Consider the following 72,089-nt stretch of genomic DNA (forward strand, 5'->3'; position numbering starts at 1 on the left):
CTTGGAGGCCCTGGTCGTGGCAGATGGAGGTGTAGAAGGATTGGATGTCCATGGTGAAGATGAGGCATTGAGGACCAGGAAAACGGAAGTCTTGGAGGAGGTGGAGGGCGTGGGTGGTGTCTTGAACTTATGTGGGGAGTTCCTGGACTAGAGGGGATAGGACAGCATTGAGGTATTAATGACGACCGACTTGACACTGACATTTTTTACAAATCCACCAAATCCCACAGCTACCTGGATTACAACTCTTTCCACCCTACCTCCTGCAAAAATGCCATCCCATATTCCCAATTCCACCGCCTCCGCCATATCTGCTCCCAGGAGGACCAGTTCCACCCCAGAACACACCAGATGGCCTCCTTCTTTTGAAATCGCAATTTCCCTTCCCTCATGGTTGAAGATGCCCTCCAACGCATCTTATCCACACCCCGCACCTCCACCCTCAGACCCTACCCCTCCAACCGTAACAAGGACAGAACCCCCCGGTCCTCACTATCCACCCTACCAACATTCACATTATTCACATCATCCGCCGACATTTTCACCACCTACAAACGGACCCCACCACCAGGGATATATTTCCCTCCCCACCCCTTTCCACTTTCCGCAAAGACCGTTCCCTCCGTGACTACCTGGTCAGGTCCACGCCCCCCAACCACCCACCCTCCCCTCCTGGCACCTTCCCCTCCCACCACAGGAATTGCAAAACCTGCGCCCACACCTCCTCCCTCACCTCCATCCAAGGCCCCAAAGGAGCCTTCCACATCCATCAAAGATTCACCTGCACATCCATCAATGTCATTTCTTGTATCCATTGCTCCTGATATGGTCTCCTCTACATTGGGGAAACTGGACGCCTCCTCGCAGAGCGCTTCAGGGAACATCTCCAGGACACCCACACCAATCAACCCCACCGCTCTGTCGGGCCCAACATTTCAACTCCCCCTCCCACTCTGCCGAGGACATGCAGGTCCTGGGCCTCCTCCACTGCCACTCCCTCACCATCTGACACCTGGAGGAAGAACACTTCATCTTCCACCTCGGAACACTTCAACCCCAGGGCATCAATGTGGACCACAAGTTTCCTCATTTCCCCTCCCCCCACCTTACCCCAGTTCCAACCTTCCAGCTCTGCACTGTCCCCATGACCTGTCCTACCTGCCAATCTACCTTCCCACCTATCTGCTCCAACCTCCCCTCTGACCTATCACCTCCATCCCCAACACCATTCACCCATTGTACTCTTTTCTACCTTCCCCCACTCTCCTCTCTGACCTATCATCTCCATCCCCACCCCCATTCACCTATTGTACTTTTTGCTACCTTCTTCCAGCAGCCCCCCACCACCCCCCCCCCCCCACCCCATTTATCTCTCCACCCCAGAGGCTCCCTGCCTCTATTCCTGATGAAGGGCTTTTGCCCGAAACTCAATTTTCCTGCTCCTCGGATGTTGCCTGACCTGCTGTGCTTTTCCAGCACCACTCTGGTTTCTAGCATCTGCAGTCCTCACTTTTGCCTAACTAAATATCCCAGAATATAGATGTTTCAGATGGGATAGAGAGGGAGGTAAAAGGGGTGGAGGAGTTGCATTACTGGTCAGAGAGGATATCACAGCTGTACTGAAGGAGGGCACTATGGAGGACTCAAGCAGTGAGGCGATATGGGCTGAGCTCAGAAATAGGAAGGGTGTGGTAACAATATTGAGGCTGTACTACAGGCTTCCCAACAGTGAGATTGAGATAGAGGTACAGATATGTAAACAGATGTAGGAGCAGCAGGGTGGTGGTGATTGGAGATTTTCATTTTCCCAACATTGATTAGGATTAATTTAATGTTAGATGTCTGGATGGAGCAAAATTTGGAACAAGCATCCAGGAGAGGTTTCTATTGCAATATGTAAATAGTCCAAATCAGGAAGGGACCATACTGGACCTGGTGTTGGGGAATGAGTCTGGCCAGGTGTTTGAAGTTTCAGTAGGGGATTACTTTGGGAATAGTGATCACAATTCCATAAACTTTAGAATACTCATGGACAAAGATGAGAGTGGTCCTAAAGGAAGAGTGCTAAATTGGGGGAAGGCCAGCTATACAAAATTCGGCAGGAGCTGGGGAATGCGGATTGGGAGGAGCTGTTTGAAGGTAAATCCACATTTGGTATGTGGGAGGCTTTTAAAGAAAGGTTGATTAGAGTGCAGGACAGACATGTCCCTGTGAAAATGAGGGAGAGAAACGGCAAGATTAGGGAACTATGGATGACAGGTGAAATTGTGAGACCAGCTAAGAGGAAAAAGGAAGCATACGTTAGGTGTAGGTGACTGAAAACAGACAAAGCTTTGAAAGAATATCGGGAAAGTAGGATCAATTTGAAATGAGGAATTAAGAGAGCTATAAGGGGTCATGGAATCTCTCTAGCAAACTGGTTGAAGGAAAACCCCAAAGCCTTTTATTTGCATATAAGGAGCAAGAGTGTAACTAGAGAAAGGGTTGGCAAAGGAGGAAAGTTATGTGTGGAGTCAGAGAAAATGTATGAGATTCTTAATGATTACTTTGCATCAGGAGAAGAACACAATGGATGTTGAAGTTACGATAGATGTTTGATTACTCTAGGTCATAAGGAGGGAACTTTCTGTGCAGAAGGTTGTGGGTGCTTGGAACACGTTGCCCATGGAGGTGGCAGAGGGGCACAATACCGTCATTAAAGATATATCTACACCAATACATGAATGGGCAGGGAGCAGAGGGATACAGATCCTTAGACAATAGGCAACAGGTTTAGATAGAGGATCTGGATTGGCAAAGGCTTAGAGGCCAAAGGGCCTGTTCCTGGGCTGTAATTTTATTTGTTCTTTGTTCCTTGAAATATGATATAACAAGAATATTCTTCATTGAATTAATCCTGCAGAATAGATGGAATTAGATTCTTCCTAAAAATGTCAAAACTCTCAGGTTGTCTGCCATTTAGTTGCTATAATTTTACTTTAAGTGTAACAGAGGCCATGTTAATGATGCAAGCAGGTTTTCTTTCATTTTGGCATGATACTGATCAAAATTCTGAGGAATTATGTAATTTTCTTTCAAATGGATGTAATATGGATGGTTATCCTAATGCTGTATGCATGCATGGTGCTAAGATTGGACAATCCTTCCTGATAAAATGGTGTTAACTATTTAGTAGAATGCTAATAATTATTCCATTATTCAAATGACTTCCACTAAGACTAAGTAAAGAACTGGGTATTTATTCTGACTGTATCAGCTGCAGACAATATGCACAATGCACTGCAAGGGATGAACAGATATTATTGTCAGTCATGATGAGGAGCTGCCAGTGTTGGGCGAGGGTGGACAAAGTTAAAAAATCACATAACACCAAGTTATAGTCCCACAGGTTTATTTGGAAGCACGAACTTTCAGAGCATTGCTCCTTCATCAGGTAGCTGACAGCACTCTAAAAGCTGGTACTTCAAATTAACTTGTTGGACTATAACCTGGTGTTGTATCATTGTCAGTGTTAGACATACAGGTCTCTGACACAGAAATGAATAGATATTTTGTAATCAATTTGTTCAGAGAGATGTTATGACACACCTCGTTCTTTCTCTCCCCTCTCCCGTATTTGTTATTGTTATGTTGTCCCTGGTGATGGTGCTTGTTACCTGTTCTCTTAATTAGTAACACGGGTGATTTGGTGTTGCTAAAATTTAAAAAAGAGTATGCGGAGGTGTGTAATAAGACCCCTGAACAGTAAAAGAAGTAAAGAAGAGCTGGGTTTCAGATCTCCACATGAGCCTACTTCTGGGCCGAGTCAAAGTAACCATCGGCAGGTCCAAGCGCTGGGCCATGAAGGGGGTTAATAGTCCCTGAATGCCTGCCTCTTTTCCACAATTACATTCATTCCTATATGAACTTAGAGATACTGTCCACCAACAGTCTTGGAGCTGTGTGCTCTGTGGAGACTATGATATATTATTTCCATTCCATTGCAATTTTTGTTTAGTCTATTCCCTGTCTTCCTATCCTTCCCTTCTTTTGTTGTTGCGACACTGGCCTTGTGAGCAGTGCTTCTTCATTCATAGTTTAATTGACTAATTGGATCATTTGGTAGTGGTTTAAAACAAAACAGCTGAGTCCCTGAAGGGCCGATATACAATATATAAACAAGGAACAGGTGAAGGCCATTCAGCCTTTCGAGCTATGCTTCACCATGGCTGATCTGACTTTAACGTCAATACTCAATTTGTGCATGATCCTGATAATCTTTTATTCCCTTGACAATCAACAATCTATCTACCTCTGCCTTTTAAATATTTAAAAATTTTGCACCTACTATCTTTTGAGCACAGAAATTTCAAAGACTCAGAACCCCTGAAAGAAAACAAATCCTCATCTCTTTCTTAAATTGGCACTCCCTTATTTTTAAACAATAATTCATAATTCTAAATTCTTTCACAAGAAGAAACATCCTTTCATCACCCACCCGGTCAAGTCTGCAGCACATTATTCTGGGCCGTAGCATTACTAGTCTAGTGACATTATCATAATACTTCTGCCTTCGCAATCTAGATGAGAAACATGTTGACATTGGCTGCAAAGCTCATTGTGGTCTTAAATTTCCATCCAACTTGATGTTCACAGTGACTACAGTTCTAACAAAGAGTGACTGGACTTGAAAAACTAACTCTGATTCATTCTCCACAAATGATGCCAGACTGGCTAAGTATCTCTGGCATTTTATGTCTTAGTTTTAGATGTCCAGTCTTTTCCGTTCCAATCAAGAGAATAAACTAAGTCATGTGTCTTCATCCTAGTGCACAATATAAAAAACATAAATTCAACTTATAGTTATACATTCTTTGTACCAAGTGAGAGAAAGGTTGATTGGCAATAATTAATACTTAGGACAGCAGCATCAGTTTGGTCAAGGCAATTTATGATGATGATGTCACTGTAATAGGTTATTTTGTCCGCTTTTGTTTTGAAGAGAGATTGTTACTGGCTATGAAGACCTCTTGAGTAAACAGCTTGGGACGCTTTGGTGCTTTTTTAACATCCTAAATGGGTGCAGCCGGCTCTCTCAGATCTAGATTTCTCTCTCTGAATCTTCTCTTGATGTTGGTTTCCTCCGGTATTGGAGAACTGTATGTGAGAATCTATGTCTGAATTTCACTTTTTGCCAAGGGGTGTGTTTCTAGGATGCTCCTATATTGTAGCAGTTAATTAGTAATAGCTACTGTGCCATTCTGTTTGGTTTTTAAGTAGAATTGTGATTCTAAATTCCTCTTTCTTTGATTGCACTTTAACAATAATGTTTAAATAAATCGTGTTTAGCTTAACAAGGAAGAAACCATGGTCTCATTCGATGTAACAGCATTGTTCACCTCTATTGACAAAGCCCTAGCCAGAGAAACAATAGCCAACCTGCTGAACAGACATAACAGACAACAGGACGTTGAACCCATCAACAAAGACGGCATACTTAAACTACTGGACTTGTGCCTCACAACACACTTCACATTCAACAACCAGATATATGAACAAATCAACGGAACACCCATGGGCTCACCGATCTCGGGACTCATAGCAGAAGCAGTAATGCAAAGGTTAGAACAAACAGTCTTACCACAAATTCAACCCAAACTCTGGGTCAGATACGTTGATGACATCTTTGTAATAATTAAAAACACGGAAATAGAGAAAACACACCGGATCATCAACTCCACACTCACAGAAATCCGATTCACGAGAGAGGGAGAAAAGGACAACCAACTCCCATTCCTAGACGTGATGGTACAGAGAACACCGAACGAAGAATTCACCACAATGGTACACAGGAAAGCCACACACCCAGACCAAGTCCTGAACTATGAAAGCAACCCACCCCAATACACACAAACGAAGTTGCATCAAGACACTATTCAAAAGGGCCACAACACACTGCAGCACACCAGAACTGCAAAAAGAGGAAGAGGAACACCTATACAAGGTATTCGCCAAAAACGGATATCCTCGCAATTTCATCAACAGATGCCTAAGAGAAAGACAACGGAACGAGGACATGCCGCAACCCAAAGGACTAGCCACACTACCATACATCAAGAACATTTCTGAACTGACAGCCAGACTACTGCGACCACTAGGACTTATAACAGCACACAAACCAACAGCCACACTCAGACAACAACTCACCAGAACGAAGGACCCGATACCCAGCATGAGCAAAACTAATGTAGTGTACAAAATCCCATGCAAGGACTTCACAAAACACTATATAGGACAAACAGGAAGACAGCTAACGATCCGCATCCACGAACGTCAACTAGCCACGAAACGACACGACCAGCTATCCTTAGTAGCCACACACGCAGACGACAAGCAACATGAATTTGACTGGGACAACATTACCATTATAGGGCAAGCCAAACAAAGGACAGCCAGGGAATTCCTAGAAGCATGGCACTCATCCACAAACTCCATCAACAAACACATCGACCTGGACCCAATATACCGGCCACTACAGCGGACAGCTGAAACTGACAACCAGAGGCGGCAGGGACAGGCCACTATAAATGCCGGAGGAAACACCACAGAAGCGCTTCACAGGAGGCTCCCAAGCACTGAGGATGTCACCTAGACAGGGGACGAAACGTTTGCAACAAAAACTTCCAGCTCGGCGAACAGAACCACAGCAACGAGCACCCGAGCTACAAATCTTCTCACAAACTTAGCTTAACATTGAGTAGTCTGGCCGATTACATTCTATCTGGAGCAGACACTTTACTTTTGCCTTGTTTCTGTTTTTATGAGGCTAACAGACTAGTAATACATCTCTGATAGTAATATCTTGATTTCCATTTGAAATCATGGATCTTCTCCTCACTTAAAGTTGCAGTATTATTTGTACAGAACATCATTCACCTTATCAATATTTTGATGACAAATTCAGAATCTTTTTTTCTTAGTTTATCTTATTTATTTATACTTATACAAAAGCTTGGGTGAAGCCCATTTGGAGTATTGTGAACGGTTTTGTTCTCCATGCTACAAAATGAATACTAGTGAGCACTAGAAAAGATGCAAAAGAGATTTGCCAGCATGATGCCGTATCTTAGAGTTTACACATAGCAGGAAACAGATGGGAGTATTTTTTTCTCCAGAAAACACTGAGAGATTAAAGTGAGGATAGGATCTGGCAGGATAAATAAAATTATTCAAATCCACCCAGACCCATTTCCCTCTGACTAATGCACCCAACACTATAGGCAATTTAGAATGGCCAATTCACCTGACCTATACATCTTTGGATTGTGGGAGGATACCGGAGCAGGTGGAGGAAACCCATGCAGACACGGGGGGAATGTGCAAACTCCACACAGACAGTTGCCCAAGGCTGGAATCGAACCTGGGTCACTGGTGCTAGAGGAAGCAATGCTAATCACTGAGCCACTGTGCTGCCCACAGAATTAGAATTCCTACAGTGTTGAAAAAGGCTATTTGGTCTGTCAGGTCCACACCAACCCTCTGACGAGCATCCCACTCAGATCCATCCCCTACTCTATCCCTGTAATTCTCATGGCTAATTCACCTAGCCTGCACATCTCTGGACACTATGGACAATTTAGCATGACCAATCCACCTAATCTGCACATCTTTGAACTGTGGGAGGAAACCAGAGCACCCATAGGAAGCCCATGCAAACAAAGAGAGAATGTGCACAATCCACACAGCCTGAGGTTGGAATTGAACCCCAGTCCCTGGCACTGTGAGGCAGCAGTGCTGACCACTGAGCCACTGTGCCACCCAGATTGGCTTGGTTTGGAGAATATTACAGCTATAATTCAAGGTGTTTTCAACAACTGAGGAAAGAAATGATTTCTGAAATATTATTCAGTTGTTTCATCATGAAATGACTCAGTAGATATGAGACTAGGCACAAAGGGGTGTAAGAATGCAGTTACAATGGCTGTTCTCAGCATTAGTTTGCACAGAATGTATCAGAGCATCATGATGAGCAAAGTATCATTTATCTGAATACATGGAGACCTCCTGTAGAGGTACCTCCAACAATCATCTTCCTTTGTTCTAAAACAATTCTAACCAATGGAAAGACTTTCCCCTGTTTTCCACTGATTCCAGTTTTGCTAAGACTCCTTGATGTCACACTCTGTCAAATGCAGCTGTCATGTCAAGGCCAGTCACTCACCCGGCCCCTGGAATTAAGCTCTTCTGCCCATGTTTGAACCAGGCCTTAGTGAAGTTTCCAAAAACTCTGAGGTGCCCAATTCCCAATCCACAGATGTTTCCACATGGGTACATGTTACTGAGAGGTCAAATGGGATTCACTGCCTCAAGTTGGCATTCTTTTCCTTCCTTTGCCACCATCACTGTGCTTTCTGGTCCATCAACTGGTCGATAAAGTTCAAATAAGTCAACATTGATGCAGTTGATTTGGAACTGGACTCCTTGATTAGATAAGAACCAAAAGAACTACAGTTGCTGTAAATAGAAACCAAAACAGAAATAGCTTGAAAAGCTCAGCAAGGCTGGCAGCACCTGTGGAGAGAAATAAGAGTTAATGTTTCAGATCAAGTGACACTTCCTCAGAACTGAGTTGGAAACAGCGTGGGATGAGTCTAAACTGGAGGTAGTCACTGAGGTATGTGATGTGGCTACGGAAACGCATTTTAGCAAATACCTTGCAAACCCTCGGAGCGATAATGAAATTAATGATGGTGGACAAAAAAAAATGATTGAAACAGAAATCCTTTTGGAGAGAGCAGCAGAACTTCTTCAAGGTAGGCATGCCTGGAAGAGATGTGACACAGAGTTAAATACTGAATAAAAACTGAAAGAATTGTGGATGCTTTAAGTCAGAAAAAAAAAACAGAAATTGCTAGAAAAGCTCAGCAGGTCTGGCAGCATCTGTAGAGAACTGGTTTTGAGGAAGGGTCACTGGACTTGAAACGTTAACTCTGATTTGTCTCCACAGGTGATGTAGTTTCAGCAATTTCTGTTTTTGTTTCTTTTAGACTGGACTGGATTCCAACTGTAGTCCATTGGGAGAATTAGCTGCTGATATATAGGAAGTGTTGTACATTCTTTTGAACCACTCCAAGACACAAGGAATATTCAACTGACCTGGAGTGGGTTGATGGGTGACTTTCATCTTGGTGATCTTGAAGGATAGGCCAAGCATCAGATACAAAGTGTTGGACAGATTGAGCTTCCTTTGCATGTCCTGTGCAGAGAATGCCATCACACAGTTGTCATCTACAAACTGAAGATCTTGGATGTCTATGAATGAGTTATGTTATTGTCCAGAAGAGACTGCTGAAGAGCCTCCCATCCAGACAACACTGGAAGCTAATATTATGTGATAAGTGATGTCTGATGAGATTGATTCTGATATTCAGATAGATGATGAATGTGTTGAGGGTGATCTGGCTCAGCTCTGCCCTCTGAAACAGTTGGCCTCTGAGGTAGTTGCTGGGTTTCCCAAAACTACTAGCTCACCGGTCATCTACAAACACTCATTTCATACTGGATTCCTTGTTAAAGAACGCTGATCATGAAAACATTTCTGATTACTGTTTGTTTTACTATTAAAAGAAGAGAATAATTCATAAGGTGTATTCCTTGCTAAGCATTTAAAAATATTCTTTTATGTTCTATTTTACCATTGTGTGTGTGTGTACCCACAATTTCTGATTGAATTCAGGTAATATTCTATGGCAATCCAATTTCTGGTCATTTTCTTCCATACTGTATTCTGTTCAGAAGTTGGCAATTACTCAATGGAGAGTATGGAGATGTATTTAGACCAAGATAGTTAGACTCTTAATAAGAAAATAATAAGTTACAGAGAGGAAACAGGAGAATGGGGTTGAAAAACAAATCAGCCATGATCGAAGGGCTGATTTACCTAATTCTGCTCCAAATCTTATGGTTTTTATGGTCGACTTTACATTGAGAAAGGGTTTGTTGAAATTCTTGGACTCTAAAAATGAAATACCTCAGAAATCAGAGTGATTTCTGATATCAGAATGATTTCTGATATTAGAGGCTATGTGAAATGAAAAGAAATGAAATGAAATCTTTGAAAATGGAGTTATCTTTGAAATTGGAGGATCCTTGAAATTGATCTCATCTGTGCCTCAATTCCCGCCTCAGGCGACTGACTGTGTGGAGTTTGCACATTCTCCCCGTGTCTGCGTGGGTTTCCTCCTGGTGCTCGGGTTTCCTCCCACAGTCCAAAGATGTGCAGGTTAGGTGAATTAGCCATGCTAAATTGCCCGTAGTGTTAGGTAAGGGGCAAATGTAGGGGTATGGGTGGGTTGCGCTTCGGCGGGTCGGTGTGGACTTGTTGGGCCGAAGGGCCTGTTTTCACACTGTAAGTAATCTAATCTAATCTTTATAACTTTATGGACTGTAATCTGAGGATTTTGAAGTGTAGAGTAAGGAGACAGTTTCTTCAGTTTTCCTCTTTTTCATCTCAGGTTTTCCCTGTTTCCTTCCCTCAATTACTTTTTTCTCTTCTTCCGAGGTGACACGCTGGTTCTTGGAATATGTCGAGTGGTTTGCTAGTGCAAAGCCATAAGCAAAATTAGTTAACCGCAGGCAAGTCAATTTATATAAAGGTAAATGCAATAGAATTTGTGGAAGTCATGGGGGAAAATGTCATGAGATCAAATGCCACTTGATCCAATATCATGTGATCATACATCACATGGTCAGTCACCACATGGTCCAAAAGTGATCTGATCATAAGAGGTGGGATATCATCTAAATTTGGCAAGCTTAAGCCTATCTGTATTCTCAATTCAACATGGTCCAAAGAGAATGGGAGATGTCTCAAGGTGTTGATCAACACTTACGTACTAACCATCACCAAGATAAGTTAACTGCTCATTCATCCTGCTAGTCTTTTTGGGATAGCAAATACACTTCAAAGGTATTCACACAATTGCTGAAATCTAACAGCGCAGAAGAGGCCATTCAGTCCATTATGCCGGCACTAGTTTTTCAAATGAGAATCGTTAGTCATGTCAATCTCCTGCTTCTTCCCCATAGCCTTTACTGTCTTTAGGATATCCTGAAAACATAAAATTTGCTTTAAAAAAGTAAATTCTTTTTTATTAATGCCAGGGCACAATCCTTTATAAGACATATTTACATCTGACATCAGTCAGGATAAATTCCTTACAAACGTGGGCTCATCAATTATTACAGGATACAAGATTTTGTGCCACTGAGGATAATCCATCACTTTCACAGATAATTGACTAATTATGTTAATTAGAATGAGACTCTCTGATGAACAGACGGAAGATTGAAAACAGAGATCACTATAATTTTTCAATTTTTTTCATACAGAGGACATGGAGTGATAAACAGCACAACTTTATGAATCTGTAGCTGTTGTGAAAAAAATAGACAAGCCTAAGATATCAGAAAATAGGCAGCTAAATGACTCATGAATTAAATATACCCTTAATTCTCTCTTACATTTATTCTGTCACTCTGTCACCCTCCCTCATTCACTCCCTGTAACTGTGTCTCTCCCCATCATTCACCATCTCTCTCTCTCCCTCTATCTCTCCCTCACATACTCTCTGACTCTCCACTGCATGCTGGAAGGGGTTGGGAGGTTCTTTTTATCATCTTAATTGCAGTTTCCAGCTGGCCAACCCCCAAGTGAGGAAGGACTCTCCTGACTCAGACTCTTCCTGTGACCTACCTATTGGATAAACCTGTTCTATAAGAACTGCAATAGTTCTAAAGGAGTGTCACTGGACCAAAAACATTAACTCTGCTTTCTCTGCACAGATGCTGCCAGATCAGCTGAGTTTTTCCAGTTTCTGGTTTTGTTTCTACATTTAGATTATTTACTTTCTCCAATCTCCAACTGTGACCGACTTACGCTGTGTGACAAAGTGTTTTTCTAATTTCACTTCTGAATGATTGGCTCTAAGATTCTACCACCTGTCCTGGATTCTCCTATCAGAAGAAATAGTTTTTCTCCACATCAAACATAGAAAATGCCTCAATTAGATCACACTTTCATCATCTATATTACAGAGGTTGTAATTCTAGTCTATACAAACCAGCTTTATAATTTAATCCCAATTTTATTATGCTAAAGCTGAATTGAATCATTCTCCAAGCCTGATTATATTCTTTCTGAGACTGCAAAAGGTGTTAGGCTGGGCACCTTCTAGTTAGGAACTCCTTGAGGTGAATTAAAAGATAGTATTTGGTTATACCTAATAGGGCAGTCTGGGCAAACTTGAGAAATGTCAGTCTGGGTGCCAATTTTATCATACTGGGCCCAAAGGCAGAGGTGCAGCCGTAAGACAGGCCAGAGCCAAGAGGCCCAAAGTTAATTTTCTGCCAATAATCTGGGCAAGCTGTTGACACATGCCAACCCTGAATTGGCATCTTGTACTTTTGTGGCAGTAAATTTCAAGGTCTCCTGACAGAGGGAAAAGGATGAATGAGAGGTGGCTGCTTATGGCCAGTGGATGTTGTTAGGCATGACTCAGGCTGAGGAGCAACACCCCTGATCGCATGGTTGTAAAATGGGTGCTGTGAGGTCCAATTTATGCCCCTTGGTGTGCAAAGCAAGGCCACTGTTCCACAGCGGGGAATAAGGCAAGATACAGCCCAAAACTGAAGATGTAAAATGAAGATAGATACTCTTGGAGTGATCGAGGTAGCATTAATGAGTACAGACTTCACACATGCCGATACACACCAAACTATGCCAGCATGACCAAAACTTAATTGGAAATCATGTACTCAAGTTTTAAATGTTCCTATAGAATAGGCAGATTATAAAAGAGACAACATTAAACAAAGTTACTCAGCTCATCATCACGGTGATGGCTCTTTGAGAGAGCTTTCCAACAGTTCCAGTCTCCTGCTCCTTGCCAAGAACTGTGTCATTTTCTTCCTTTAAAATGCTATCCAATTCCCTCAGCTATATATAAATATCAGAATTGGATGCTCAGGAATAGATATTGTGTCTGTGCAAACTAATGAACATTTACTGACCATTTACACTATACACAGAAACATGGTTGAGCAGGGGATTATTAGAACCTCCTTGCCTCAGGCCGCAGTTCTACATGACCTGAACTCACTACGATGTACTCTAGCTGTTAGCAGAAGACCTATCAATCCCTTAAATTGGATAGCTAGCATTGTTTTCACCACTCCTTTTAAGAAGTGCATTTCAGATCATAACATTTGATGCAATAATTTAATACATCCTCAGCTTGCTGCTCATTCTATTGTCAAACAACATCCCTCTCATTCTCTATTCTTGTGCCTGCAGAATCAGATTCTCCCGATTTGTCCTATCAAATTCTTTCCTGATTTTCAATGCCTCTATCTAATCTGATAGTCTGTTAGTTTGGATGTCAAAATGGGACAGACTCATTAAGCTTATCATTGTTGCTAGAAATATGATTGGAATTCCCATGTAAAATACAGTATAATAGCAGACAGACTCATAGCTAACCACTGCATTGGTTATCATGCAATCCTCAATTGTTATCATAACAGATAAAATCTTTACAGATGACACCAACAATTAATCATGGATTGCAGAGAGACAGAAAGACCCTTGCCACTATGTGTATGTGTACAACAATGACCAAGGTTTTGCCAGATTTTAACATCTGCTTGATCACGGCTCTGTGCACGGTGCAAGGGAGCGGGAAATTACCTGGGGAAGCATTCTGCTGTCTCCCTGCCAATCATTGTCACCTCCAGCAGCAGTGGTGACAGTCACTGAATCCATCCATTCAAATATATTATCTGTGACTTTCAATTATACAGCAGATCGAAATTGCCCTCTCACCTTACATTCCATTGCTATGACGATAGACTGGTGCAGAGCCCTGCATTTCAATTTGATTAACTGTTAATAGTTGTTCACTGTGAACAAATTGATTTACATAAGAATATTGTGTAGGTTGTGGTTATCCAGTCATTTTTTTCTAACATGAAACAATCACCACTTTATATGTGAATATTCTACAGCTAACTACAAATAAGAGTGGCATGTTGGCTCAGTGGTTAGCACTGCTACCTCACAGCGCCAGGGATCCGGGCTTGATTCTCGCCTTGGGCAACTGTCTGTGTGGAGTTTGCCCATTCTCCCCGTATTTGCGTGGGTTTCCTCCCACAATCCAAAGATATGCGGGTCAGGTAAATTAGTCATGCTAAATTGCCCATAGTGTTAGATGCATTAGGCAGGGATAAATATAGGTAGGGGAATGGGTCTGGGTGGGTTATTCTTCGGAGGGTTGGTGTGGACTTATTGGGCTGAAGGGCCTGTTTCCACACTATAGGGAATCTAATGTGCCAATTTCTAATGTAACCTTCCAAATGAAAAATACAAAATTCTTAGAGGATTTGATGGGGTGTGCAAGAGTCTTGGACGAGAGATATAATCCCAAAGATAGAGATGAGGCAGAATTTCTCTCAGAGGGTAGTGGATCTCTGGAATTATTTACTGAGGAGTGCTGTCAAAGGTCAGATTGATAGATTTTTAATCAGTTTAGGTTTTGTTGAAAAGGCAGGCAAGTGGAGTTAAGAATTATTAGATCTGCCATGATCTTATTGAATGGCAGAACAGACTGGATGGCCGAATGGTCGACTTCTGCTTCTTCATCTATGGAGCTCTCAGCTCTGCAAGATTTACGAGTGTTGTAACAAACCTACTATTTTTGCAGGAGAAAGTGAGGTCTGCAGATGCTGGAGATCAGAGCTGAAAATGTGTTGCTGGAAAAGTGCAGCAGGTCAGGCAGCATCCAGGGAACAGGAGAATCGACGTTTCGGGCATAAGCCTGAAGAAGGGCTTATGCCCGAAACGTCAATTCTCCTGTTCCCTGGATGCTGCCTGACCTGCTGCGCTTTTCCAGCAACACATTTTCAGCTACTACTTTTGCAACAACACAAAATAAATGTAGCTGACGTTTCAAGGCACCCTGGCCACTGCTGTGGTCACTCATTCTAGAATCATGGCAAAATGTGAGGAATGTTCAAGGTAGATACTTTCTAATCAACTTGTTCAGAGATGGACTGGAACCCAAGTCACCTGGCCCAAGGTTGGGCCATTATCAGTGAACCACATATTAAGGTATAACATCTAATTAATATTCTTCAGTGTTGCTCTGGAGAGAGTTAGGATTTTTAATCACGCTGAAAATAATGTTGAGAATTCTTTTCTTTTTTTCCTGATGAAGCAGTTTCTCACATTTTATTAAAAACAAACATGAAAGTGAACCAGAAGCTGAGAACAGAGAAATGTGAAAGCTCAAAAATCTTCGAAGTCCACTCCCAGACATAGCATCAGGTTGTGCAAGAATATGGTGAAATGGTAAAAACAAGCAAGTTAGGATGTCATAAGTCATAGAAATATAGAATTTGCCGTACAGATGGAGGCTATTTAACTCGTCATGTCTGTTCCAGCTCTGGAAAGAGCCACCCAGTTAGTCCCATTCTCCCGTCCTATCTCCTGGTCCTTGAACTTCATCACTTTCAAATATATATCCTGCTCTCTTTTGAAATCGTACATGGAATCTGCCTCCACTACTCTCCCAGGCAGCACATTCCTAATCCTAACAACTCTCTGAATAAAGCTATTTCTCCTCATCTCAGTCCTAACTCTCTTGCTGACAATCTTGAAATTGTGACCCCTAGTTGCTAACATACCAACTAGTGGAAACAGAATATCATTTTTTTTCCCTGCAAAATTGTTCTTAATTTTGAATGTCATAAGGTCACCTCTTAGTTGACCCTACACCAGAATAAACTCAATTTCTCTAATCTTTTTTGTATCTAAAATCTCTCATTCTAGTAGATATCCTTTTCACTTCTCCAGAATTTTAACATTCTTCCTTAAATAAGGTGCTGAAAACTGAACATATAACCCTAAATGTGGTCCGACCAATGATTTACAAAGCTGTAGAATTACTTGCTTGCTTTTATCTAAGGATCTTATATATTTTCTAAACAACTGTTCCAACTTGCCTCACCCCAAAGAGCCTCTGTTCCTGTACTCCCCTCAAATTTGTGCCATTGAGTCTATATTGTCTCTCCATTTTTCTTCCACCAAAATGCATTACCTCACACTTCTCTGCATTGAAATTCATCTGCCAAGTACCTATCCATTTGGTCAATTTGTCAATGCCCCTCTGAAATCATTCAGTATCATCTTCACAATTTACTCTTCTCTCTAGCTCAGTATCATCTACAGATTTAGACAATTTGCCCTCAATACCCATCTCCAAATCATTTATGTTATTAAAAAGCAAGATTCCCAACACCTGGGGAATAAAACTTTCCTTAGAGCAGAAAAAATTAACAGCAGATTTAGTAGATATGAGACAATGGTGGTTTGCTGATTGTTATTCAAGGAATGGGGACATTGCATGCTGGGTCAGCATTTATTGCTTGTTCCCAGCTGTCTTTGAGAAGGTGGTGATGAGTTATCTTCTTGAACTGGTGCAGTCCATGGGCTGTAGGTAGATCTACAATGGATTTATGGAAGGAGTTCCAGGATTTTGAACCAGCAACACTGAATGAATCATGATAAATTTGCAAGTCAGATTATGAGTGGCTTGAAGGGACACTTGCAGGGGATGGTGTTCCCATGTATCTGCTACCTTGTCCTTCTAGATGGAAGTGATTGTGGATTTGTAAGGTGCTAAGGAGCCTTACTGAATTTACACAGTGCATCTTGCAACGGTACACACTGTTGTTACTGAGCGTCGGTGGTGGAGTGATCAGATGCTTGTTGATATGCCAATCACTGCTTTGTCCTAGGTGTTGTTGGAGCTGCACTCATTCAGTTAAGTAGGGAGTATTCCATCATATTCTTGACTTGTACCTTGTAGACAGGCTTTGGGGAGACATGAGGTGAGTTATTTGTGCAGGATTCCTAGCCAATCACCTACTCTTGTAGCCACAAGTCTAGTTCAGTTCCTGGTCAGAGGTAACCCTTAGGATGCTGATAGCAGAGTATTCAGTGATTGTAATACCAAAGGACTAGTATTCCAAAAGCCAAGGCTAATGCTTAGATGATATGGGTTCAAATCCCACCATGGCAGCTGATTAAATTTGAATACAATGAATAATTCTGGAATTGAAAACTCGTCTCAATGATGATGACAATCAATAGTTGTCAGTAATGTCCTCTAAAAAGAAAATCTACAGTCCTTACCTAGCCTACACCAAATATGCAGCAAAGTGGTTGATATTTACCAGCGTTCTAGAGTCAGTCACAATTAGGAATGATTACCAAATATTGGCCTTGTTAGCTATACCGATAACCCATGAAGGATTTTTAAAAAAATGAAAATTGGAAGTGATTAGAATGGAACAAATTTTTAAAATGATTTCCACTAGTTGGTAGGTCAGTAATTGAAAGACACAGATTTAAAATGCTGGCAAAAGAAACAGAGAAGAGATGAGAAATAATTGCTTTGCATCTTGGTCTATCAACAAGCAACACCACCTGACAGGCTGGTGGTGAATTTAATAGCAACATTTAAAAGAGAGTTGGATGCTTGAAAAAGAATTTTAAAAAGAGCTATGGCAAAAAGGTGGAGCTTTGAACTAATTGAATACTTATATTGAAGAACCTGAACAGGCACAATGGGGTAAATTACCTCCCTTTGAAGTTTGAAATGTGCAAAATAGAGTATGCTGTGAATCTACCTGATTTTCAAATCTGCATTCAGGCTGAGTAAGAATCTTTGCAGCATGAAGTCTTGACAAATTTACCATCTGGATTTTCTTTTTGATACTTTTCAATCAGCTCCTGAATACTGTGATTCACCTTGTGGTACAGTTCCATACATATCATCAGCCTGCCTTGTATGCAATTAATTAGCTATTCTTCATCAGCAAGACTCGGCAATAAGTGTTGGAACATGACCTGCACTTACACATTTGCTGGAAGAGATTATAATACTGATCAATATTTTGCCCTAGTTTGGAGATGGTAAGGTCAACTGCAGCAGGCTCAGCTCTTTCCATCAAAGGATAGTTTTGTACAGACAGGTAGGTCTTAGATAATGTGGAATTTCTGCTGAATATTTACCTGACACTATTTGATACATTTCACTATTTTGGCTTCAATGGACTGGACGAATTGCGTGAGAGGTAAAACAGTTTGCAAATTCATTATAAACCATCTCATGCAACTATACGTACAAGACATCTCTCAATTTAAATCGGTGACTTAAATGTGGCATGGGAGCTAAATTTGAAGATTACACAAAGGTATTTAGGACAATATGTTGTGAAGAATAGATAAGAAGTTCATCAATGGATGTAGGTAGGTTGTCAGTGAGCAAGAATATGCCAGTTGGAATATAACCTGGAAAAATGGGAAGTTGCTCTCTTTGGCAAAAAGAATAAAACAGCAGAATATTAGTTAATCTGAGAACCCTGCAAAATTCTGAGGTAAAGAGGGATCTATGTGTTCCAATGCATTATGTACTAATGTGCACATACAGCATCTAATCAAAAAGGCTAAGGAGATGTTATTCTTGACAACAAGTAAGGGTGAAATGCTTCATGATACAGGACATTGATGAAGCCATTTTTCAATACTTGGTGTAGTTTTGGTCTTGTTATTTAAGGAAGGAGCATAGGAGACAGTTTGGAGGATGTTAACTAGATTGACACCTGAAATTAGCAAACTGTTTTATCAGGATAGGCTGGAAAGCTGGATCTGTTTTCACTGGAGTTTAAAAGCATTATAAGACCCTGAGTAATGCTGAGAAGTTGGTTATGGAAAGGATGATTCCTCTTGTGGGCCAGTCCAGATTAAACATCATTATTTTAAAGTCAGGGAAGATGAGGATAATTTTTTTTCTCTCAGTTTGTTGTATGACTTAGAACTCTCTGCCTCAGAAAGCAGTGCAGGCGGAATCATTGAATATTTTTGTGTCAGAGGTGGATAAATTTTTGTGAGGAGAATCAAAGTTTATCCAGGTTGATGGGAATGTGGAATTTGAAACAGAAAAAGATCCGTTATGATCCTAGTGACCAAGGAACAGGTTCAATTTCAGAATAGCCTTCTTTATATTCCAATATCATGTTTGTAGTTTCATATGATTGATTTCACTCTCCTGATGTCTTCTGAATAGAAAACTCACCTTTTTTCATTTTCAGCTTTTCTTTCTTTGAAGTAGCTAGATTAAAGCAGAACAACTGAGGCCTTTGATACTGAGACCTGAAAAGATTACAGAAACACGGGTCAGAGAGGGCAGCTGTCAACTTGACTGTCGTTGCAAAGGCTGATGTCAAATACATATTCAGAGTTTTCAACTCCTAGCAGAGGTCAACAATTGTTAACCTTGTCAACTGAAACCTGTGTGACACTAGTTGTTGGTTCAAAGCAGAAACACATATTAAAAAGTGAACACAAACACAGGAAAGAATATCACATCCTCATAATTTAGCAGTTGAAGGGAAGAGAATTGCATGAGCTTACATTTCAATTACTATACCTTCCATGAGGCTATAGGCATTCAAGTAAATTTTAATATCGAGTGCACATATCAATACGGTCTATGCAGATGTAAGATCTGAAACTACCTTCACTCAACATGCTGTCTCCAGTTTGAGTTCATCTCCATTTGTTAATATTCCTCAAATATATAAGTTATGAATCTATCCATTGTTGTGGTTCTGTTCGCCAAGCTGGGAATTTGTGTTGCAGACGTTTTGTCCCCTGTCTAGGTGACATCCTCAGTGCTTGGGAGCCTCCTGTGAAGCGCTTCTGTGATCTTTCCTCCGGCATTTATAGTGGTTTGAATCTGCCGCTTCCAGTTGTCAGTTCCAGCTGTCCGTTGCAGTGGTCGGTATATTGGGTCCAGGTCGATGTGCTTATTGATTGAATCTGTGGATGAGTGCCATGCCTCAAGGAATTCCCTGGCTGTTCTCTGTTTGGCTTGTCCTATAATAGTACTATAGTACTATAGTACAACAACTACTTCCAGATACCAACACCTACCAAAAGAGGGAGTTTGACCCCACCCCACAGCTCACTAATAGGATAAACAACACACTGAGGAACCCACAAAAAAACGGACAGATAACCAGGTTACTACTATTATATTCTTAAATATGGAGATGAAAATGATGTTAAATATTCCAGCAGGATATTGATTAATAACATAAACCAGTACTCACAAACCTTTCAAACCTTCCCAAGACCAAGAATGCTGAAAAGCTCCATTATGAATTTAAATCATATTGGCAAACTGAGGGCAGAGCTAAGTTGAACATTGGAACATTTTATCGGTTTGGATCAGTGTAATCTGAAATTGTCCACTCATTCAGTATCCAGAAGGAGTGATTCAAAATGATTTCTTTGGTAGTTAAAATTCAGCTTTTAAAATTTTTGGGGTAGGATCTTGTGGAGTATCTTGATCATTGGCTGGACATAGAAACATACATAGAAGATAGGAAGAGAAATAGGCCTTTTGACCCCTCAAGCCTGATCTGCCATGATCACAGCTGATCATCAGGCTCAATATCAGAAGTTTTGAGCTTTTAGCCAAAAGGGATATATCTACTTCCTTCTTGAAAGCACATACGTTTTGGTCTCACCACTTTCTGGAAATAAGTTTCACAGGCTCTCCACTCTGAGTGAAGAGATTTTTACTCATTTCATTCCTACAAGGTTTATTCCTTATCCTTAACCTATGAACCATGGTTCTGGACTCACCACTATCGGGAATATTCTTTGTGCATCAAATCTGTTTTGCCCAGTTAGTATTTTATAGATTTCATTCTTCTAAACTCCAAAATCATAAGATCATAATAAAAATAGGAGCAGAATTGGACCATTTGGCCCTCACTGAGACTGCTCCACTATTCAATCATGGCTCATATGTTTCTCACTTCCTGTCTTGTCCCTTAACTCTTGATCCCTTTACTAACCAAGAACCTATCTATCTCTGTCTTAAATATACTCAATGACTTGGCCTCACAGCCTTCTGTGGCAATCAGTTCTGTAAATTCACTCCGCTGTGGCTTGAGAAATTCCTCCATGTCTCAGTTCGAAAGGTTGTCCCTTCATACTGAGGCTGTGCTTTCGAGTCATAGACTTTCCTACTAATTAAAAGATCATCTCCATGTCCATTCTATACCAGGCATCTTTGTATTCCCCAAGTTTCAATGAGAGCGCCCCTCATTGTTCTAAACTCCATCAAGTACAGACCAAGAGTCCATAACCATTCCTAATATGACAAGTTCTCCAGCTCCAGGATCATTCCTGTAAGCCTCCTCTGGACCCTCTCTAATGCCAACACATCCATCCTTAGATATGAGACTCAAAACAGCTCACAACATTGCAAATGCTGTCTGACCAGAGTCTTTTATGGCCTCAGGAAAGCAATTCTGCTCTTGTACTTTAGCCCCCTTGAAATGAAAGCTAATATTGTATGTGTGGTCCTAGCTAGAAAATGTTATCCTTAACAGAATCCTGAACTAAGACTTCCATGTCTCTTTGTGCTTCAGAGTTCCAAAGTCTTTCTCCGTTTACAAAATATAGGCCTCTATTCTTCCAACCATAGTGCATAACTTCACACTTGCCCATATTGTATTCCATCTGCCATTTCTTAGCCCACACTCCTTGCCTATCCAACTCTTTCTGAAGCCACACCACTTCCTGTACAGTACCTGCTCCCCCACCTATCTTTGTTTCATCGACAGCCTCAACAAAATGCCCTCAGTTCCTTCATCCAGATTTTTAATACATAATGTGAATAGTTGTAGTCCAAACACAGGTCCATGTGGAACTCTATTAGTCACTAGTTGCCATCTAGAAAAAAAGACCCCTTTATTCCCACTCTGTTTTCTGTCAATCAGCCAATCTTCTATCCATGTCAATATATTTTCCAGAACACCAAGGGCTATTATCTTATTTAGCAGTCTCCTCTGTGACAAATTGTCAAAGGCATTCTGGAGACTAAAATAAATCATATCCATTGTCTCTTTTGTTTTACTGGCTTGTTACAGCATCAAAGAATTTTAACAGGTTTGTCAACATGACCTCCACTTGACAAAGCTGTGCTGACTCAACCCTAATTTACCATTCGCTTCCAAATACTCCACAATCTCATCCTTCATAATGGACTCTAAAATCTTACCAATGACTGAGGTCAGGCTAACCAGCTTATATAACTTCCTGCCTTCTACCTTTCTCCCTTCTTATACAGAGGGGTTCTATTCACCATTTTCTCGTCCTTTGGGACTCTCTAACTCCAGTGACTCCTGAAAGGTCACCAGTACATCCACACAACCTCGTCAGCTATATCCTTCAGAATTTTGGGTACAGGGCATCGACTTTGGGCAAGTTATCCAACTTCAGACCTTTCAGCTTCTCTAGTACCTTTTCCTTAGTGATGGTCACAACACTTACCCCTAAATCTCTTGAAGTTCTGAAATTCTACTGGTGTCTTCCACTGTGAAGACTGATGCAAAGTACCTGTTCAGTTCCTCTGCCATTTCTTTGTTCCCCATTACTACTTCTCCAACCTCATTTTTCTGTGGTCCAATGTACACTTTTGGCACTCTCATCTTTTCGATATATCAACAAAACTCTTGCAATCTTCTTTAATACTACTAGCTAACTTACCTTTATATTTCATCTTCTCCAATCTTATTGCATTTTTAGGTTCAGCTGTTGATTTTTAAAATTTCCCCAATCCTTAGGCTTGGAGGGCCAAAGGGCCTGTTCCTGGGCTGTAAATTTTCTTTGTTCTCTGGTTTCCCACAAATCTTCACCATTGTGTATGCTTTTTCTTTTGCTTTTATGCTGACTTCCCTTATCAGCCATGGTTGCCCCATCCTCCCCTGAGTATGGTTCTTCTTCCTTGGGATGAATTTTTGCTGTGCCTCCTGAAATACTGCCAGAAACCCCTGCCATTACTGTTAAGGGAGAAAATCAGAAGTCAGAAACATATGAGCCATGATTGAATAGTGGAGCAATCTCTGGGGGGGGAGCAAATGGTTTTCCTTGTTAGGCTTACCCTCCAATCAACTCTGGCCAGCTCCTCCCTCATGCCTTTGTAGTTACTTTTACTAAATTGTACATCTAATTCCAGCCTCTCTCTCTCAAATTACAGGGTCAATTCTATCTTATTATGGTCACTTCCACCCAGTGGCCCATCTTAAGTTCCATAATCACATCTGCTTCATTACCCATTATTAAATCCAGACTTTTCTATTCTATGGTGAGCTCTGCCACAAGCTGCACCAAAAGGAATATCTCATAGACATTCCACAAATTCCTTTTCTTGAGATCTACTACCAATCTGATTTTCCCAGTTCATCTACATATTGAAGTCCCCCATGATTATTGTAATCATGATTTTCTTACATGATTCTTTTTCTATATCCCGATTTATTTTCTTCCACATATCCTGGTTACCGCTAGGGGGCCTGTACAAAACTCCCATCATGGTCCTTTTGCTTTGCTGATCCTCAACTCCACCCTACCAACTCCACACCACTTTTAGCTATCAATTTCAATTCATTTCTTACTAACAAGGCAACCCCACTCCCTCTGCCCATCTTCTGATCCTTTTGATATGCTGCATCTCCTTGGATATTTAGTTCACTGCTCTGATCTCTTTGCAGTGACATGTCTGTGAAATCCACAGCATTGTACATGTCAGTGAGTTCTGAGAAAATTTGTAGCTCAGGTTGAGGTTCTGGATGTAGGTTTGCTCACACAAAAACGAATCTTAGAGCTCAGCGAGCAAACCTACATCCATTGTACCTGTCAATTTCAATCTGCTATTAACAAGCTCATTCATCTTATTTTGTACAACACCCTTGGTCTTGTGTTGACTGCCCCTTTTCTTAGTTGTCCCCTTCCCTGCTGTGCCTAAAATTAGATTCCTGCACCTTTCCATACTTTCTGTCCCATTACTTGTTCTGGAAATGTCTGTTGACAGAACTTCTCCCAAAATTTTCCATGATACTGATCTTACTACCCATTATTTGGTTTAAAGCCCTATCCACAGCCCGAATGAATACGATCCTAAAAGACTCAATCTCCTCTCCTACATCAGTCCTGCCGTCCCAGGAATTAATTTGGTGAACATTTGCTGCATTCCCTCCATAGCATAAAATGCTTTCACTGCACACAATATTCCACCAATGCCCTGATTAATTGCAGCAAGATCTGACACAATCCTTGGTAAGCCTCATTTCAGGAAGACCTGCCACATCTACTCAAGAATCTGAAAGCCATTCCGAAAACAAAAGACTCCAGGGCGGGGGAGTGGTTCCACTATAGAAGGCTTCCATCAATTCTAGTGAATTATGGTGCCATAATGGAGCCAATACCTGCTGTTAGTATGGCATCAATCTGATACTGAGGATTTTCACCTATATCCCAGACCTGTTGGCAATTGGAGCCCTTTAAATCTTCCTGAATAACATGAGACCTCACTTAACACTTCTACAAGCACAAACAAAGTATTTATCACATGCTATACTACTCTATTATGAGGGCAGCATTTTCAAAAATAAGATTTTGTTCTTAGAAGGAATGAAAACAAATCTTCAAATGGAGGTGGGTAACAGGACAATGGTCATCCTAGCATTATGAGTAGCTTTCTCCATGATTGATATAGCACAATCTCTATACCCCTAAAAATAAGGCATTTCAACAAATGCTCAGGGGCTGGGAGCAGTCATTGTCAAAGCACCTTCAGAGAACTGAGTTTTTGAGATGGAACATGGACCAGAAGAAAAGGTGGAAGACCGAGGAAACTGTTCCCTAACATCTCAGCTAGAAAGCAGATTGTTGCCTTCACAACTTTCATGAGACTGACACCCTCCACGGAATGATCCTATATGTTTTCTAGTATCAATCAGCATCCTTAATTGCCACAGTTGTATACTTTCCTTTGCTTAATTATCTGACTGATGTATCATATTGAAGCTGCTACTTACTATCAAATTAAATAAACTATCAGAAAATAGCACAAATTATCAATTACTTGTATTAGTTAACTGGAATCACAAATCCCCAAACAGATCAGAGCTAATAGGTGGGGGAGAGACAGTGAGAAAGAGAGAGAGACGGGAGTCATAGGGAGGAGTTGACATCAAAGGCCGAGGCATGAGTTCTAAGCAAGTTGCCCATTCGTCAAATGCCAGGTCTCTCAATCAAATAACCATAAGACCATTAGAAATAAGAGAAGCAAGGACGTTGTTTAGCCCCTTGAGTCTGCTTCACCGTTCCATAGCATCATGGCTGATCGGACATTCCTCACATCCACTTTTCTGTGGTTTCCCTGTAATCCTTGATTTCCCTACTGATCAAGAACCTATCTATCTTAGCCTTAAATATGCATAAAGACTCTATCACCACAGCTCTCTGTGGCTAGAATCTCCTAAGACTGATAATATCAGACACCGAATAACTTTGAGAGATGGATGCTTTCAGACCTCCATAGATTTGATGATCATTGCTCCCTGAATGCCAAATGTTACCTGCTGTAGTGCAAACAGCTGTGTGTTGAGTACTGTAAATAGGGTGAATTAAGAACCTCAAAGTGGTGGTAGAGTAGCAAGGCATCCAAAGGCCTTTGGCATCCCTTCATCTTTCCAACCATTGGCTGAAACCCCCTATCGACTCTGTAAAAAAAACAGGTTTTATCATTGATAAAGCAATAACTGTTTAATTATGCAGATATAAAAACATTTAATCCCATCCCTCAATATTTGTAGTAGCTTATGACGCATCCCAACTTCATTCTATCCACCCACTCCTAACCACACCACAATTTTGATAGAAATAGGAGCATCATTCACCTTTCTACCAATGGGCTAATTATGGTCTTTAAGATACCATTGGTATGTCACTTAAGGACCTCATCTTTTTGTGGCTGGGATTTAACCATAAAGACTGTTGGTGGGCAAAATGGGTACCAACTTTACAGATTGTCCGGGCTTGATCAGAGGCAAGCCATAAGGTCTGACAGCCTGGCATTTCAGCTCCTCCCTGCCCTGTCCTTCCTGGCTACATACAGGGGTCTTCTTGCCCAACTCCTTTGAAAGGCTTAATTTTATTAAAATCTGCACCCCACCCCTTCTTTGTCCTAGGGAACTGGATGCTGTCCAGCAGTAGCCAACGCTCCAAGTAGCTGTTTAATTTGAAAAGATCCAGCATATGTCAATTTTCTACCTCACGGTCACCTCATGGCTCTAGGAGCAAGGGTGAATTCAGCCCCAAATTTTTACCAGCAGCTGGGAGCATCAACATACCTGTCCATGAAATTCAGCAGCAATGGTCATGCAACTTACTTCTGCTCCTATTATTCATACCAATTCAGTTAGTATAAGACTAAGCTCTATATTCACCCAGCTTGCCAGGTGGACTATTGCCTAAAGTGGGCAGTTAGCAGTTGTTGCACATGGTTCTGAAAAGATTAATGTTTGGCAGGGAGAGGGCAGGGGTGTGGGGAGTGCCTTCTGGCAGAACAGCTCAGGGTTTCAAAAACGTGAGACGTGCCATGTAGTCTGCCTCAAGATTTCTGTAACAATCCTAATAAATCCAGGTAACCTGGAACTTGTTGCTGACATGTAATAAACTACTTCCTTTTAAACATAAGAGCGTCCTCTGGTTAGACAAGGAAATGGTTTACCTCCACCACACCAGACCAGTAGGCCATGTGGCTCTTTCACATAAAGAAGATGATGGCAGCAATCCAATAGATGGTAAAGTTCAGATGCAGTTTAACTCAACATAGAATAGAAACCAGCAGGCAAGCTCCCAATGATGTTTGGACTTTAGTCCCAAATTCCATTAGAATTTGGAGGACAAGGTGAAGAGTGCCGAAGACTCAGAGGAATGATTAACTGACTGTCCTTGAAGTATATACCCCAATGACAAAGTTGCCTCCCCTGAATTGGAACAAACTTGTGATGAATCAAAGAGCACACATGACTGAGCCAAAACAAAATACTGTGAATGCTATAATATTATTATCTTCTGGGGCAAAAGAAACAGAGCTGTCTGAGCAGAGTTGCCCTTAAGTAGTAGAGGAATTGAAAGTGACTGCAAATCCTCTTTGGTTGTGACACGGCCCAGGGAGCCATATTCCTAACAATAATCCAGATAAAAGACCTTCCTCCCCTAAAGACCTGTCAGCACAAAACAGAAGTTGTCAGCTACAGAATTGGAAATTGGAGGAGGGGATAAATGACACTATTGCCACTGGAATAGCATTTGATGCCAGATAGCTCCATCTATGGGTCATGGAGTGCCCAGGATGGATCCCTACTATCTTTAACTACACCCACCACCAAATCTCAAAGCTTGCCTACAGACATTAGGTTGCATTGGATAGTCTCCCATGTGATAATGTGTCTCCTGTTTTCTTCCTGTGCAACTTTGCCATCAATTTTGCCTCCCAGTCTGTCAATAAAGCCCTTGTGAAGTTAGGTAATTTTGGGTCAATGACCTTTCATGCAAACCCACAGGCAAAGCTTTTTGCTGCCTCCCTTCAAAACTCTCATTCAGCAACAAAGGACAAAGAGAGAGAAGGATTTTTCCAAATAGTGACTAAAGCATCGCCAAGGATTTTACTAACTAGACAAGAACTGGCTGACAAGGACGGTGCCACCATGCATCAATTCCAGAACATGTTTATTATAGTACAAGGGCATACTAGCAGCAATCTGTCCTCACTTTTCTCAGTGCCATTATCATTGACTTCTACCGCCATATTTTCTTCCTCTCACATTGCATACAATGTTCTTCACATTTCATCACGTCCTCATCCTCACTCTCTCTTGTTTCATCTGTACCACTCACAGTCATCCACAAAATTGATAAGCTTGTCACCTCTGTACTCACCTCTTAAAAATTATTTCTTGGAGTTGTAGGCATCATTGACAAGGCTGGCATTTATTACCCTTTTCTCAGTTTAATTCCCCTTGAGCTGAATGGATTGCTGGGCCCTTTCACAGGGCACTTCAGAGTCAACCACATTGCTCTGGGACTATAGTCACATGTAGGCCAAACTGGGTAAAGTTGACTGATGTCCTTCCCAAAAAGGCTACAGCAAACAAAATAGGTTTTTACAAACAGTCAATGATAGTTTGATAGTGTTAGAAAAGCTAGCTTTCAATTCCAGATTTTATTTAATTAAATTCTATCTATTGTCAGGATATTATTTGAACCTGTGTACACAGAGCACCAGCTTGGTCTTCTGATTATGTCACCATCCTTCATACAGCCACTTGCTAACTTGCTAACTCTCAACCTCTTTCTGCAGGACAGAAAACGACATAATGCCAAAGAGAGGAACAGGATAGACAGATGGAAACATCACTAGCATTAGTAGCTACATATAAACATAGCAAAAAGCTCCAGTTATCACTAAATGTGGCAGGATCCTGAGCATGAGATTGGGAGACACTGGTCCCATATGTAAGTTTTGTAATTCCACATCATTTACATTCTTTTATTAACTTTGCATAGATGCATCAAGTTTACTGACTTCAACTTGTGTTCTTCAGACTGTCAATTGATAATTAACATTTGTTTTATTCTCTCACTTCTTACTTTCTTCCACGGCCTATAATATTAAGGCAGGTTTCCTGCCAAGCACAGGCAGTCTGCCATTGTTACTGAGTAAAATGTTGTTACTGTTGTGTTACTGTAGGACTTCAGGACCCTGGATCAATCTTGCCGTGATGTCATAGAGATGCTCCTCATTGAGCATAAATATTATAATGTAAGTGGAAACAGAAACAAAGCATAAATCAGAATTCCAGAATTCATTCTGTGAATGTTAGAAACATATGCAGAGAAGCACATAAAGTCATAGAGTCATAGAGATGTGCAGCATGGAAACAGACCCTTCGGTCCAACCTGTCCATGTCGACCAGATATCCTAACCCAATCTAGTCCCACCTGCCAGCACCCGGCCCATAACCCTCCAAACCCTTCCTATTCATATACCCAACGAAATGCCTCGTAAATGTTGCAATTGTACCAGCCTCCACCACATCCTCTGGCAGCTCATTCCATACATGAACCACCCCCTGCATGAAAAAGTTGCCCCTTAGGTCTCTTTTATATCTTTCCCCTCTCACCCTAAATCTATGCCCTCTCGTTCTGGACTCCCCCACCACAGGGAAAAGACTTTGTCTATTTATCCTATCTATGCACCTCATAATTTTGTAAACCTCTACAAGGTCACCCTCAGCCTCCGACACTCCAGGGAAAACAGCCCCAGCCTGTTCAGCCTCTCCCTATAGCTCAAATCCTCCAACCCTGACAACATCCTTGTAAATCTTTTCTGAACCCTTTCAAGTTTCACAACATCTTTCCGATAGAAAGGATACCAGAACTGCATGCAATATTCCAACAGTGGCCTAACCAATGTCCTGTACAGCCGCAACATGACCTCTCAACTCCTGTACTCAATAATCTGACCAATAAAGGAAAGCATACCAAACACCTTCTTCACTATCCTATCTACCTGCGACTCCACTTTCAAAGAGCTATGAACCTGTACTCCAAGGTCTCTTGGAGAAGATTGACTAGCATTAGGTGGGTAGAATGTATGGAATAGTATTTCAGTAATGTGACAGTAACATTAGAGCCTGGTATATCTCTAAGTACCATGTATTGTATTATTTGGTCACAATTCAGATGAAAAATCCTAAACCTCAAAGATAGATCTTCATTTTGCCTTCTCTAATACACAAACATATGGATTTAGGCACAAAATAGACGACAAAAGAATTCCAGATGCAACGACTTTATTTAAAAGCATTAAGATTGTAAGCAAACAAAAGTAGCCTTATTACAATAAAAGAGAAGTGTTATGTTTGCCTAAGGCTGCAGAGATGTCAAAAGAATGCAGAGGTATTAATGTATCAATGTCATGGTAAATGTCACGTGTGAGTTCTGAGATGGCAAATACAGCACTCTAACAGGTGTGAAAACATAAATGGAGAAACTCAAGTGATGAGATTGTAAGAAAGATGAAATATTTGGCAGGTGACAACATGAGTCAACAATTAAGAGAGGTAAGGAAGATTGGAGATGGAGTAATAGCTTGTAAAGACAGTGGTGTCTGTTGTGCAAAGCAGTTAGTACCTGAAAAGGTTAAGTGACATCCTAATATAAGTCCCACTCATCAGGAAAAAAAAGAGTCTGATCCTAAGAAGAGCTAAATGAATGCATTAACCAGTATGCTCCAGTGTTGTAGCGCAGTTACAAATGCTAAAATCAATGCATACATACTTGTAAATGAACTTCATAATCCCTTGTGAGACTATCATGTATTTCAGAAGAAATGTAAATGGTTCCTAACTAATGTATATTACAGTTTTATTATCCAGGATCAATGTAATCTTATTGAATGTTAGAGCAGTCTTGAAAGGCCAAACAGTCTAGTCTTGGTTTTTGTTTACATGCCCATACGTTGTCAAAAATAAGTCTCTCTTCTGGCATAGATTTCACATTTGCTTGTGCTCCCACATGCTAACAGTACCTTAGACAAACACAAATAAGAAGGATTGGAGGCAGTAAATCTACCCAAAACATTCCAGATATTTTCAGCCAACATAACCATAAAGTATACAATGCTGACAGAAGGATTGATTGGCCATGTTTATAGGCAAGGTTTTGTTTTGAGAACTGGGACAATGGTAACAGCTTTAAAAAGGAGGAAGACGGTATCAGAGAAAATGGAATCATCTACTAGTCATCCAGGAAGGGAAGTTGGGCAGTCATCAAATTTGGAGAAAGTGAGGACTGCAGCTGCTGGAGATCAGAGTTGAGAGTGTGGTGCTGGAAAAGCACAGTAGGTCAGGCAGCATCTGAAGAGCAGGCGAATCGGCGTTTTGGGCATAAGATCTTCATCAGGAATTCCTGATGAAGGGCTTATGCCTGAAACATTGATTCTCCTGCTCCTCAGATGCTGCCTGACCTGCTGTGCTTGTCTGGTCGTCCCTTTATCAGGGATAGGGTCAAGGGAGACTGGAACTGATTTTCATTGCTGAAATAAAAGGAAGAGAAGATGAAGGAAAATAGAAGAGAAACTATAGAGAGTTGTTGATTTGGGATAGACCATCAGGGAGAACCTGGAGAAAGTTTGTCTGTTGGAAAAGACTAAGTTTGGGAAATGCTTTGGGAACCATAATGGTTCCACATGACGGCAGAAGAAGAAGGGCTAAAGTAATGAGGAAATTATTGATTGTGACAAAAATATATCAAGGTCTCTACTCTCTGTGTTGATTCCAGAGAGATAGGGTGGTTTTCACAGAACAGAAGGAGTTTCAACATTGTGAACAAGTGAGATTATGAATATTTAAAGTTTATCATCAGTTATCATTATCAAAGTATAATTTGTGAATCATTTTATGACAAAAAGAATTAATAGGACAATTACTTTTCAAACTGTCACCTTTAATTCAATATAAAATAAAATAATTTGACAGGGTGATGTGATAGCCTTTGAAATTTGTCCTCAGACATTTGTCTGAGGACAAATTAGGGATAGAATAGGTCCTCTTAAAAGTCAGCAAGCTATGTGTGGAATTGCAGGAAATGGGGGAGATAATAAATGAGTATTTTGCAGCAGTGTTTACTGAGGAGAAGGATATGGAAGATATAGAACGTGGGGAAATAAATAGCGACATCTTAAAAAATGCCCATATTACACTGGAGGTCTTAAAATGCATTAAGGCGGATAAATCCCCAGGACCTGACCAGCTGTACCCTACAGCTCTGTGGGAAGTTGGGCAAGAGATTGCTGGGCCACTTGCTGAAATATTTGAACCATCAATAGCCACAGGTGAGGTGCCAGAAGACTGGAGGTTGGCTAACGTGGCACCACTATTTAAGACAGGTGGTAAGGGAAAGCCAGGGAACTATAGGTTGGTGAGCCTGACATCAGTGGTGGGTAAGTTGTTGGAGGGAATCCTGAGGGATAGGATTTACATGTATTTGGTAAGACAAGGACTGATTAAGGACAGTCAGCATAGCTTTTTTTTGTGGGAAATGGTGTCTCACTAACTTGATTGAGTTTTTTGAAGAAGTAACAAAGAGGATTGATAAGGGCAGAGTAATTTATATGGACTTCAGTAAGACATTCAACAAAGTTCTACATGGTTGACTGGATGGCCATTTTAGATCACATGGAATACAGGGAAAACCAGCCATTTGGATACAGAACTGGGTCATATGTAGAAGACAGAGGGTGGTGGTGGAGGGTTGTTTTTTCAACAAGGATTGGTGCTGAGCCCACTGCTTTTCATCATTTATATAAATGATTTAAACATCAGAATTATGCTTAGTAAGTTTGCAGATGACATCAAAATTGGAGGTGTAGTGGACAGTAAAGAAGGTTACCTCAGAGTACCTTGATCAATTGGGCCCAATGGGCTGAGGAGCAACAGATGGAGTTTAATTTAGATAAATGTGAGGTGCTGTGTTTTGGAAATGCAAATCAGGACAGCATTTATACATTTAATGGTAAAGTTTCACAGTGTTGCTGAACAAAGATGCATTGTAGTGCAGATTCATAGTTCCTTGAAAGTGCAATTGCAGGTAGATAGGATAGTGACAAAAACGCTTGGTATGCATGCTTTTATTGATCAGTCCATTGAGTATAGGAGTTGGGAGTTCATGTTGCAACTGTACAGGATATAGGTTAGGCCACTTTTGGAATGCTGTGTGCAGTTCTGGTCTTCCTGCTATAGGAAGGATGTTGTGAAATTTGAAAAGGTTCAGGAAAGAATTACAAGAATATTGCCAGGATTGTAGAGTTTGTGCGATAAGGAGAGACTGAATAGCCAAGGAATATTTTCCCTGGAGCTTTGGAGGCTGAGGGGTGTTCTTATAGAGGTTTATAAAATTATGAGGGGCATGGATGGGATGAACAGGCAAGGTCTTTTCCTTAGGGTGGGGGAGTCCAAAACTGAAGGGCATAGTTTTAAGGTGAGAGGGGAAAGATTTAATAGCGACCTAAGGGGCAACTTTTTCATGCAGAGGGTGGCAAATGTATAGAATGAGCTGCTAGAGGAAGTGGTGGAGGCTGGTACAGTTACAACATTTAAAAGGCATCTGCATAGGTGTAGGAATAGGAAGGATTTAAAAAGATATGGGTCAAATGCTGGAAAATGGGACTAAATTAATTGAGGATATATGGTCGGCATGGATGAGTTGGACCGAAGGGTCTTTTTCCATGCTGTACAGCTTTATGACTCTCTGACATGTCCAGACGACTTGGTGGTCATGAAGACAAGGCCCAGACCAGAACTCATTGAAAGTAAGCTACACGTCCCAACAGCTGGACTCAAAAGGAGGGAAGGATAATAAACCAAACATTTTTTTCCGGATATCCCTGGGCAGGCTTCATCATCATCATCATCATCATCATTTAGAATCTAAAAGATGAGTGACTTAACAAACAATCCAGGTCTTTTTCATTATATAATTTCATTTGCATCACAATGTAAACTTTTGTTATAAATTCTATGTCATATGATGTTATACTCCACAACCATTCGATGAAGGAACAGCACTCTGAAAGCTCATGCTTCCAAATAAACCTGTTGGACTATAACCTGGTGTTGTGTGATTTTAAACTTTGTATAGCCCAGTCAAACACCGGCCACTCCAAATAATGGATGAACTAAAGTTCTGCAAAGCTGCAGCATAATTTGTCTATCCTTATATTCAATGCCCCTTCCAAAGACTTCACCTGATGAACGACAGTGCACTGAAAGCTTGTGATTTCTAAAAAAAACCTGTTGGATTATAACCTGGTGTCATGTGACTTTTGACTCTTCCAATGAAGGCAGGCATGACTTTTTTGCCACCTTATCAACCTGTGCTGCCACCTTCAGTGATCTGTGAACCTATACACTCAGATCCCTCTGCATCTCAATCCTCCTAAGGGTTCTGCCATTCACTGTATAATTTCCCCCCGGAATTGAACTTCCAAAGTTTATCACCTCATATTTGTCCGGATTAAATTCCACCTCCCATTTTTCTGCCCATGTCTCCAACTGATCTATATTGCGATGTATCCTCTGACAAACTTCCTCACTATCCTCAATTCACCAATCTTTGTATCATCTGCAAGCTTATTAATTAGACCAGCTATGTTTTCCTCCAAATCATTTATGTTGACCATGGACAGCAGAGGTCCCAGCACTTACCCCTGTGGAACACCATTAGTTACAATCCTCCATTCTGAAAAGTAACCTTCCACTGCTATCATAAGTCTCCAATGTCTAAGTCAGTTTTGTATCCATCTTGACAGCTCACCCCGATACCATGTTACTGCACCTTCTGTACCAGTCTGCCATGACAGACCTTGTCAAAGCCTATACTGAAGTCTATGTAGACAATATCAACTGCGTTTTCCTCATCAATCATCTTCATCACCTCATCCAAAAACTCAATCAAGTTAGTGAGGCATAATTTCCCCTGTACAGAACCATGCTGTATATCGCTAACAAGTTCATTTGCTTCTAAATGCGCATAGATCTTGTCCCTGAGAATCTTTTCCAATAGTTTCCTGACCACTGACATGAGGCTTACATACTGTAATTTCCTGAATTATCCCAGCAACCCTGCTTAAACAATGGAACTGTATTAGCTATTCTCTAGTCCTGTGGGACCTCACCTGTGACCAAAGATATTACAAAGATATCTGTCAGTGCTCCACCATTTTGTTTTCTTCCTTGCCTCAATATTCTGGGGTAGATCCCATCAGAACCCAGGGATTTATCTATCTTAATAGCTTTTAAGATGATCAACATTTTCTTTTTAATAGTAACTTGGTTTCGAAATTTGACACTCTCTTCCCTGAGATCATCCTCCACCAATTCCTTCTCTTTGGAGAATACAGACACAAAATATTCATTTAGGAGCTCACCTACCTCTTCTGACCCCACACATCAATTCCCCCCTTTGTCCTTGAGTGAGTCTAGAGTCACATGTTAGCCAGACAAGGTAAGAACAGGCATTTCCCTTACTAAAGAACATTGTAAACCACATGAGTTTTTATGACAATCAACAACTTTCAAGGTCAGCATTAAACATTTAATTCCAGATTTTTATTGAATTCAAATTCCACCACCTGCTATGATGGGATTCAAACCCAGGTCGCCAGAAAACAAAGAACTGTGAATGCTGAAGATCTGATACAAAACGGAAATTGCCAGAATGTTATCTGGCTCGCTAATTAATAGTCTATCTATAATTCCACTAGTCATCAATACTCCATGTTGAAAACAGTGAAGAGTTGTTCTAAATGTTTTCATAGGGTAAAGGCATCACTGTCAAGACTAGCATTTATTGCTCATTACTCTTTGTCCTTGCTGCCTTTTTGACTGCCTGCAATCCATTGATAACAGTACTTCCACAATGCTATCTAGTAAGTTTCTTAATTTTGATTAATAAACACAACTTACAAGATGATTAGGGGTTTAGACAGGGTTGACCATGAGAACCTTTTTCCACGTATGAAGTCAGCTATTATGAGGGGGCATAGCTTTAAATTAAGGGGTGGTAGGTATAGGACAGATGTTAGGGGTAGATTCTTTACTCAGCGAGTCGTGAGTTCATGGAATGCCCTGCCAGTAGCAGTGGTGGACTCTCCCTCTTTATGGGCATTTAAACGGGCATTGGATAGGCATATGGAGGATAGTGGGCTAGTGTAGTGGGCTTGGATCGGCGCAACATCGAGGGCCAAAGGGCCTGTACTGCGCTGTATTTTTCTATGTTCTATGTTCTATGTTCTATGTTCTAAACTGGATATAATATTGGTAAGCACAAGAAAGAGTGGGAAGGGATAACAACCACAAGATTTGGAATTTTGTAGAACAGCCTTTTCTGTAAGAAAGGATGTTTTAATTACCAATACATATTAAACACAGTCAAATCATCATTCAAAGCTCAATAATTTAAACTGCCTCCATTGTGGAGTGAGCAATTGTTGCAGTATAATCAGTTGAAACTTGCCATGCTTCAGAGAAAATGGTCAAAACACGTTTTTGGCAGAAAGCTGCCAGCAAGTGTAATGCAGTGCATTGTGAAAAGTTGAGGCAGCCAGTGCCAGGGGCCATACAGACAGAACTGCCAGTGTAAGAGGATGACTGCTTGGAATCCTGAGTATTGCAGTGTGAACAGTTGAAAGGGCCTGTGAAAATGGTTGAAGTTATCAGTTCTACCTAGGTGAATGGAAGTAGCTGTCAATTCCAAAGTGTGAACCCATCATAGCTGCAAGGGCAGAGAGTGTTGGTCTAAAGCCAATATGAATGATCAAAACAATTTCTCGTCAAAGGATGATTGGTCAAGACTGGTGAATGGATGAAGAGTTCAGTGCAGGAGTGAACAATGCCAGAATGTGAATTGTAACGGGGCACAGCACTTACAATCTGTCAGAAAAAATGATGATTTTATAATCCTACATGTATTTTGGACATTTATATCAACATCAACATGCCCATTATTAAATGTGGGTACTCTACATGACATGGGTCATCACTATTCTTAGTTTGTTGCCAGACTTCTTTCAAATAGAAAATCAATCTGATCAATATAATGAGCCAGTCATTTGTTTCATGTGAAAAGTGTACTAATAGAGCAATGTTGTGTGCAAAAGCACCAGCCTATGTTGAACATTACAGTCTCATTCTATGGATTATTGTAAATAATTCCTCACCTTCACCACCCATTATCACCTTATTTCTTAGTGCTCTTCAGAATTTACTCTCAACACTCGGAAAAGGCTCAGTAAGAAGGCCTAAAAATAGCCTGTTTCATCACTACCTGGCTGGAAAACTACATCCAGTGCTCATCTACCTGTGGCCTGAAAATAAAACTGAAACCCAATCTTGGAATTTGGAGTATAAGAGTACTCATGGGTAACGATCAAAACAATTGTCCAAAATGAAGAACTGCCCTTGTTGCCAGCGAATTTAGGCACTTCAAAATTAATATCGGTGCTTTGCAGGAGACTCAAAGAGCAGGCGATTGGAAGCTGAGAGAAGAAGGTAGTACTGACACCTTCTTCAGGACAGGAAAACCCAAGATTCAATCTAGGAAGCATGGATTTGGATTAGCTATCAAGAACAAAATTGTCAACTGACTCTTGGAGTTCCCTGCTGGCATCAATGATTGCCTTATTAATCTCTGTCTACAAGTGGCCAGAAACCAGCTCGAAATGATCATAAATACCTGTGCTCCAAGCCTTGATGCCATAGATGCGCCCAAAGAAGGTTTCCACTGCGCACTGGACACTAATGTCCCTAAGGAATATAAAATTATCCCACTTGGAAACTTCAATGCCAAGGTTAGCAATTACACCCACCTCTGGAAAGGAACCATTGGAAAGAAAGGAATAGGGAATTGCAACACTGTCGGGATTCTCCTGCTCAGTGAATGTGTGGAAAACCAACTAGTCATCAACAACATGCTCAAAAAGTGTGGTACTGGAAAAACACAGCAGGTCATACAGCATCCGAGGAGCAGGAGAGCTGATATTTCGGGTATAAGCCCTTCATCAGGAATAACCTGCTATGCTTTTTCAGCACCACACTTTTTGACTCTAATCTCCAACATCTGCAGTCCTCATTTTCTTCTAGTTGGTATTGCTGTCTGCCAAAGAGATAAGTTCAAGACTTCTTGGAGGTACCCACAACCAAGACACTAGCACATGATCAACTTCATCATCGCTCGATCCTGAAACCAAAATATGCCATCAATATCAAAGTCATGACCAGAGCAGATGACTGCTCGATAGACAACCAGCTCAAAGTCCATCAAATACCAACAGAAGGAGCTGAAGACAAAGAAATGCTTCAGACAAAACTTAAAGTAGAGTCTCTAACAATATCTTCAGCAAAATCGCCAAAGTGTTCACTTTAATGAAATCTGGAAAGAGTTGAAGTCAGCCATCCTCTCATTCTGTGAAGGAACCAATGGATACAAGATCAGGAAATGCCAACATTTGATGAGAATGACCACATCATTCAAGATGTCATTGAGATGAAAAGGAAAGCTCTTCATACCTGACAAAACAACAGCACTAATGAGGCAAAAAGGAAAATTCATCAAACAGCAAAGACAGAATAACAATGAAGAAGTAGGGAAATCAAGAAGTAATAATGGACTGAGAAAGCTAAGGAACTGCAATTCTTTGCCTCTCGACACCACCTCCCTCAGGTTTCTTCAGTACCACAAAGCAAAATATGGACCTAACACACTTGGCTTCAATACAGTGTGAAGAAAGGATGACACCCTTTTGAGAGACAGAGAAAATATCAGCTTCCAATGGAGAAATACACTTCAAAGAACTCTTAAAATCAATCCGATTATCAATGAAGATAGGTTTGATGAAATCCTCCAACTCTGCATCCAAGACAATTTTGGATTCCAACCTAATGTGGCAGAAGATGAAGTCTCTGTTAGACACATGAAGAAAAGACTGCAGGAGTAAACAGGATTCCAGCAGAGATTTTCAAAATTGGAGAATCAGAACTTACTACTCATCTCCATCAACTGTTCCTGAAAATCTGTGCAGGTCAAGTCCAAAATGAGATATTCTAAACTGACCCACAATTGAAGAAAATGGGCATGATAGAAAATTGGTCAAACCAAATTAAACAGTAGCCATCAGCTATCATCTACAGAGAACAGTGGAAACCAAGATCAAAGAAGTTATAAATGTTCAGGGGGATTTAGTTACAACCAATCCAAGTGTTGTATATTTGAGAAATATCAATCAGATCTCCTAACATCTTGATTTCCAGCCGCAGCCTGAGCATGTCCACTTTGTACCTCTCTGGCATGGCAACAGTGAATGGTGTTGGATGCTTTATATACTACTCATGGCTCCATTGGCCAAAGGCCACTGAATAATCAGATAAGTTTGGAGTGATGGGGATAAAACATACACCTCCTCAGCAAGTACTTGCACCAAGTCTTGCAGCAGAAGACCGTGTGGCAATCCAAGAAGACCCAGGAGAAGATCCGGCCTAACATGCAAGACCTATATTTTGGGAAGAAAGCCACCCTTATATTTGAGAGGAAGGAGATTCCAATGGTCCAGCTCAAACATGTGGATCATTGTGGGTAATATCCTTTCTCAGAGGTAGATAGAGAGTAAATATTGTGGGAATTTCAGAAATGCTCACATGGTGTTTTTAATAAGGAAATATGTTGTTAATAAAATTGAGTTGAACCTCAAACTTAATTCTGTGTCTCTTTGTCCACCTTACTCACAAGAGCACTTGGGTAAAGTGTTTTTAATATCTAAACTGATTGAGATATCTAGAGCACAGACAACATCTGAGACAAAGAAGGAATCCCTGCTGATCTCAGGGATAGAACATAGAACATAGAAGAATACAGCGCAGTACAGGCCCTTTGGCCCTCAATGTTGCGCCGATCCAAGCCCACCTAACCTACACTAGCCCACTATCCTCCATATGCCTATCCAATGCCCGCTTAAATGCCCATAAAGAGGGAGTGTCCACCACTGCTACTGGCAGGGCATTCCATGAACTCACGGCTCACTGAGTAAAGAACCTACCCCTAACATCTGTCCTATACCTACCACCCCTTAATTTAAAGCTATGCCCCCTCATAATAGCTGACTCCATATGTGGAAAAAGGTTCTCACGGTCAACCCTATCTAAACCCCTAATCATCTTGTACACCTCTATCAAGTCACCCCTAAACCTTCTTTTCTCCAATGAAAACAACCCCAAGTGCCTCAGCCTTTCCTCATACGATCTTCCTACCATACCAGGCAACATCCTGGTAAACCTCCTCTGCACCCGTTCCAGTGCCTCCACATCCTTCCTATAGTATGGCGATCAAAACTGCACACAATACTCCAGATGCGGCCGCACCAGAGTCTTATACAACTGCAACATGATCTCAGGACTCCCGGACTCAATTCCTCTACCAATAAAAGCCAGTATGCCATATGCCTTCTTCACCGCACTATTTACCTGGGTGGCAACTTTCAAAGATCTGTGTACATGGATACCAAGATCCCTCTGCTCATCCACACTACCAAGTATCCGACCATTAGCCCAGGACCCCATCTTTTTGTTACTCTTATCAAAGTGAATCACCTCACACTTAGCTACATTGAACTCCATTTGCCACCTTTCTGCCCAGTTCTGCAGCTTATCTATATCCCACTGTAACCTGCCACATCCTTCCTCACTGTCAACAACTCCTCCGACTTTCGTATCATCCTTAAACTTGCTCACCCAACCTTCTAGCCCCTCCTCCAGGTCATTTATAAAAATGACAAACAGCAATGGTCCCAAAACAGATCCTTGCGGAACACCGCTAGTAACGGCACTCCAAGATGAACCTTTAACATCAACTACTACCCTCTGTCCTCTTCCAGCCAGCCAATTCCTAATCCAAACCTCCAACTCACCCTCAATGCCATACCTCCGTATTTTTTGAAGTAGCCTACCATGGGGAACCTTATCAAATGCCTTACTAAAATCCATATACACCACATCTACCGCTTTCCCCTTGTCCACCTCCTTAGTCACCTTCTCAAAGAATTCAATAAGGTTTGTGAGGCACGACCTGCCCTTCACAAAACCATGCTGACTATCCTTGATCACATTATCCCTATCCAGATGTTCATAAATCCTATCCCTTACAATTCTCTCTAAGACTTTGCCCACAACAGAAGTGAGACTCACTGGCCTATAGTTACTAGGGTTATCCCTACTCCCCTTCTTGAACAAGGGAACCACATTTGCTAGCCTTCAGTCTTCTGGCACTACTCCTGTAGACAACGAGGACATAAAAATCAAGGCCAATGGCTCTGCAATCTCCTCCCTTGCTTCCCAGAGAATCCTAGGATAAATGCCATCAGGCCCAGGGGACTTATCTATTTTCACCCTTTCCAGAATTTCCAACACCTCTTCCCTACATACCTCAAAGCCATTCATTCTACTTAATTGTGACACAATATTCACATCGGCAACAATGTCCTGTTCCTGAGTGAATACTGACGAAAAGTATTCATTCAGTGTCTCCCCAATCTCTTCAGCCTCCACACGCAACTTCCTACTACTATCCTTGACTGGACCTATTCCTATCCTAGTCATTCTTTTATTCCTGACATACCTATAGAAAGCCTTAGGGTTTTCCCTAATCCTACCAACTAAGGACCTTTCATGTCCCCTCCTTGCTGCTCTTAGCTCTCTCTTCAGGTCCTTCCTGGCTACCTTATAACTCTCAATCGCCCCAATTGAACCTTCATGCCTCATCTTTACATAGGCCGCCCTCTTCCATTTAACAAGGGATTCCAATTCCTTATTAAACCACGGCTCCCTCACACGACCCTTTCCTCCCTGTCTGACGGGTACATACTTATCAAGGACACTCAATAGTTGCTCCTTGAACAAGCTCCACATATCAATTACGCTCTTGCCTTGAAGCCTACTTTTCCAAGCCGCGCATCCTAAGTCATGCCTCACCGCATCATAATTTCCCTGCCCCCAGCTATAACTCTTGCCCTGTAGTGCACACTTATCCCTCTCCATCACTAGAGTAAAAGTCACCGAATTGTGGTCACTGTCCCCAAAGTGCTCACCTACCTCTAATTCTAACACTTGGCCTGGTTCGTTACCCAGAACCAAATCCAGTATGGCCTCACCTCTTGTTGGCCTATCTACATATTGTGTCAGGAAACCCTCCTGCACACATTGGACAAACACCGACCCATCTAACAAACTAGAGCTACAGCTTTCCCAATCAATATCAGGAAAGTTAAAGTCCCCCATAACAACCACCCTATTACTTTCACTCTTCTCCTGAATCATCCTCGCAATCCTTTCTTCTACATTTCTAGGACTATTAGGAGGCCTGTAAAAAACTCCTAACAGGGTGACCTCACCTTTCCTATTCCTAACCTCAGCCCAAACTACCTCAGATGGCGAGTCTTCATCCATCGTCCTTTCCACTGCTGTAATACGATCTTTGACAAACAATGCCACACCTCCCCCTCTTTTACCCCCACCTCTGACCCTACTAAAACATTTAAACCCTGGAACCTGCAACAGCCAATCCTGTCCCTGTTCTACCCATGTCTCCATAATAGCCACAACATCGAAGTCCCAGGTACCAACCCACGCTGCAAGTTCACCTACCTTATTTCGTATACCTCTTGCATTGAAGTATACACACTTCAAGCCACTTTCCTGTTTACAGGCACCCTCTTTTGAGATTGATGCCATGTTCCTAACCTCCCTACACTCCAGGTCCTGCACCCTAAAGCTACAGTCTAGGTTCCCATGCCCCTGCAGAGTTAGTTTAAACCCCACTCAAGAGCACTAGCAAACCTCCCGTCAAGGATACTGGTACCCCTCAGGTTCAGGTGTAGACCATCCTGTTTATAGAGGTCCTACCTTCCCCAGAAAGAACCCCAGTTATCCAAATACCGGAATCCCTCCCTCCTGCACCATCCCTGTAGCCACGCATTTAACTGTTCTCTCTCCCTATTCCTCGGCTCTCTATCACGTGGCACAGGTAACAAACCAGAGACAACAACTCTGTTCGTTCTAACTCTGAGCTTCCAACCTAGCTCCCTGAAAGCCTGCCTAACATCCTCAGCCCTCCTCCTATCTATGTCATTGGTGCCAATGTGGACCACGACTTCGGGCTGCTCCCCCTCCCCCTTAAGGACCTGGAAAACACGATCAGAGACATCACGTACCCTTGCACCTGGGAGGCAACATACCAAACGTGAGTCTCTCTCGCCCCCACAGAACCGCCTATCTGTGCCCTGAACTATCGAGTCTCCAATTACTATTGCTCTGCTCTTCTCCACCCTTCCCTTCTGAGCAACTGGGACAGGCTCCATGCCAGAGGCCTGAGCCCCATTACCTACCCCTGGATGCTGTCATCACTGCTGTCTTCAAGAAAGGAGACAAAGTGGACTGTGGGAACCAATAAATAATCTTTCTTCTCTCTATCACTGGGAAGATCATCACCCAAATCCTCGCTAGGCACCTTCTCAGAGGAATCCTTTCCTGAAAGTCCATGTGGCTTCCAACCAAACTGACATGGTTTTCACTGCTAGGTTGTCCTGCTGAAATTCACTGCAGTTCTGAAACACCCACTTGCAAAATGGTACATGACAACTTCAAACCACCAGCATGTTTTCAAACTGCTACCATTTCACAAACTACTGAAAATAATTGGAGATGGAAATGGAGGGGCACAAACTCTGTATCTTTGTAACTCGATGCATTCTAAAATCTGTGCTGAAAAATCTTGTCCAATTTGTTTGGTATTTCATTTTTCAGACATAAATATAAGGTCACCTGGAAAGATTCTCTCATTGCATTGGTACAGTCACTAGCGCATAAAAGTAGCATTCTAAAATATTAAGTAAATTGTTGCAATTAGTTTTGGTTACCTGATACCACAGATCCTGAGTTTTGCTGAGAAATGAAACATGTTGCAAAAGTTGTCTATCTTGTACTCTTCAGAACAGATGCAAGAACATCAAATTTCAAAAGGGACGATTTATACCACATGACAAAGTGATATGATAAGCTGACAAGTCAGCTCTGATTAGTCAAATATTTTCATAAGCAATGCCCCAGAGAAAAGTTATTCTCAAAAACATCTGTTCAAAATTAAAAAGTACATTGCCTATGCAAGTTCTTTCTGTTTGCAAATGATAGTACTTTGCATATGAACAAATCTAGTTTATTGTAAGCATATTACAAATGTGACTAATAATTTTAAACTGGTTGTGCATGTAATTGTTAGCACATTTATAGAGTCATACAGTCATAGAGATGTACAGCATGGAAACAGACCCTTCAGTCCAACCCGTCCATGTCAACCAGATATTCCAACCCAATCTAGTCCCATCTGCCAACACCTAGCCCTACAACTCTTTCTATTCATATACCCATCCAAATGCCTCTTAAATGTTGCAATTGTACCAGCCTCTACCACTTCCTCTGGCAGCTCATTCCATACACGTACCACTTTCTGTGTGAAAGCGTTGCCCCGTAGATCTCCTTTATATCTTTCCCCTCTCAACCTAAACCTATGCCCTCTGGTTCCGGACTCCCCAACCTCAGGGAACAGACTTTGCCTATTTACCCTATCCATGCCCCTCATAATTTTGTAAACCTCTACAAGGTCACCCCTCAGCCTCCGACGCTCCAGGGAAAACAGCTCCAGCCTGTTCAGCCTCTCCCTGTAGCTCAAATCCTCCAACCCTGGGAACATCCTTGTAAGTCTTTTCTGAACCCTTTCAAGTTTCACAACATCTTTCCGATAGGGAGGAGACCAGAATTGCACGCAATATTCCAACAGTGGCCTAACCAATGTCCTGTACAGCCGCAACATGACCTCCCAACTCCTGTACTCAATACTCTGACCAATAAAGGAAAGCATACCAAACACCTTCTTTACTATCCTATCTGCCAGAGACTCCACTTTCAAGGAGCTATGAATCTGCACTCCAAGGTCTCTTTGTTCAGCAACAGTCCCTAGGACCTTACCATTAAGTGTATAAATCCTGCTAAGATTTGTTTCCCCAAAATGCAGTACCTCTCATTTATCTGAATTAAACTCCATCTGCCACTTCTCAGCCCATTGGCCCGTCTGGTCAAGATCCTGTTGTAATCTGAGGTAACCGTCTTCGCTGTCAGCGAGTAGTACCCAATCACAGAATCAGATTGAATTAATTTTGCAAGCATCGGATGATTGAGTATGATCAATATTCTGCTGTGAACAGCAAAAATGACATCCTATTTGATACAATTCACATGTAAGTCATTGGAATTTAAAGCCTGTATAGCAAGTATCCTATTGGCTCTGAGAGTCATATGTTATGTTGTGCAGTCGACAAAATGTCTTCTGAACTTATTGACAGCACCCTGTCAGTGGAATGTACAATGACTTTTGCATGATGCTGCTTTTTCTTGTGAAAACAGACTTAACTTTTCAGAATCAGGTGTAGTCATGGTACAGCAAATTTCAAGATGTCAAAATGTATTCATGAGTAACATTTGTGCATGATATTTGTTAAATAAGTTTAATTTATCTGTGTATGGCACAATCATCTTCTAATCTTTTAAATTGATAATAGTCATCCCTACAGCATTGCACTTAGAGACTCAAAACAAATGTAGCTGTAAGATGCAGTCGATAGACTGTTCACTAAATTAGGAAATGGAGGTATAATTCAGTCCATCATTTAAAAGCATTTTTACTTTTTAAAAAGTTTCTGTTAACCATTTCTCTATCCATGTGAAGAAGGAAAATGGTCACATTCATTGGTCACAACATTGTTGCAAATTTCCACCAGTGGAGGCACTGCTGAAGCTTGAAAGAGCAATATTTTAATCCATTGACAGCATGAAGGCTGGCACTGGATTGGGAATTCAATCGTTAAGAAATGAGCTTTGTTCCTTAATACAACCACAACATTAGCATGCCAGCTCTGGGTGTCTTGACTAATTACAGTGTGTGATGAGGATTTTCACGTCTTTTTGAAAGGATCTCCAGTAAAAGGGATCCCAAAAGGGGTCAGAACAACTAAATACTATATTGCTTTTGAACTCAACCAGAGGATGGAATGCAAGATTGGGAAGCTTGCCTATTTTCCTCTAATTCAATTCTGCGGGCCTTGAGGGATTGCAGAGATGTGCTGTCTCCAAAAGATAGAAGGAAGAGGTCAGCATTTCAAACAAAGTAAGCCTGTAATGAAGTGAAGAAGTATGGTTTGCCTGGATTCAATGTCTTGAGATATTCAATGACCTCAAGAGGGCATTAAAGATGAATGGCATCCCTCTTTCAGGAGCTAATCCACACACACTCACATTCTAAGTATACTCGTGCACAAAACTTCTGGCCAATGCAGCTTTACCCATTTCTCGTCCGTCCAGGCAACTCCTCAAATTCCCAAATTGCCAACATTCACACTAATTTTCATTTAGTGACATCTCCTGCCTCACAGTCACTATCCACAAGTGTTGCCCATAACACTTCTCCAAAGAATTTCTTTTTCTGCATTGGGAGAGAACCTGCACAGTTACTGCCTTTGCTGTTTGAATTCATGTATAAATTCACAACTGATCTTGAGGAACTGTTGGACGAAGTTCACAGCACAGAATCAGATAAGTTAATTGTTGTTTTAAGTGTGGCCTACAGAGAATCTGCAGTAGTGAGTAGAGTGGGTTCTTTCTTGATTATATGTTTTTGGAAATATGTCTCTTGATTAAACTTAAAATATAAGCCATAACTATTAATTTAACCTGGGCAGTGTTTGTAGAGGAATAAAACAGTGATAATTTCTGGGTCTGTAGATTGTGAAAGAGCAAAAGTGGCCTTTAATAGAGTGATATGTACTTCTTGTCAGATATGGGAGTTTAAAGAGAGTTTAAGGGTTACTGCAGATTATATCCGCCATAAATGCTGTTGGCTGCGAATCTTATCAGATCGAAAAGATCGGTTGGAAAGACAGTAAGAAGCAATGAGGAATTTGCAACAGCAGTAGTATGTGATGGATGGCAGTTATAGGAAGGGGGGGAAAGTCTCAGATACAGTCACATAGATGGGTTAACTCCAGGAAAGGTAAGAGAGGTAGGCAGCTAGTGCAGGAGCCTTTTGTGAATATACCCATTTCAAACAGATATACTGTTTTGGGAAATGTAGGGGGTGATGAATTCTCAGGGGAACGTAGCACGAACAGCCAAATTTCTGGTTTTGAGGCTGGCTCTAATGCAACGAGGGGTACGTCGGGTTCCAAGAGATCAATTGTGTTAGGGGACTCGCTAGTCCAAGGTATAGACAGACATTTCTGTTGCCAGCAGTGAAAAAGCAGAATGGTGTGTTACTTCCCTGGTGCCAGGATCAAGGATGTCTCAGAGAGGGTACATAATGTTCTCATGGGGGAGAGGGGCCAGAAAGTGGCCATTGTCCATATTGGAAACAACGACATAAGAAGGGAAAATGTTGAGATTCTGAAGGGAGATTACAGAGAGTTAGGCAGAAATTTTAAAAAGAGGTCCTCGAGAGTAGTAATATCCCAGTGCTACGAGCTAGTGAGGGCAGGAATAGAAGAATAGAGCAGATGGCTGAGGAGTTGGTGTATGGGAGAAGGATTCGCATTTTTGGATCATTGGAATCTCTTTTGGGGTAGAAGTGACCTGTTCAAGAAGGACGGATTGCACCTAAATTGGAAGGGGACTAATATTGGCAGGGAGATTTGCTAGAGCTTCTCGGGAGGATTTAAACTAGCAAGGTGGAGGTGTGGGACCCAGAGAGATAGTGAGGGAAGAGATCAATCTGAGACTGGTACAGTTGAGAACAGAAGTGAGTCTAACAGTCAGGGCAGGCAGGGACAAGGTAGGACTAATAAATTAAATTGCATTTATTTCAATGCAAGGGTCCCAACAGGGAAGGCAGATGAACTCAGGGCATGGTTCGGAACATGGGACTGGGATATCATAGCAATTACAGAAACATGGTTTAGGGATGGGCAGGACTGGCAGCTTAATGTTCCAGGATACAAATGCTACAGGAAGGATAGAAAGGGGTGCAAGAGAGGAGGGATTGGCATTTTTGATAAGGGATAGCACTACAGCTGTGGAGGATATTCCCGGAAATACATCCAGGGTAGTTATTTGGGTGGAACTGAGAAATAAGAAAGGGATGGTCACCTTATTGGGATTGTGTTATAGATACCCAAATAGTCAGAGAAAAATTAAGAAATATACTTGTAAGGAGATCTCAGCTGTCTGTAAGATGATAGGGTGGTTATGGTAGGGGATTTTCACTTTCCAAACATAGACTGGGGCTGCCATATTGCTAAGGGTTTAGATGGAGAGGAATTTCTTAAGCGCGTACAAGACAATTTTCTGATTCAGTACGTGGATGTACCTACTAGAGAAGGTGCAAAACTTGACCTACTCTTGGGAAATAAGGCAGGGCAGGTGACTGAGGTGTCAGTGGGGGAGCACTTTGGGCCAGCGACCAAAGTTCTATTAGATTTAAAATAATGATGGAAAAGGATAGACCAGATCTAAAAGTTGAAGTTCTAAATTGGAGAAAGGCCAATTTGTACAGTATTAGGCAAGAACTTTCAAAAGCTGATTGGGGCAGATGTTCATAGGTAAAGGGACAGCTGGAAAATGGGAAACTTTCAGAAATGAGATAATGAGAATCCAGAGAAATTATATTCCTGTCAGGGTGAAAGGAAAGGCTGGGAGGTATAGGGAATGTTGGATGACTAAAGTAATTGAGGGTTTGGTTAAGAAAAAGAAGGAAGTATATGTAAGGTATAGACAGGATAGATCGAGTGAATCCTTAGAAGATATAAAGAAGTAGGAGTATACTTGAGAGGGAAATCTGGAGGACAAAAAGGGGACATGGAGATAGCGTTGGCAAATAGAATTAAGGAGAATCCAAAGAGTTTTTACAAATAAATTAAGAACAAAAGAGTAACTAAGGAGAGAATAGGGCCCCTCAAAGATCAGCAAGGCGGCCTTTGTGTGGAACCGCAGAAAATGGAGGAGATACTAAATGAGTATTTTGCATCAGTATTTACTGTGGAAAAGGGTATGGAAGATATAGACTGTAGGGAAACAGATGGTGACACCTTGCAGAATGTCCATATTAAAGAGGAGGAAGAGCTGGGTGTCTTGAAACGGGTAAAAGTGAATAAATCCCCAGGACCTGATCAGGTGTACCCTAGAACTCTGTGGGAAGCTAGAGAAGTGATTGCTGGGCCTCTTGCTGAGATATTTGTATCATCGATAGTCACAGGTGAGGTGCCGGAAGACTGGAGATTGGCTAACATGGTGTCACTGTTTAAGAAGGGCAGTAAAGACAAGCCAGGGAACTATAGACCAGTGAGCCTGACGTCAGTGGTGGGCAAGTTGTTGGAGGGAATTGTGAGGGACAGGATGTTCATGTATTTGGAAAGGCAAGGACTGATTAGGGTTAGTCAACATGGCTTTATACATGGGAAATCATGTCTCACAAACTTGATTGGGTTTTTTGAAGAAGTAACAAAGAAGATTGATGAGGGCAGAGTGGTAGATGTGATATATATGGACTTCAGTAAGGCACTCGACAATGTTCCCCATGGGAGACTGATTAGCAAGGTTAGATCTCACTGAATACAGGGAGAACTAGCCATTTGGACACAGAAGTGGCTCAAAGGTAGAGGACTGAGGGTGGTGGTGGAGGGTTGTTTTTCAGACTGGAGGCCTGTGACCAGTGGAGTGCCACAAGGATCGGTGCTGGGTCCTCTACTTTTTGTCATTTATATAAATGATTTGCATGCAAGCATAAGAGGTACAGTTAGTAAGTTTGCAGATAACACCAAAATTGGAAGTGTAGTGGACAGCGAAGAGGGTTACCGCAGATTACAACAGGATCTTGACCAGATGGGCCAATGGGCTGAGAAGTGGCAGATGGAGTTTAATTCAGATAAATGCGAGGTGCGGCATTTTGGGAAAGCAAATCTGAGCAGGACTTATACACTTATTGGTAAGGTCCTAGGGACTGTTGCTGAACAAAGAGACCTTGGAGTGCAGGTTCATAGCTCCTTGAAAGTGGAGTCACAGATAGATAGGATAGTGAAGAAGGTGTTTGGTATGCTTTTCGTTATTGGTCAAAGTATTGAGTACAGGAGTTGGGAGGTCATGTTGTGGTTGTACAGGACATTGGTTAGATCACTGTTGGAATATTGCATGAGATTCTGGTCTCCTCCCTATCGGAAAGATGTTGTGAAACTTGAAAGGGTTCAGAAAAGACTTACAAGGATGTTCCCAGGGTTGGAGGATTTGAGCTATAGGGGGAGGCTGAATAGGCTGGAGCTGTTTTCCCTGGAGCGTCGGAGGCTGAGGGGTGATCTTATAGAGGTTTACAAAATTATGAGGGGCATGGATAGGGTAAATAGGCAAAATCTTTTCCCTGGGGTTGGTGATTCCAGAACTAGAGGGCATAGGTTTAGGGTGAGAGGGGTAAGATATAAAAGAGACCTAAGGGGCAACTTTTTCACACAGAGAGCGGTACGTGTATGGAATAAGCTGCCAGAGGAAGTGGTGGAGGCTGGTACAATTGCAATATTTAAGAGGCATTTGGATGGGTATATGAATAGGAAGGGTTTGGAGGGATATGGGCCGGGTGCTGGCAGGTGGGACTAGATTGGATTGGGATATCTGGTCGGCATGGACGGGTTAGACCGAAGGGTCTGTTTACATGCTGTACACCTCTATGACTGTGACTCTATGACCACTCCAAGTTTTCTCACCTCATGGAAGAAACCATCTATTCATTCCAGGAAGAGAGTACTCTTCATTTCCAGCACCCGAAACACTGTGAAAGAGGAGACCATGGCGAATCAAGGTATGATCATTTGATTGGGGGATGTGGATCTCTCTGTTACATATTTTTGAAATGAACCTTATCCAGAAATGCAGTGACACAAATCTGGAGCACACAAGACTTGAATAAAACAACTGCGGGTGCAGGAGATCTGAAACCAAGACAGAAATTGCTCGTGAAATTCAGCAGGTCTAGGAGCATCTGTGTGCAGAAAGCAGAGTTAACATTTTGAGTCCGGTGTCACTTCATCAGAACTGATTTATAGTGAAGCTAAGATTGGATAAAGTTGGGGGGACAGATGTGCTGTTGAATGGAGAGGTGAGTGGATAGCAGGAGATGGTAGACCAAGAAGAAAGGTGAGAACAGACATCCCATCAGAGAGAGGATGAACTTCTTTAAGGTGAGCATATTTGGAAGAGATGTGGCTCTGAGTTAAACATTAAAATAAAACCAAGAACCTGCAGATACCGCAGATCTGAAACAAAAGCAGTAATTGTTGGTGAAACTAAGCAGGTCTGGCAACGAGTGTGGAAAGAAAGCAGGACTGGAACCCTGGCTTCCTGACTCAGAGGTAAGGATGTGACCACTTTGCAACAATTATGCAATTTTTTAAGATATTATGAAGGGTGAATATCTGCAGGTGGAGGGAACTGATCGATGAAATTACTTGAGCGCATAAAAGAGACTTTGGTCACTCGGTCTTAAAAAACAAAGAACAAAGAAAGTTACAGCACAGGAACAGGCCTTTTGGTCCTCCAAACCTGTGCTGATCCATGTTCTCTATCAAAACCTGTCACCTATTTTCCAAGGATCTGTATTCCTCTGCTCCCTGCCTATTCAAGTATCTGTCTAGATACGTCTTAAATTATGTTATCGTGCCCACCTCTACCACCTCCACTGGCAACTTGTTCCAGGTACCCATCACCCTCTGTGTAAAGAACTTTGCATACATTCTTCCCCTCAACTTTTCCCCTCTCACCTTGAACTCGTGACCCCTAGTAATTGAGTCCCCACTCTCAGAAAAACTTCTTGCTACCCACCCTGTCTATATCTCTCATGATTTTATAGACCTCAATCAGGTCACCCCTCAACCTGCATCTTTCTAATGACAATAATCCTAATCTACTCAACCTCCCTTTCATACCTAGCACCCTCCATACCAGGCAATATCCTGGTGAACCTCCTCTGCACCCTCTCCAAAACATCCTCATCCTTATGGTATGTGGTGATCAGAACTGTATGCAGTAGTCCAAATGTGGCCGAACCAAAGTGCTCTATAACTGTAATATGACCTGCCAACTCTTGTACTCAATGCACCAGCCAATGAAGGAAAGCATGCTGTATGCCTTCTTGACCACTTTATCGACCTGTGTTGTCACTTTCAGGGTATAATGGACCTGGACAACCAGCTTTCTCTGTATATAAATTTTCCTCGGGGCTTTTCCATTTACTGTATAGTTCACTCTAAAATTGAATCTTCTAAAATGCAATACCTCGCATTTGCCTGGAATGAACTCCATCTGCCATTTCTCCACCCAACTCTCTAGTCCAGCTATATTCTGCTGCATTCTCTGACGGTCCCCTTCACTATCTGCTACTCCACCAATCTTAGTGTGACCTGCAAACTTGTTAATCAGGCCAGCTATACCTTCCTGCAGATCATTTATGTATATCACAAAAAACGGTGGTCCCAACATGGATTCCTGTGAAACATCACTGGCCACAGTTCTCCATTTTGAGAAACATCTTTCCACTACTACTGTCTGTCTCCTGTTGCTCAGCCAGTTCTCTATTCATCAAGCTAGTATACCATGGACCCCATGCGACTTCACTTTCTCCATCAACCTACCATGGGGAACCTTATCAAACGCCTCACTGAAGTCCATGTATATGACATCTATAGACCTTCCCTCATACATCAACTTTGTCATTTCCTCAAAGAATTCTATTAAGTTAGTAAGACATGACCTTCCCTGCCGATCACTGATAAGCCCATTTCCTTCCAAATATAAATAGAGCCTATTCCTTTGTATCTTTTCCAGCAGTTTCCCTATCACTGATACAAGGCTCACTGGTCTATAATTACATGGATTATCCTTGCTACCCTTCTTAAGCAAAGGGACAACATTAGCAATTCTCAAGTTCTCCCGACCTCATCCGTGTTCAAGAATGCTGCAAAGATATCTGTTAAGGCCCCAGCTATTTCGTCTCTCGCCTCCCTCAGTAACCTGGGATAGATCCCATCCAGACCTGGGCACTTGTCCACCTTAGTGCCTTTTAGAATACCCAACACTTCCTTCCTCCTTATGCTGACTTGACCTAGAGTAATCAATCATCTATCCTTAACCTTAACATCTGTCATGTCCTTCTCCTCAGTGAATAACGATACAAAGTACTCATTAATAATCTCACTCATTTTCTCTGACTCCATGCATAACGTTTCTCCTTTGTCCTTAAGTGAGCCAACATTTTCTTTAGTTACCCTCTTGTTCTTTACTTACGAATAAAAGGCTTTGGGATTTTCCTCAACCCTGTTTGCTAAAGTTACTTCAGTGCTCTTAATTCCTCATTTCAGATTGGTCCTACTTTCTTGATATCCTTCCAAAGCTTGGCTAGTGAGGAAGCAGCATTTGTAATGTTGGATTGTGTAAATAAATCTAATATTAAACAAAAGATTGTTCTCTGTTTTCCTACTTCATACTTTGGCTTCAGAATGAATTAACTTTCTTGGAAAAGCAGCAATGGAATTAAAATTCACAGTGTCCCTATATGGTCTTCTTCCTCATTCGTTTTACTTTTCAGAGTTGGTACTTGCAAATCTTTTACTTTAATCTCAGTTTATTTATGGTTGGTTCATAATATACTGGGCAAACATATCTACTCGGGACTTTCCAGCAATTATAGTCCTTAAGTGCTCAATTAATGGTTACTCAAGGACCTCAATTCACCACCTTCATGATCTTTTCAATGGCTAAGAAATGTGGCTAATAATCCCACTGGGAAACTATGAAAGCCTACCTGGTTAGAGGGTGTGGCACCTACAATTTCTGTAGTCAGGAGCACAGAGACAATCAGATTGGGGGTGGGGTTGGGTGGGGGTGCAAATGAGCAGACAGATGGCCTCTGGAAACCACCTCATTGCTCTTGCCTCTGACCTCACCAAGTTCCATCTTCTCATAACCCTTACCTCACAAGACAATAAAAATAACTTGCCTTCTCACTTCTAGATCCCTTGAAGAGTAGGCCTTAACCCATGGACTTTAGGCCTCTGATTGAATAGCAGCTTCTAGCAGGCAAGGACACCAGCATCAAAGGTTATGATAGGCCAAAAATTGCCTTCTAAAAAGGTTGGATCTCCCCAGTGAAAGCATTTTCACAGAACATGTAGTGTTCTATCCTTTCAAATAGGCAGGACAGTAGTTACACTGTTTCAGTCTTTAAGCATATCTGCTCCATTGACTACTTCCCAATTACTTCACATTATGCTCCACTTTGTTGAACCTGATCCGTGGAAGTCAGATATGGAAGTCTTTGCACTGGTTGTTCAAGCTAGAATGCTGGGTTAAATGCTGGCCATTACAAACCCAGCAAACCCATGGGCCTTTCCTCTTACATCCAAGCCAGTCTGCGTTAAACGTTGAATTGAATAGGATCATTTTAGGTTTCCAGTGCACCAGCATTTTTCACGAATTTAATGCTTTGGCCAGATTCAAACCACCAACCATCAAAGTTCCCTTCCCTCCCACTTGGCAGCTAAAATTTTGCTGATAATGCTTATGATCCAGGGATCAATTCAGTTTTAAGTGCCGCATGTTTCAGGTACAGAGTTCACTGTTAACGTTCAGAATGTTGGGAGTATTTTGGGTAAAATGGACAAAGAGTAGATCAAACTCATTGTGGAATATCAATTGTTCAATTTGCTATTGCTATTTTGCACTGGTAAAGTTAAAAGTTACATCTTTTCTCTCCCACCTCCATTTAAAATTCTACATGTTTATATGGTCTTCATCCTCATTCGTTTTACTCTTCAGAGTTGGTGCTTGGAAATCTTTTACTTTCATCTCAGTTTATTTATGGTTGGTTCAGTGCCAACAGTCTATGAATGTCTTCATAAGTCAACAGCAGCAGATGATTCTATCTTCAGCTGCCATTTGAGTAGTGCACCGATATGTTCCTGTTAACAAGTAGGTATACATTTCATAATAAATTGCTTTTAATTCTTGACAATTATTGTCATCAAATATCAGATGTTTATCACGATAAGGTTCTCAATTCCTTTGCTTTATTTAATCTTGACCTCTGTGGTGTAAGGTTCTGAAAGAATTAATGCTTGAGCAATGCTGAACTTCAACTGGTCTAATGATATCAAACAGTCTGAGAGTGGAATGTCTGATGGAGTCAGGTATAGTCTCCGGGTGAAGATGCATGCATCTTCCCTGCTTCTCGTATAAGTTAATACAACCATGAGTTGATGTAATCTGAACGTATTTGCTGTTTTGTAATAAATTATATCTGGGAGATACCTGTGCACAAAACACAGCAAGTAAAAGTAAAGCTAATGGAATGTTGAGCCATATTTCAAGGGGATTGGAATATAAGTGTAGGGAAGTCTTACTGCAGCTGAACAAAGTGCTGGCGAGACCAAATAAGGAAAGATAGAGGCAGACAAGGTTTTCTAGGATGATCGCTGGTGTAGAGGTATTGTCTTATGAGCAAAGGCTAGACATTTTGAGACTCTATAAATTGTTGTTTAGAAGAATGAAAGGTGATCTCATTAAAACATATGATCCTTTAAGGGTTACAGGGTAAATGCTAAGAGGATTTTTCCCCTCATGGTACAGACAAGTGTTAAAAAGTCATAGAGTCATACAGCATGGAAACAGACCCTTCAGTCCAGCTAATCCATGCCCACCATGTTCCCAATCTAAACTAGTTCCACTTGCCTGTGTCTGGCCTATATTTCTCCAAACCTTTCCTATTCGTGTACTTACTTAAATATCTTTTAAATGTTGTAACTGTACCTAAACCCACCACTTTGTCTCACAGTTCATTCCATATATGTAAAGACTTTGCCTCTCATGTTCTTTTTAAAACTTTCCCTTCTCACCTTAAAAATAGGTCCACTAATTTTGAACTCCCTCACACTTGGGAAAAGACCCTTGTTATTCATTTATCGATGCCCCTCATGATTTTATAAACTTCTCTGAGGTGATCTCTCAAGCTCCATGCTCCAATGAGAAATGTCCCAGTCGATCTAGCCTATTTTTATAGCTCAAACCCTCCATTCCCAGAAAAATCATGGTAAATCTTTTCTGAACCCTTTCCAAAATAATAATATCCTTCTTATAGTAGGGCAACTAGAACCACACACAATACCCCAGAAGAGGCCTCACCAACATTATGTACAACCTCAACATAATGTTCCAACTCCTACACTCAAAGGTCTGAGCAATGGAGGCAAGCATGCTACATGCCTTCTTAACCACCCTGTCTACCTGTGATGCAAATTTCAAACAATTATGTATCTGAACTCAAAAGTTTCTCTGCTCCACAATACTACCCAGGGCCCGACCAGTAACTTTATAATGTCTGCTTTTGTTTGTTTCACCAAAATGCAATACGTCACATTTATCTAATTAAGCTCCATCTGTCACTCCTCAGCCCATTGACCCAATTGATCAAGATTCCTTTGTAGTGTTAAATACCCTTCTTCACTGCCTACTATGCCACTATTTGGTGTCACCCACAAACTTGCAAAGCATACCTCCTATATTCTCATCCAAATTATTTATATAAATAACAAACAAAAGTGGACCCAGTATCAATTTCTGTGGAACACAACTTGTCACAGGTCTCCATTCTCAAAAACAACCCTCCATCACCAACCTCTGTCTCCTACCATCAAACCAATTTTATATCCAATTGGCAAGCTCTCCCTGAATCCAATGTGATCTAACTCTACTAATTAGTTAACCATGAAAAACATTGTCAAAGGCTTTATTGATGTCCATGTAAACAGTATCTACCACTCTGTTCTTATCAATTGTTTCGATTACTTCAAGTTTGTGAGTGACTCACACAAAACCATACCGACTATTCCTAATCAGTCTTTGCTTATAGATTTCTTGAGAAGATTTGTAGCCCAGGTTATGGCTGGAGTCATGGATTTGCTCGCTGAGATGGTGTGGTTTTTTGCAAACGTTTCATCGCTTCGCGAGGTGACATCATCAGTGTGTCTTTGATAAGGTGTTGGTGGTGTGTCCCGTCTGGTATTTCTATGTCTCTATTTCTTGGTACTTGCAGTTCTGTATCTGAGTGGTTTGTATATGGGGTCAAGTTCAATGTATCTATTGATTGAGTTCCAGTTGGAATGTCAGGCTTCAAGGAATTCTCTGGTGTGTCTCTGTTTTGCCTGTGCTAGGATGGTTCCATCATCCCAGTTGAATTTGGTTTTGTCTCTTTTATCTCTAGAAAGAGTTATTACTTATCTTTCAAACTATGAAGTTATTAATGTTGTGAAGTTTAACTTGTCACACTAGAACCAGAGGTCATATTGTCAGAATAAAGGGGTACCAATTTAAGACTTGACATGAGGAGGAATTTCTTCTTTCAGAGTGATGTGAGTCTTTGGAACTCTTTCTCACAGAGAGCTGCGGAAGAAGAGTCCTTGTGTATGTTGAAGGCTGAGATTTGTAGATTCTTAATAAGTAAGGGAATCAAGGTTTATGGGGCAGGAAAGTGGATGTGAGGAATGTTGGATCAAATGTAATCCTAATGAATAGCAGACCAGGCTCAAGGGGTCAAACAGCTTACTCCCGTTCCTACTTTTCTATGGTCTCATGATATTATCTAAGACAAAAGTCTCTTCTACTGAGATATATTCATGGTATATCCTCCTCCACTGAAGACTGAACAGCTCCTTAAACCAGCATAGGAAGGTCACAGCACTCTGCCCAACTACAGACCGCTAGTGGTCAGTATCCAGGCATCACCTCATTTTACTACAACCTCCTTGAACTTTAGCTACTTACTGATTCACTCACTAGTTTATGATATATCCTGAGAGATACACAAGTCTACATTTAGATTGGAAAGTTCTGACTTTTATATCCCTGTCAGGCATGAGTCTGTTGAGCAGAGACAGTTAAAATTAAGGTCAGTACGTTGTCCCACTGTGATTTTGTTTTGTTCCACCAGGTCCCATTTGAACAGGCAAGCAGCCTATCCATAGAAATGTAACAGAATAAGTTTCAGAAGTGCAGATTTGACTGAGGGCAACCTGACCACTCCTTCTGGGGAGTAGAGTGAAATGGAAAATCAGATGAGATGTATAGCTGCAGCTAATTCATCAATCTGCTTAAACCATTCTCTATAACAATGAAGAAGGGCTGAAGATTCCTGAAGAAAGGCTCATGCCCGAAACGTCGATTCTCCTGCTCCTTGGATGCTGCCTGACCTGCTGTGCTTTTCCAGCAACACATTTTCAGCTCTACAACAATGAACCCAACAATAGAAATATCAAGTATCTGAGATTTTGCATTTGACTAAAGTTCACATTTGCTGAATTATGCCAAAATCACACATGAAATATTTCAGTAGTTCAATTGTTGTCTATTCTGCTGCCTAATGTGGTCATTTTCTGCCACATAATTATCTGACAGCATTCCAGCTGAATTATGTACTTTCAGTAAACAAGTTCTGAGATGACACCAACCACAGATGAAATTCACACACCTTCATGTTATTGAGATCTTTAAATGCTTCAGAAAATCTTAAAAAACAAATTAGACTTAAAGGCAAAGTTGCAGTTAGAATTTCAGCTCAGTTTTAACATGTTAATAGAGGCCCTTAACTATACAAATATCATAAATATTATTTTTATAGTCAATAAGAAATGTGTACTTCTTGCTCTATGTCTTCTGAATTTACTGGAATACCAAGATAATGACTCAACCTGATGTCTGATCCAAAAGATACCTCTTGCACCAATCCCTTGAGAATTCCTAGATCACTGAAATGAGAGGCCACGGTATGACTGAATTGAAGAATGTCAGACTGGGCAGTCATAGAATCCCTACAGTGAAGAAAGAGGTCATGTGGCCCATCAAGTCTCCACTAAACCTCCAAAGAGCATGTCACTCATATCCATCCCCACAGCACTGCATTTACACATGGATAATCCACCTAGCCTGCACCTCCAAAGACATTACAAGACACATTAACAAGGCCAATCCACTTAAGCTACACATCTGTGGATTGTGGGAGAAAACTAGAGCACCTGACAGAAACTCATTCAGACAATGTGCAAACTCCACACAGGCAGTCACCTAAGGCTGGAATCAAACCCAGGTATCTGGTGCTGTGAGGCAGCAGTGCTAACCACTGAGTCACCACACCACCCTGTTCAATAATGGTTTGAGCTGCATCCACAGATCTCACTGACATCATGGATATAATTCTATATTTTTCTGTCCTCATAAATCCACAGCTGGGATGGTGGTTATGTCACTACAGCAATAATTCCAAAGATCAAAGCTAATGCTCTGGGGACATGCATTCAATTCCCACAACAGCAGCTTATGGAATTTTAAATTCAATTTATAAATCTTGAATTCAAAGCTAATCTCAATATTAGTGACCATGACAAATATAAATTGTTACAAAAACCCATCTGGTTCACTAATGTCCTTTCATAGGAAAGGAAGCTGCTGTCATTACCCATCTGGCCAATATGCAATTCTAGATCCACAGCAGTGTGGTTTACTGTAGGCTTACCTCTAAAATCATCGAATCCCTATAATGCGTAAGGCAGCCATTCAGCCCATCGAGTCCACACCAACCCCCCCAAAAAGCATCTCGCCCAGAGCCAGTCCCCCCTGTATGCTTACGCCCACATTTACCATGGCAAAATCCTGAACACTATGGACAATTTCAGAAGGCCAATCCACCTAGCCTGCACATCCTTGGACTGTGGGAGGAAACTGGAGTACCTGAGGAAACTCAGGCAGACTCGGGGAGAATGTGCAAATGCAACATAGATCAATTACTCAAGGCTGGAATCAAACCCGGATCCCTAATGCTGTGAAACAGCAGTGCTAACCACTGAGCCAGCATGTCGCCTTAAGTGGGTGAGTAGGTCAGTCAATTCAAGAACAGTTAGGGATGGGTAACAAATGGTGTCTATGCCAGTGATACATGCATCCAATAAATAAAAAAAGATCCCGTCTGCCATTTGTTCTGAACATTGGAGTTCTGTCTTGCACTGTAGAGGGTACTCGCTTTAAGTACAGCCTCTTTAATTCAAGTCCGCTACATCGAGTTTCTGTCTCTGTCTTATCTAAAATGGACCATTGTCTGACTCCATGAAGTTCCAACAAATGTTTTACTTCCAACCCTATCTACAGAATACTGATCTCTGAATTTAGAGCTCTCTAGTTCCTCCATCCCTCTCTTGTCAGAGTCTCAAAACATATCACTGTTTCCTGTAGAGTTACTTCATCCTATCATTAACATGTGTATCCACATTACACTGCAAAATATGCCACCATGGAGCCTAGCTGATACCTCCACTGACTGTGTATCCAATCAACAGAATAAAGGGCATGGACAGGGTAAAATGTAAGTCACTTTATTCAATTCATAGAAGAGTTAATAAACAGGAGCACAGGTTGAAGCTAAGATATGGAAGGTTAAGAGGGGATTTGAGGAGAAGGTTTGCACTCCTAAAGTGGTAGGAGTCTGGAACTCACTGCCTGAAAGAGTGGTTGAGTCAGAAAGTCTCATAACATTTAGGTAGTATATAGATATTCACTTATATTGCCTTAGCTTACAGAGGTATGGGCCAAAAGGTGAGAAATGAGATTAGTTTAGTCAGATTTGTGTTGACCGGCACAGACATAATGAGTTGAATGGCGTCCTTCTGTGCTATAAATATCTTAAGAATCTATAACTATGTTACATTTCTATTGCTGATGATATAGCATATGTTTCAGTCATTTGTCTGGCATTGCATCATCTTAGTTTCTCCACTTAAAATGAGACCACTTTCTAAGATTGGTTCCTCACTTTATATAGGAGAAAGTGAGGTCTGCAGATGCTGGAGATCAGAGCTGGAAATGTGTTGCTGGAAAAGCGCAGCAGGTCAGGCAGCATCCAGGGAACAGGAGAATCGACGTTTCGGGCATAAGCCCTTCCTGAAGAAGGGCTTATGCCCGAAACGTCGATTCTCCTGTTCCCTGGATGCTGCCTGACCTGCTGCGCTTTTCCAGCAACACATTTTCAGCTCCTCACTTTATATACTCATGTCCTATGCCAAGCGTAAGTGTATAATGAACTACAATAAACAGTTGTAACTGTGCAATTCCAGCTCTTGTTTTGATGCGCAGTCAGGCTCAGTCTCTGGGGGCCTGGGCACACAAAAGGTGACCTGATTTAAATGAGGACTGAATTAATCCCAATCAAAAATTGGCCTCAGCCTACCAATCCCAGATCATTGTCTGCATCCAACTCACATCAGCATGTCAGCCCTATCTGATTTAAACTTTACTGTTTTTCAGTTGAAATGTTAAGCTGAGGTTCAGCCTTGGTTTCACATAGAACAACCTAGCACACATACCTGAACAAACAGCAAAGTTGTTAGCTCATGAGCATTAGTATTATAGTCAGTAGATTTGGTAATTAATCTTATTTTTATGCTGATGGTTGTGCAGTGTACAAATGAAATGTCATATTTGGTGTTTGAAATTGTGACTCATTCAAAAAAAAAACTCACAGCCTGCAAGGAATTTTGGAACTCTGAGGATAATGAAAGCACCAAATAAATTCATTTTATGCACCTTCCTTTGGGCTGACAGGCTGAATGTTCCTTATTTGAAACTTCGACAAAAGCAGCAATTGATAGGTGGAGCAGCTCACTACCTAGGAAACATGAGAAGAAAACATAGAACATTAATAAAAAAGCTTCACCTAGAATGCAATGGAAGTATAGCTAAAATGAATATTATCAAATACAGATCCTTTCCTATCAGCCCCATGGGTGTACACCCCAGGGTCAGCTGTAGTTCAAGAAAACAGCTCACGGTCACCTTGTGTAGGGTAATAAATATTGGCTCAGTCACTGACCCCCACAGCACAAGATCAAATGAAAAAAACAGCAGCACTATTACATGGTATTGCTTTGAAATAGACAGTGGAATTCCATGCAAACACAGTTAATAGTGGAGAAACCCAGCAAGTCTAGCAGCATCTGTGCAGAAGCAAGCAGCAAACATTTTGAGTCCTGTACAACTGCAATCTTCTCCGCTTTTTCTGTGTCACTTTCAGAGTTCCAGCATCTGCACTATTTTTGCCTAATTCAAGAGAAATTCCATAAATGAGTTAACAGTCTAATGATATACTTATGCATGAAGGACAATATTTGTATTAAACAGCCAGAATATAAAGGTGAAAACTGAAACTGATATGTTAAATAGAGAGTTAGAAACTGAGATGTGTCCTATTCCTTCATATCCTATATTGTTGCACAAATAAATTTGTTTGATTTGTTCAATTGTTTGACACTTGCTTAAAGCATGTTGCCAGAAACACAGCTTGATGATTAACACCAAAGAAATCAGGTCACATACATCTTAGAAATTTGTGCTTGCTCAGAATGTGAGTGTGTTAGTGGTAATGAATTGCAGCCTGTCATAACAGACTTGTAATAATGAGCCTTTAACTTGCCTTAACCAGCTAACAAGTCAATTAACTTATGTAACACTGATAAGTTCATGAATTCAATAGTGAAATATGTATTATTTTTTCTACCAGTAATAGCTCAAAAATACCAAGAAAATTCCCTGTTGGACATGTTGGCAAAGAAGGAACACAAGTGCTCAATGAGAAAGAATTGCCGATAAATATTCTGAACTGGAAATAAATTTGAGAAATATGTCACTGAAGCAATACACATATGTTGGCAGTCTGCACAAGGCTGACAGGTGCTGGGACAGTGTTTGAAAGGGGTGCCAGTTATGAAATCTTGGGCATACAGCCTCTTATCCTTTGTTAATCATAATGAATGGGTCGAAAATGACGATCAGCAAATCTCTATCTTTAAAGATGCATATTCTAGGAATGCTACATTATCAAGTATTGACCCAGACAGAGACATGATGAACATAAAATGGCATGACATGAAACTTACCACAGAATTCTAGAACACAGCATTCACGGATAATCAAGAAAAATGTACTGGTAAAGATATCCTTTATTCTCAACCATTTCCTATTTCCTTAACTACATTGTTAGTAGATCATTCTCCTGAAGTGCTGTCCCTCTGTCAAATCTGCTGGCATCTGAGGGAATGTTGACACTACCTCCATTCCTCAAAACTTTGGAATGTTAGAGAATTAGTACACATTTATGTACAGAATATTTCCTGAGTGAGTACACATGGAAATGCCTTAAATGAGGGGGTTTATGAGGGGATATGAATTGGGAAGGGGAGTTGGTGTTTTTATGAGGGGAAGGCTCATGGGTTTAAATATTAAAAAAACTGAACAGAGAATCGAGGTTTCTCTTTTATATTAAACAAATGTCTGTTGTACTCCCTGGGATTTAGAATGTTAAGATGTGATTTTATATTTGTTTGCATGGCATTAAAGGGAACAGATCATTTATAGAGAGAGGAGTTTGAATAATGCAATGGTAAATCCTTGTTTCTGGGTCAGATACTCTAGGGTTGAGTTGCACTTAAGGACTTGTTGATCATGGAAGATATGTTCCTAAAATGGCTAAACAAGTTGGTTAATGACAGCAGTGAAAGCTGAAGATTTATTGATCAACGACAGAATAGAAGAGCAGATCATCGATGGACTTCACCAAGCATAACCACAGATCAATCCAATGGAAGTCCATTGTTGCCAATGCCTTCTGAGGAATGGTATCTAAATAGAGAACAACTATTTATTCTATTTGAAAGTCTAGAGCTATAAAGGTCATAGTGAAAAATAAAGCTAACTTTTTCAAGACGGAATTGATGAAACACACTGTGAGGCAAAAAAATGTTAGGACCTTCCACAAATAGCAATTGATGCTAGATCAACTGTGAATTTTAAATCCGAGATTGATAGATTTTTGTGATATTAAGAAATACAGGAATAATGTGAAGTTCAGTCTAGATCAGCAATATCAGCAAATTATGTCAAAGGCTTGATGGATAAATGACCTAATCATGTCCTATATTCTTGCAGGAGTCTGGAAAGTCTTCTGTACTTCGGAAGGCAGTAATGACCTTTACAGCATCTAATAGAACAGTGCAGATGGCTGTCTATCTGTAACCTGGTAATCAGATGGCAAACAGCAATCACCACAGTCACCTGAAGCACAGCTTTCCAACCAGTTTTCCTTCAAGATATCCAGATACACCAGCTGCTTAAGCTACTTGCTGCTAATCATTTTCCTCCTATATGATCTGTTTCTTCCTTCTCTGCTGTGAAATACCATTAATGGTCAAAATCCCATGCTGTTGTCCCCCTGACACTACAGGCATTCACTTCTTCATGTTTGTGGCAAGAAGATTTGTTGTTCATACCTATTCTGGAGCTAGCTGGGAATTAAAAAGTCATGACACAGTTTGAAGTTTTGAGATTTAGAAAAGTGGGAATCCTTAGGGCAGTACTAAGAAAAGCAACAAATTGGGTCAATTTTACACCTTCTCTTGGTGTACAGGAAAGAAAAGGATGGTAGGAATTATTTGCATTTATTCAGGGCCTTTAATGACCACAGGATAGACAAACACATTTGCCGTCACAAAGTAACCTTTTTTAAGTAGAGTCACTTTCATAATGCAGAAAGGAAACAGCAACAGCTGAGACTGTCATTGAGTAATGTGTTACTCCATGTAGCTGGTGGTTTTGTCACTACTACTATCTTGGATATAGGCTCCTGAGGTGACTAGAATGAATGGCAGTCTGTTTCAGACAAAAGGCAATGTTCAGGAGAGATCAGATCATTGTTAAGTTGTTTTATCTTGTAGATTGGTTAAATATCTGGGGAGAGGTTGCATGCAATCAATAAATTAGAATGAAGGGACATTAATTCACAATGTCTTACATATCAGGTTAAACTCGTTTAGGCCCTTACCTGGCTGTCTTCAAAAGTCATAGGGGGACAAATCATTCCCACTACGGTGGAGTTGTCATGTAAAAATGGTCAATAAAAATGTGAGTGTTATTTCGCTTTGTGAAGTGGTTGAAACAATTACCCATTCTCTGCTCATTTTGAAATGTCTGTTATGATTTGAGGCATAGAGCATTTGGACTTGGAATAATCCAAGGTCATACATGACCAAATGCAATGTGGTGAAGATTCTGCAGCAATTCTCCCACTCAAAAGAATTGCAGAATCTCCACAAAAGCAATTAACTAAATGTGATTTCAGTAGTTCTTGCACTCCAGTTTCAAGGATGAGAAAGGGATTTCCTATGTCAATTTATTCTCTGATATACAGGGCAATACCTTTGTTCTGATAGGGAGGAGAATTTTACTTTCTGTGCTGTCGATGGTCAGAACATGCAAACAGAGAGTTCTGTGCAGCATGACAGCCATTTTAATGGCCAGGTCTCATTTAACTACTATCACCAACAAGTTGTTTGAACTAATTTGGTGCCATGCTGGAGTGTTTGTGTGTGTGAGCATAAACAGAATGGGCATTGTTAACAGGGAGTGATGAGAAAAGCAAGAAGTAGCAGCAATGGCTTGCTTTTTCAGGAACACTCGAGCCTCACCAGGCTACAACCATACAGCATATTTAGAATGGCAAATTTACCCAAGACATTCAGCAAGATCCATGTATATATTGAATTGCAACATAGAAAAATGGCCTCTGCAGGAAAAAAATTCTTAACCAACCTCAGAGAATCTTTAATTCTGGCACGATAAATTCCAGCAAGTGCTGAATTTATGGTTTTTACAAGGTGGAGGACATTATGATTCCCACTATCATATTTATTATTGATGTGAAATAATCAAGAGGCAGAATTAAAAATACCAAAATGTTGAGCTGGAAATTGTTATTACAGATTCATGAATGAAAAATTTGGCTCAGGAAATAATTCTGTGTTAGAATAAGTGTTATATCAAACATTATTTAATTTGTTTGCAATAGCCTCAGATCACGCTTACTGCAATATAGTGAAAATAAACAGCAGTGGAATAACCATATCGCTGTTTCAGATTGCAGTGTTCAATCACCCATAAGTAATATTCAATTTTTGATCAACCTCACCAGCATTTTGTCAGTTAGTGGAAATTGCTTAATTTCCTTGACTTGGCAAGAACAGATTCATGAGTCAGGGAACTGGAATAGATAGAGTAATTAAAACAGTTGCAACTGATCATTTGAGAGGCAGGGGATGTTCGTCCAAAATTAGCACTAATTATTAAAATGAAGTAACAACTTCATTTTACAAACTATAACAGCATTAGGAGTAGATGTGATTCCAAACATATGATCAGAATACATTACAAATAGGCACTGGTACTCAGATTAAGGGTTAGATCTAAGGAGAAGCCAGGATCCCTGCCTTCACTTTGTGAAAAAGTTGGGTTTGCATCCCCTGCACCCATTCAACCCTGCTCTGGCAGATAATCACTATAGGATTATTCAGCTTTGAAATAATTACTTGGTTTAATTTGGAACTTCTGCCTCTATTTGAACAGGAGGTCCTGCCTCAGGGAAATACTTGCCAACCAAATGATGGGCAATTCTCTGATCCCAGAGGCACTACCCAGAGTAGCAGCCACTGCTGGGAGTGGAATAGTCCACATCAGCTGAGGAGCCATGGCTGGATTTAAAGGTAAATTGTGGTGAGTGCTAGTACAGATGGAACCAAGCCAGAAGGAACCAAGTCACAGGAAGAGCTAGGAAGACAATGATAAACAGGCCATGGGGCAATGGAATTTAGTGAGGGGGTGGGTGGGGGGGGAAATAAGAAAGGGAATAATGACTTGCTGGAAGGGGGGAGCTCTCCAACGGGTGAAGTGGATCTGACAAGGAAAACTAAATACTTGAGATGGGCCTCTGTTGCCCAGCAGAATGAGAATCATAAGTAGCTGCTCATTGGCATTTTGCAGGGTATCCTTCCTGTGCACTCACTGCTGGGAGAGGAGGGGAGAGCATAAAACATAAATTGCAAAACATAATTTTAGAATTTTCTTTTACAAAACAGCAACATCATTGGTCAGGCCAGCATTTTTTTTACCTAACCTTAATTGCTAGTAGCCAGTTAAGAGTCCATCACATTGTTGCAGGTCTGGAATCACATGCAGGCCAGACCAGGTAAAGATTGCAGTTACGTTCATGAAAGAACATTTGTGTATCAGATGAAAATTTCCTCCACAATGGTTTCATAGTCCTCATTAGACTCTTAATTCCGGATTTTTAATTGGATTCAAATTCCATTTTGTACCATGGTGAGACTTGATACCAGCTATGCAGAGCATTACCTTGGTTTCTGTGTTATTGGTTTGTAAAAGTATCACCAGGCAATACTTAGAAAGGAAACAATCATCTGAAGTAAATGTGTATCCCATAGAGGGAGCAGCACATTAAATTATATGAGGGAATAGGGAAATAGGGACTAACGTTAGATAATTTGTGTTCAATTTTTATTTACCCACCCAGAACCAAGAACCCAAACATTTTGAGAGGGTAGAAATGGAAAATCAGACACAAACCAAATTGATCGATGTTACTAATTTGTTCACTATCTGAAAATTAGCAATGTTGTGATGGGTAGGCTGCAATCTCAAATGCAGGGGAAGGATTCTTGATCAGCATGAGGAAGGCACTCAAGTCTTTGCTACTGTGATGATACCACCAGCCTATTAGCCCAGAAGCTCAACTTAATGAACTGAGAATAAGTCAACCAAGATAGCTGGTGGAATTTAAGTTCAATTAATAAATCTGGAAATATTAAGCTAACCTTGGTAACTGGGACTATCATCAATTCTCCTAGAAAATCCATCTAGCTCACGAATGCCCTTTACAAAAAGAAATTATCTGGCCGGGCCTACATGTGACTTCAAAACAATGTGGTTGATTTGTAACTGCTTTCTGAAATGGTTGTTGACTTCCAGGATAATAAGGAATTGACTACAGATGCAACAACAACAACTATATCCACAAAAGATAACTTTTTTTTAAAGTGTGCTGTTGATCTCATTAACCTGTAGTGAGAGGAGGCCAGAGAAGGCTTGAATAAGGATTGGATAAGGATTGAATGTTCAAAGTTTGTGAGAAGATTTGTAGCTCGGGTGCTCGTTGTTGTAGTTCTGTTCGCCGAGCTGGGAATTTGTGTTGCAGACGTTTCGTCCCCTGTCTAGGTGACATCCTCAGTGCTTGGGAGCCTCCTGTGAAGTGCTTCTGTGATGTTTCCTCCGGCATTTATAGTGATAAATGCCGGAGGAAACATCACAGAAGCGCTTCGCAGGAGGCTCCCTAGCACTGAGGATGTCACTTAGACAGGGGACGAAACGTCTGCAACACAAATTCCCAGCTCGGCGAATAGAACCACAGCAAGGATTGAATGTCTCATAATGGGGGTGGTGTTCAAGGGTGATATGGGACTGGCTTGAGGGCTTTGCAGTTGGGGCCAATGGGAGACCTGGTGTTTGGTATTCAGGTGTTTGGGGAGGGGCAGGATTGGTTCAAGGGCGCTGTTATTTGTATGGGTTAAAGGCCTAGTGGTAGGATTGAGGTTTTGATGCAGGTTGGCGATTTGGATTTGGAAGGATGTGTCTAATCACAGGGGCTTAACAGACAGACTCATGGAACCTGTAGATAGGTACATTGGTGAAAGTGGGTACTGTAGATGCTGGAGATTAGAGTCAAGATTAGAGTGTTGTTGGAAATGCACTGCAGGTCAGGCAGCATCCGAGCAGCAGAAAAATTGATGTTTCAGGCAAAAGCTCTTCAGAGGGTTTTCCAGCACTATTCTAATCTTGACAAAGGCAATCATCTCTGGAATTCATCCTCACTTCAGTGAAGCTGCTGGTTTTCCCAATGTTTAAGGAAACTGGTCAAACACAGTTGAAATTAAAAACTAGAATGACATTAGCTTTCAGACTTAAAATTCAGACTACTTCCCAGAACAGATTGTTCATCCACTCACTTGCCCACCTCAATGAGCACAACAAATTGAGCAGGTTTGAGTCTGAAAACACAGAAACATAGAAAATAGGAGCAGGAGTAGGCCACTAATATCTTCATGTCTGCTTCATTATTCAATATAATCATGGCAGATTATCCAACTTAATACCCTCCTCCCACTTTCTCCCCTTACCCATTTGTCCCTTTAGCCTGAAGAACAATATTTAATCCTTTCTCAAAATTGAACATTCAATATTTTGGCCTTTACTGCTTTCTATACCAGAGAATGTCACTGTCTGGATGAAGAAATTTCTCTTCATCTCAGTCCTAAATGGCTTACCCCATGATGTTAGGCTGTGATCCTTGTTTCTGAACTCCCTGGTCATCAGGGACATCCTTTTCATTTATAGTATCTGAAATAGATTTTTCAATCTTTATTTCTAATTTAAAATGTTCCCCTTTGTATCAATCTTCAATTTGTCACATGTTGAGAAATGTTGTTTATGGGAGATAATTACATGGGATTCTGTTCCAGTTGCAACATATCAGGTAATGAAACTATCTGCACTCGTGCAAAGTCAAGATCTGGGTAATCTCCATGTTTCTGTTACTATAGCAAGTAGGTAACAGCGATTGCGAATAAGGGAGAATCTAACCAAAATCCAATGATAGTCAATGATGTTATCATTACTAAAATTCTGACAATCAACATACACAGCACCACCACTGACCAGAAAATTAATTGACTGAGTATCCCAAACTGTGCAACTCATGGAGGTGGTCTGAGGATTGATGTTCTATGCAATTGGCTTATTGCCTGGTTCACCACAGCCTTTTCATCAACAAAAAGGTACAAATCCATCATATCATGGAGTATTGTCCTCTTACCAATGAAGAACAAATGTGTGACACCCAGTTAGCTGCCCGCTATAACTCATGCAGTAGGTCTGACTGTCACAGTAATGCTTATGTTTCTATAGTGTACCACAGATAGTTGAAGCTTCAGCCAGGAAACCAAATCAGCCATGAAATATGGCTCTCCTGAATCCACAGAGAACAGAAATAGCTGCATGCGGTATGTAATGAGCAGCATAAGAATACACTGATGGCCTGCTGACAGACAAGGATTTGGCCAAGGACTTTGCTTTTAAAAGTCAACAATTTCTTTAGCATGAATGACAATAGTGTGTGTCTGACAGCTTTTGTCACGTGGCTGAGTGTAGAGTGAGCCCAAAATGTGCAGAGTAGTGTTGTGAAACATCAAAATTCCACAATCCACCGTAAGGCAGGCTTCCATAACTGAGGATCAAAGGTGAGGTACAGAGTAAGAGATGAGCACCACCCAATATGATACTAGGAGAAAGTGAGGACAGCAGATGCTGGAGACCAGACTCAAAAAGTGTGGGGCTGGAAAAGCACAGCCAGTCAGGAAACATCCAAGGAGTACGACAGTCAAAATTTCGAGCATAAGCTTTTTACCAGGAATGTATTATTGTGATACTGTTTGGCAGACATTCATAAGCACAGCCTGACCAAGATATAAATACAGTCAGTAAAGAGACATAGAGAGTCTTGGGTAATCTGTATATGGTGCTGCAATGCAATAAGCAGCTTAGTATTAACTTTATCAAGTCTTAAAATCACAGTCCGATTACAAAAGATGAATGACACTCATTCACCACAGATCACTACAGGTAGACAACAATGGTCACAACATGCTGGCAGTGGGGACAGTGGTTACAGAAAGCAGGAAATAACTGTAAAGTGTTTTGGAAAAATACAAAAATTTCATTTCCAGAGAGGTCCAACTTCAATCTGAAAGGAAAAGGGCCAGAAAAATGCAGAGCAGATTGATAGGAGTACTTGAGCCATGGAGACCAGCACAAGTCACATGATCAAATGATGATGCTGACCAGTAGTCTGTCTGAACTACGCTGATTAATTCTGATTGTAAAATTTAGGCAATGAGCTGAGCAGAGGTTAAGGATTGAGCGAGAAAAGCTGTCGTGGGCTGGGAAAACTGAGTGAATGGTGCAAAAGTAATCTGGAAGAATAGAAATCTTTAATATTAAAAACTTTGCAGCTCCTATTTTGAATGATGCCATTACACACATAGGAACCATGAGGTAGAAGTGGGAAAGTGGTAGCAAAGAAAGGTTGGAAAAATAGCACAGGAACACAGAGAAAGAAGATTAATCATTCAGAAGTTAGACAGAATGGTTTTAAACAGTTTTTCAGATTTTAAAGAAAGATTTCATGACCAGTACAGAGATTTTTCAAGAGGAAAGAAGCCACAGTGGGAGTTATAGTGAGGCTTAGAAGAGTGGAATTACTGCAAAAGAATTAGTGTAAAACCTCTATCACTGTAAAATAATTTAAAACATAGGGCAAGCACATCTAACAAGCTGAGAAAGATCCAAACTTTCATTACAGGAAGGAATTATGCAGGTTATCAAATTCTGACATTGAATTGAAGATCATGGAAAAGACAGTCTTTAACATACAGAATTGCTTCAAAATTAGACAGCAAGATTAATATAGAAGTTATTTTTTTTATTTGATTGAGAACATTGTGGATAATTTAATTGCTTGAACAGGTATTAGTTAAATATCAGACAAAATTGATGAAGATTGAAAAGCCTTTGAAAATTAAATTAATCTCAGAACTAATAAAGATTTGCAAAAAAGATGAATTAAAGATTCTAAAATCTTGATGCATCTAAGATTATTTTATTAATCGTCTTTACGTATTAGTTGTGAAATGTCAATATAGAGATTTAAACACAGAATTGATCAGAGACTTTGTAGTTGTACATACTGCTAAATGGTCTTTGTCTGTTTATTACAAACAAAAAAAACCTCACTCAGCCAAAAGCCACTCAGTTAGTAACAGACTCAGAGGAAGCAAAACTGATCAATCCTCAGCGGAGGAGCAGGAGATCTACAGAACTTATTTATTTCCTGCAGAACAAGATGACACAGATGGGAGGGCAACTATAAAAGGACAAGAATCCCTGCCAACACTGTGGTAGCAAAAATCTTTCCACATAGCAGTAGTCAAGGTATGGAATGCATTGCCTGGAAATGTGGTAGAAGCAGGTTTAATTGAGGCATTCAAGACGGCATTGGATGGTTATTTGGATAGTAACGATATGAAGGGATATGGGGAAAAGGCAGGAAATTGGCACTAGAAATTACAGGTAGGCAGCCACAATGGAGCTGGTACAGACATGATGAGCTGAATGATGAGCTCCTCCTCACCATGATAACTCTGTGAAAAACAACCTCGCAAGTGTGAATTGTAGTCTGCCATTAAATCAGAATGTTTTCAGTGTAAAAATATATCATGTTCAGAAGATGTATAAAAGCAAAATGCCTGCTCTTAAAATTCAATGCAGATACCACACACATAATTCTGAATGAAACAGAATACTCCTCACTGGTCAATAAACCTGAACTCTTCCTTGATGAGATCAATGATCCTGATCAGATATTTTCTCACACAGACATATATGTCAATGGG

The sequence above is a fragment of the Chiloscyllium plagiosum genome, unplaced genomic scaffold (assembly GCF_037043375.1).
Source record: "Chiloscyllium plagiosum isolate Xiang-an unplaced genomic scaffold, Cpla_swu_hap1 HiC_scaffold_4, whole genome shotgun sequence".
NCBI classification, from domain to species: domain Eukaryota; kingdom Metazoa; phylum Chordata; class Chondrichthyes; order Orectolobiformes; family Hemiscylliidae; genus Chiloscyllium; species Chiloscyllium plagiosum.